The sequence below is a fragment of the Trachymyrmex cornetzi genome, unplaced genomic scaffold, assembly GCF_001594075.2.
Source record: "Trachymyrmex cornetzi isolate Tcor2-1 unplaced genomic scaffold, Tcor1.1 scaffold83, whole genome shotgun sequence".
Taxonomy (NCBI): domain Eukaryota; kingdom Metazoa; phylum Arthropoda; class Insecta; order Hymenoptera; family Formicidae; genus Trachymyrmex; species Trachymyrmex cornetzi.
The window spans coordinates 2748103-2820191 of record NW_017300169.1 but is presented as its reverse complement, the minus strand read 5'-3'; the positions used below and the strand labels follow the sequence as shown (position 1 = coordinate 2820191).

General features: G+C 41.5%; 1 protein-coding gene across 1 annotated transcript; it reads left to right on the top strand.

Moving 5' to 3' along the window:
- The first annotated feature begins 26054 nt into the window (after positions 1 to 26054).
- Positions 26055 to 67880, top strand: Delta (neurogenic locus protein delta). Its single transcript, XM_018519670.1, has 6 exons — positions 26055 to 26882; positions 32646 to 32948; positions 44556 to 44619; positions 53213 to 53464; positions 59922 to 59982; positions 65320 to 67880. The coding sequence occupies exons 1-6, from the start codon at positions 26823 to 26825 to the stop codon at positions 67280 to 67282; spliced, it is 2703 nt and encodes a 900-aa protein (XP_018375172.1). The 5' UTR covers positions 26055 to 26822; the 3' UTR covers positions 67283 to 67880.
- The last annotated feature ends 4209 nt before the right edge of the window (positions 67881 to 72089 follow it).

Here is a 72089-nt window from a genome sequence, read left to right as displayed (position 1 = left end):
CTTACCTTCACAGTTTGTGAAAACACTTTTTAGAAAAAGCTACCGAATCTTCTGACGTAACGAAAATGAATAAATGTTCATTGTAGTAAAACGGTTGGTCGGACCGAGTTCATTGCTTGTTATGACATGTTTGGTAACAGTTGCAATAACTTTCAGCGATTGCCGCCAGATTGCAATGCTTTGTTTAAAAAATAAGCCACTATTCCATATTAGTAACCTATGCCATAATCCCTGATTTTACCCTATATGTATGTGTAACGCACAATGCGAATTGCACGTGATCTAAAAAAGTAATACAACGTATCCTTGACATATTCCTGACGTGGGAAATGGTCCCCTCGTTATTGACTTCTAACTCGATTACGTCTTGTATACGCAATTTCTGGGTTTCACCTTTGTGCCTCGGACCGATCTCTCACCTATCTGAACGACCGTTGCGACGCTATGCGCGTTGTGAATACGTTACGAATAGACTCTGGGGAAGAATATTTTGGGGGGTGTGCAATCCGGCTTCGGGAAGGTCACTATGCTTTCGGTTTTGCAGGTACAAAAAGAAATAAGGAAAAGAGCGTGCGTGTCAATGTAACGAATATATCGGTTTCTCAGTAGGAAAAACATCTCTGCTAGCTTGATGTTTAGTTTATAATTACAACATTTAATTTATAATTGCCTAAGAACTTATACTTTTATTATTTTTGCATTTCTCCGAAAAGAAGAAACTTCTCGTTCACTTATTTAATATAAATTTCTCTGTGCATTTTGATTTATTTATTGTATCATAATTTGCTTAACTTTCGAAATTTTACTCCCGAAGAGTGATAGTTACTCCAATCTGGCAGGAGTAAAATTTTTATTCTTAGAAAGTGAAGAATTACTCTTCGAGAGTGACAAATCACTCCAAGTGGGAGTCAATTTTCAATCTCTGCAAAAAGTGAATAATTTCATTCTCCGAAAGCAGAGACTGAAGGTAAATGTTAAGTTTAGCTCTCCTACATTCAATCTTGACAAAATTAAGCTCATTTGACGTGTTTTTACACAAAACGAATGAATATGACAGAGAAAAGCGTCGTTCTGTCTCGCGAAGCGAGATATTAATAAAATAAAAGTTGACCTTTTAGGAAATTCATTCCTTGAAGGAGTGAATTGAAATTCACTCTTGCCAGACTGGCGCAACTATCACTTTTCTTGGAGTGAAATTTCACTCCCAAAAATTAAAAATGGACATATTTTATTATTTTACAAATTACCCTCTTATTTTATAAAGCGATTTATTCGGAAAGATTAAAAAAATGTATTAATTATTTTGACATTAATTTAAGTACCTTTTATATTTTTCTTACGTCATGTACCTATTATGTATTTTGATATTAAGATGGCCGTTACCAGTTAATCGTTACACCGATAAAGAAGATCGGGGAAAGATACGAGAGGGAGGAATCTGGCCCTGATTCAAAAGATTCGCCATGCTTTTTAAGATGTCTTGCAGCTGTTCTTTACCTTCCATACGCGTCCATATCTCTTATGCTTCTTCTGCCTTGAACGTCTCTTTATTTACATATGAGATAATCCGATTACAGATTCATATTCTTAGAGTTCTGACAATAAATCATATGCAGACAGTTATACTCTTATAACATATTTAAAACGTTGCATTACAAATCACATAAGGGTTATACTACCAGTATAATTGTATTTAAAGTCTTTTGCCGAAGCTTCGTAATTATTTCTTTAATTTCAATAATTTTATAATCATCTAATAAATTTAAGCATAAATACATAAACGAAAGGAATAATAGGAAAATAGATACAAGATAATATATATCTAAATAATAACAAATTAAGTTAAATTAAATTAAAATAAGTTTGAAAAATGAGTCTGTAGGGTGTGTCAGTTCAAATCAAGCAACGATAGAATATTTTGGCAACCCTCGCAACCCTTGCAATTTTTCACTCGCAAGATTAACGCAGACAGGTGTTGGGGGAGACCGGAAGAAAGGATTCAGCCAAGAGTCCGAAATAAAACACAGATTTCGAGGGGAATCGCGAATACGGGGAGGAGATCGAAGAGAAGGAGGAAAAAGGAAGAGGATAGATTGTCGGCGATCGCAACAGAACGAAGGTTTGCCAGCCGGTTAGTCGACCGGGGTCCGTTCAATCGTTGCTGCTGCTCAATCGGTTCCCGCTGCACGACTGACTCCTTCTGCTACCGAAGATTTCACCCCGCAGGACCTTCTGGGCCGACAGAAGGTCTCCACCTTCCTCCTCCTTCCCGGCTCATCGGAGGCGGACAAGAAACACGAACATGCCGAGGGCTGAGAAAGGGTAGGGCGAAAGAGCTTCACAAATCTCGCGTCATGTCAGAAACAGGAGGATCCCGCACCCCTTTCTTTTATTAAGCTCGGGGAGAGAGCTATTCTCGACGCCAGACGGCGCACAGCAAGAGGGTGCCAGAGAATCCTAGCAATCCTTTCCGTCCGGGAAGAGGAACATCGCCGCTGCACATTTTTACGACCTTCCTATTCACATTATTCTTCTTTTTTTTTTTTTTAATTTACATCCGTTCGCTAGCTTTTACTTGTGTTTATTTATATCTACATGCACCAGGTTATTTAGTAAAGTCTCATTTTACAATTAAGTTTTAATATAGAATTGTGTATTTATTATTCAGTTTTATTTTACTCTTTCTAGTTTACGCTTTCAAATTAGATTTGGTTCTCACTGCAATCGATCAGAATTGATCGATTTGATTTCTCAAATTGCCGCATTGCCAATATCACCTACTACATGCGAAAAGGTACTTGGGAGCATCTGTTGCATCGTCCATCAAGCACTACTACCATCATCATCACTGACACCACCACCAGAAGGCACCGTCACTACCACCGGCCCTAACAACCACCAGGTGCTACTCACCTTCCGTGTCTCTCTCCCCATCTTCGAAGAAAAAAAGGAAAGAGAAAACCTTCCTCCCCCTTCCTCCAGGGATCGGGATTCTCTTTCTTTTCGTCTCTAGTTCTCTTTCTCTTTCCTGCTTTGGCTTTATTCCCTGAGATTTTCACCATCTGCACCTTCACGCCATCTCCTTCGCTTCTTCCTCGTCCTTTTCGCTGCTTCTGCACAATCCTTGTCTTCGTTGCACGTATGCAGAAGGCGTGTTCCTTCATCCCCACTATCAAACTGAGTCCTTTTCGTCCTTCTCATCCTTCTTGCCCTCTTCGTCTTCATCGTCATCGTCGTCAACTTCGTTGTGGCCACCCTCTGCTCGACATGCGGTTGGTGCTTCCTCTGGCGTATCACGTCGTCACCACATGCGTGGATTGCTGTTTGCATACGCATAATTTGAAGCTTTAACACTAGATTAGTTGACAAGAAAAAGATTTTAATTTTTTTCTTTTCTTTACAAAAGAGAAATTAATTAGCTCGCAGATTTAACGCGTGCTATAATGGATTTACACATATTAATTTGTTCACTACAACATGTTTTTAATTAAGTTTTGTATTTTACTTTTCAATTTTAAATATTCTGCAAAAAAAGTAGTAAAAAAACATTATATTAATTTTAACTATATAAAGATTTAACATCACTGTTCTATACATGACACATTGATGTCACGTCGTCGTCGTATAGTCGCATTAAAATGATACCTTTTTACTTCCGCTGGTACGACTGTTATTAGTATGATCGTTTATTTTATCCATATTATTTTTTTTTTATTACTCTCCCTTCATATTATACATGCGGTGATACGAATATTTTTCACATGACACTTTTTAAGAATTTACATTGAAAAGATATTCGGCATTTGGCGATATAATTGTGACAACCTGATGTGTTTAAAGTACAAACTAAAATATATACCGGTTGATTTTTTTATTTAAAATATTGTAACCAAGGGTGTTTGCAACATGCGGACAAAATACGCTAATATAGGACTGTTGTATGGCTAAGTAAAGGGACCGGAAGAACAGAGAGGGAATCAGCAACTCGCATTCTTGTGATATCATGGGAGCAGATACGTGGCCCCATAGTAATTATGGTCAAATGAAGAGAAATATGCAGATATGCCTCCCTGCAAGAAACACCGGAATTTCATAATTCTTCGCGATGCAAATGGATGGAAATTACGAAAAGTGTTTCTTGGGACGATATTATCCATTTCCCTTTTCAAAAAGATATTCAACTAAGATTAATAAAATTAAAACTGATTATTCGTCGCGATAATTTATAATTATCATTATTATTTTTGTGCTATTTTATGAATATATAAGTTTTATAAATTTAGTTCTAACGATTCATGAAGTTATCATATATTTATGATGAAGTGGTTTAGATTTTAAGGTACTCATTATCGGCTTGCGCGTTTACAAGCTTTTATCTTTTCTCTTTTCCCTAAAATTTATCTCGTTATTGTGTACGCAGCTCCTCTTGATTACATTTAAGTTAAAAAGTTTCTACTTTCACAGCTGCTCCGTTTGTACTATTGGAAAGTTGTTTATACTCTCGCTTGCGCGCATACCCCTTCTCCATATTATCACTGGAGATGGATGAGTCTGGCGAAACCCAGGGAGAGAACAGTTCTGCAGGACCGGCAGAAAACTCGGGCTTTCGTAACAGTAATGTATCTACAGTTTGCGCAGGTGATGTAACCGCGTCTCGTTCAGATATTTTCATCGTGTACACATGGCGCCGAAGTTGGGAGGGGTAATATCGGGGGAAATATGTAAATCGTGCGACGCAATGTAATTTTAGAAACCCCGCGACGCCGGCGATGCTTTTATCACATCATCTAACTCAGGCTTGTCCGATTTGAGGGCTGGAGCTAAAACGCAAAGCCATCGACGCAAAAAAATTTAATGTGAACAAGATTTCATGGACTGTAAAGTGTTGATAAACGTCACTCAGACGCATCTTTACAGTCTTCGAAATTTTACCGATATTAATTTGATTTTTTTACATCAATGGCTTTGCTATTTGACTCCGGATCTCAAATTGGATAAGCCTGATCTATTACAACGCAATCCAATTTTGAGAGCAAATGCTTCCAGAAGTATCAAGAAAGAATATTATAATACAATTAAAAATGACATTAACAAACACGATGTAGGTTATAATGATGTAAGCAACAATACAATGTTATATGATGTAACACCATACACATGGACTACTTTATATTTAATATGATGTGCTCCTATTATTTAAATATATAAATCAAGAATCAATATATATATATATATATATAGGATAGAGCGAGGCTATTTTGTCCGTTTCTCACGGTATTGTTTATGTTTCTGAGCGGCGTATATTAAACATTTAAAGGTCATACTTGTACCCTCAAGAAACAATCATGATTGTATAAGGTAGTTACAAGCACGTTACTGCAAAATGATATTTGCTGCCATAAATTTTATATTACTTTAAGGTTGAAAATGAATAGCTCTGCTCTATCAATAATAAAAAAAATATTTAGAAATGCCTAAACATTAAAAATATGCATTCATTATTTTACTAAAGATGATTTGAATTTATATAGTCTAATCATCAAATTGAAATCAAATGTAATTCCATTCCTTGTTTTCACAATTTGAATAACACAGATGACATCTTCATTTCAATTCAAAACGTTGTACATATAGAAAAAGTGGAGTATAATATGCTTACAGACCGTATGTTTGTGGTTGAAGGTCGCATTGCTTATATGATGTTGTTGCTTAGAACAATTCAACAAATGCTGTGGCATTAAAGAAACAAATGAAGATTTTTTTTGGACACAGAATGATTATTTTTAACAAGAATAGTAAAGTTGAAATTAAATAATTGCTCGCGAAACGCCTATGATGCGGGCGTTCTATCGAGAAATCGATTCCTTAATTCCTTCCAGTAAACAAGAATTATGTTTGGGCTTTCTAACGAGCGTAATGTTTCAGTCGAACCGAAACTTTCGTTTCTCAACGGCAATTAGCGGCTTCAAACGTTACACGCAATTGATGAGAATATCCCATTGTCCTGTTTTTTTTTTTTTTTTTCGTCTCTCTCAGTCGATGTTCCGCACGAAAGGAAAGGATGCAGAGGGCTTTTTATTTTCGGCAGACTGAAATTGAAAGTGCGCGGATTTCAACTTTCCCACTATTATACAAATTTTCGCAAGTCTTCGTAAATTAGTGATAGGATCACATATTGTTATCTAATCGTATATTTTAAACTTGTACTTAACTTTATATTTACTAAATTGATTTATTATTACATACGTTTACTGATTGTAATTCACGCAAATATCCTCGCGAAACGAAAGCAACTTAATAAGCAATAATCTTAGATCAACGATAATTTAAACAATACACTCTGCTCGAAGAATCGTATTTACAAGAAAGTTGCGATATTAAGAAATAGAAAATATCGTTTTCTAACGCCATATGTAGAGCATTGTGCACGCTAGAATCGACGTGTTTTTATCGTTTACTTATATTTCGAAAAATCGTCGACGAGAGAGAGAGAGGCAAAATGCAGCTTGCTCGCTGGTCCAGACTTCATCGGCAGCAAGCAGCAGCGTCCCACGGTTTTCGAAGTTCAGCGGGGTTAAAAGGAATTACATTATCGTGAAGCGTTTGGGCGTGGGAGCAGAGAACTCTGTGCGAAAGGCGATCCTACGTCGGTTGATGCACCCGCGACTGCCTTCTTGCGTGCTCTCGTACGCGTTTACCCTGTAGAATCGTATTTCGATCGATGTAACGTGGGCAAAGCGTCTGAAGAAGAAGATACAGACTATTTTTTTTAATTCGCGAGTCCTTAATATTACAACCTATTACATGGCAAATTCTACATTTTAGTCGATAAATACGTGGAACGATATTTTTAAGGACTTTTGCCTGTTTCTACCAATGCAGTTTAGCTTTAATCTCGGTTCAACTAACTCTTCACTTTTTTCTAGTTTTAAGAATAAAAAAAAGATAAAGAGTCAGTTGAACCGAGATTAAAGTTAATCTACATTGGTAGAAACGAGCCTTATGCCCATTTCCACCAATGTAGATTAACTTTAATCTCAGTTCAACTTACTCTTCGTCTTTTTCTAATCTTCAGAACTAGAAAAAAACAAAGAGTAGGTTGAACCGAAATTAAAGTTAATCTACATTGGTGGAAACGGGCATTAGTGTCTTTATCAGTCATATTTATGTTCCGTAAAAAAATCAAGATTTTTTTTGTTTCTTTTTACTTCGTTTTCTTTGTAAAAATCACAGAGAGTTTTGCCGAGGTCTTTAGCGCTCTCACGTTCATGTTCCATCAAATCTATATCCAATACCAGATTGTACTCCTTCATGGATACCGGTCTCCAGAAAGAACAGATGAACCGATCCGTCCGCAGGTAGCTCATACGCAACGCAGCAGGTGAGCACCGTGCGGCAATCCTGCGCGCGAAATCGCATGTGTACCGTATGAAGCACTTATAAATATTTTTCATTTTAATTCTTCACGATCGAATAAGGAAGCAATAACATTGAAATAATAAAGCGATCACTCTTTCAGAATGTCGCGCTAATAACAGACTAAATATATTCGTTGCCGTAACAACCCCACTAAGATCGTATCAATGGCAATTGCGATCTGTTAATGTCGAAAGTATTATATTAATTAATATTAAAGATTTTATTTGATAATATAATGATAGAGACTGTACTGAAAATATTAAGGTTAATATAATATAATATATAAATTCATTTAAGTAATAAATACTCTGCTCGATATGTACAGTTGTAAAATTATTGATTAATTCGTTATCTCACGATCACATATAGACGTTCATTAAATTATTTCTCTGTAGATATTTAAATAAATATTCAGTACAACTTATACATAATGAAAGAATACCTGTGAAAATGCATTCAAAATATAAAGAATTAACATCATTGAGAATGTCATCACGACGTTTGTCTGGAATTTAATTCCATTTAAAATTGTTTTCTTAAAGAAGAAAACTTTTCCTTGTATCAAGGAAAGGGGAGGGGGATAGAGATACTCGATGATCCGATTATAAAACGGGCCCGATTTAGACTTGCGTACCTGACACGCATATGCGACGTGCGCTTATTCGCGGTTCACATTTTCGCGTATAGTAGCCGCACTCACATGACGAAACGGACAAAATACGTACGCACGCTTCCACACGGACGAGTAGTCAGGTAGTAAGATGGGTAGGTGGTAGGTAGGTGCATACGCGCAGCGTGGGAAGGTCCGGCAGCTGAGCGAGCTGAAGGGGCCCCAAAAAACGAACGGCTGCAGCTTCTTCTTCTTGCCCCGGAGCCGCCGCTGGCTTCTGCCCATGCCGGTCGGATCGGTTGGTCTTTCCTTCATCTATCCGTGGGAGCCTGTTGCCTAGACACCCGGTGGCTTTCTTTCTCTAGGACGTAAATCCACAGAGCGATTCCTTAGGATAATCGTGAAGAAGCGAGAAAAGCTGTAGATAAAAGCCGAACTGTCAAAACGAATGTTTCAATTATCGGATCCTTAAAACCCTCAGGCCTTGTTGTGAGTTCCTTCCACTTTACAAAATAATAATTACAAGTGATTGATAAGTTATCCTCATCATTAGATTTGTAATAATCGATATATTTTTGAAATTAAATATTTTTTTAATCAATTTTTTTTTATCTAGAAACCTCAGAACGATATCATGCCAAAAGATGTGAAAAGGCACCCGGTGATTTCCGATCGCAGATGCGGAGGCATTTCGGTGAACGATGACGGCAGCCATGACGATCAAGGCGACATCCTGTCCCGCGAGATGAAAAGCCGTACGCGTTCGGTGAAGGTCTCATTATTAATTGTTCAAGTTCCTGTTCAAACAGAGAGAGATTAAATCCGAGGGGGACTAATCCGGCACGTAAAAGTCTCTCATTGTACGTTCCGTCCTGTCCCGTACCGTCCCGTGTATCGTGTATACGCATATACGCATCCTACTTCCTTCTGCACGTGTCCGTGTCGACGTCGACACACGGACGCACGGACGGAGCGTTCGGCGTGACAGCGACGCGATCTCACATTCGAACGCAGGACAGGAAGCCTCTGCCTCCCTCGTACATCCACCGGGGACTGTGTTCCGCTCCCTCTCCCTTCTATCCTTTTTTCCTCTCGCCACACTCCTGCGCTCTCATTCGCTCTCGAGGACCCGAAAAGAGACGCACAACAAAAATAATAAAAAGTGCTTCCTTCCGTTCCGTCTGTACATCTCGCATCTGGCCTTGAGCTCGTTCTCTCAATCTCTCAATCTTATATATCCAATCCTTCTCGTGATCCTCAAGCTTCATCGCCCTTTTTCTTTCTTGTTCTATATAATATTTTTAAGTATTATATTTTTTCAGTAATATCAATCAATTTTTCTTCCTCTTTCTTCAGATGATTTTTAGAGAATTCTTCGACGGTATTCAATTTAAATTTGATCAAAATTACTATTTTTATAAATTTTTATCACGACATCATATATTCAAAACTTAAAATTAATCACGAAAAAATATATAATTACTCGTTATTTTCTATTTCATAATATTTTACTGTTATTTTTTACTTCCGTCCAATTTTTGATTGCTGTTTCCCGTACACTCTACAAATTCGTTCTCTTGTCGAATTTTATCTCTCTCGTTTTTCGACACTCGAGTCAAATATCTGGCGGTTTCTATCTTGTAAACAGCCGTACCTTCTGGTGCGCATAACAACCGGCTGTCGGAGAATCTCTTTTATTATTCTGTGAGCTATCCTTGACGCTCCTTTCTCGTGTCAGACAGTAGCCTTATGGTACAATCTGCGAAACGGAGTCTTTAGGCGGGCACCGATATACCTGCGCAGATTCATGGATCATGATCGGATGGCGATTACATGATTTGTAAAAGTTGCGACGAAGAAACGATATTAAACTCCAATAAGGATTCTGATTTATTTCAACATCAATCGGCTAAAGAAATCTTTGTATTATACGTTAACATAAAAAAATTAATCTTATATAAAAAAATACGCTAAAGATATTTATAGTCATCATTTTCAAATTTTAGTGATAATCGCCATTATCTAGGGTCTTTTGTATATCATATGACTTGGGTAAACATCGTTTGTGATGTCGAGAGGAAATCGAACGAGGGTGGAGGAATTTCGGAAACGCACAGTCGCTCGTATGGAGGATCGGAGGGAAAGAGAGGGGCAGAGGGATAAAAGGGAGGATACCATATATACATATGGAGAGACGAGAATGGACAGCTTGAATGAGAGCGAGAGCGAGAGAGCGAGGCGTCGAGAGGTAGTGGGCGGAAGTGGCCCGTACAGGGAGGCTGGAACCACCTTGGCTTCCACTATATCGAGCTCTAAGGATATACACAACCACCTTGTCCCACTCGCACTCTCACGTGGCACACGTGTTGTTGTCACTCGTCGTCCCCACCTCGATATCGTTCTACGAAGGGAGGTTCCCATCGCTTCTTCCCCTAGTCGAAGAGAGAAGGGGACCGTCCAGAAAAAGATCTCTCGATGTCTTCACTTCTCCTTTTCTTTCTTCGTCACGCCTTGTTTCAAACTCCTTCAACTTCCTACCACTTCTCCCGGTTTTCTTTGACGCTTGGGAGAACTTCCGGAATTTTGCGCGCCCTTTCAAAGCGAACACACGGACGAAGAAATAAAGTTCCGTTTATACTTCGCGGTCGAGACGGGAGCGCGAAATAAAGAAACGGCGACTTCGCTTCCTTCCGCGCTTCACTTCTCTTCGACCCGGTACTCTTTGTCGATCGGTACTTCTGTATTAACCGGAACCTCTCGCCGCCGAAAACAAAACCGCCATGAAGAGAGGAATCGTGGACCGAAGTTCTCTCTGTTGTTCGCGCCGTGCTTTGTCGTGAATTCACGAGACAGGAGAAGGGGATGACTTCCTGTTTACTTCTCACCACCACCGGTCGTCTCTTCATCGTCGGCCTGCCATCGTTGATGTCATCGTTTCGATAAACAATGAATTAATTAATTAAGCGTCGTCAGGCTAAATATCCGTGGTATTAATTAAGAAGTATCATCTTGATGAATGATCGGAGGAGGGGTGATGAAGAACACGCACGCGATCAACAAAGTTACGGTTCGTTACAGCGTGTCAGATGGTCAGTTTCACTAAATGCATTCGAATGCTCACTAATGAAGGGACACGCGGGATCACTTCCACGCCTCGTTCTCTTCATTTTCTCGTTTTATCTCAAAGTCCGAGATAATTCATTTGATGGCTAGACGATACTTTTTTTCAGTCTCGCGCCATCTGGGATGTTAAATTAATTTTCTACATTTTCGATCATTTCGAAAAACGTCGCATGCATGTCTAAATTTTTCGAACAAAAATACATTTACATAATTACATTATGAAAAGTGTATGTTTAGAGGTCGATAAAATTGCAACAATTAAACAGGAATTGCTGGTCGCAGCGTGAAAGACTGAAATCCAGACATTCTTGTCCTTGCGTTTAAAAGAGTTCTTTTTGTCCCGAAATAACACGGCATTCTTTGGCGTATGCGTGTGTAAAACACACGCAACTACAGAAGTAGGAGCGCAGGGAAGGACGTAAGACAGGCCGTTTACCTCGAAGGAGCCATACTTTGGGAAAGTCGACGTCGTCGGGTGGCGCTCCAACGTAATGCCAAGTTGACGCTTGTATACGAGCGATTCGCACGGACGTCGCGTTTCCACACATAGCGTGTCTTACTTCAACCTGTGAATTTTGCAACGATATGCGATGTAAATGACTTACTAAATGAATTACGAAAGAACGTTAATTAACTTTTAAAAATTGAAATAGATACAGTTATGTAAGATTTGCTAATTTAATTTTGCAAACCGTAATTGTAAGCAAATGTATGGTAAAGCATATACATATATAATACGACGCCAAGTAACGTAATTATTTTCTAGATTCTATTAGTCAATTAATCGATTACTTGAAGAAAATGCTTCTTATGTCCAAAAATGTAGATTTAACTATAATTTCGGTTTTATTTTACTTTTTCATCTCTTTCTATTTATAAAAATTGGAAGAAAATAAAGTGATAATAAGTTAACGTAAACCGTTGTATGAATAAATTAAATAAGTAAAAAAAGATGCGGTTGATCTCAATGCTTATTCATATTTTTATATGCAATTTCTAATATCTTTCAGTTATATAAAAATTATTATACAATAAAGAGAATAAATTAAAGAGAGATACAACATTAATAGTAGAAATGGACATTAGGAATTCTGGTCTTCGATCAGCAATAATTTTGATCGTCTCGACAGTTTCTCCGTTTGGATGGGAACACCCCGTATGCGCGACGATGCCGTGTCGGTGATTAAGGCGACAGAGGCGCATGTATCGGTTGTTTTTACCATAACAATGAACGGTTCGTCACAGCCAAAGGTAAGCGCGCGTACGACCACATTGTGTTCCACGGTTCCCACACGCGGCGCGTACGTGACGCGAATTCATTGCGCTAATGGGAGTGCGTAGAACGCGCGTGTTTAAGCTCCTCTGTCAAGAGAGACGCCTCCGGCGCGAGATTACGGGAATGGTCTCGGCTTTCCAGACCAGATCTCAATTCGCAAGTACAATGATGATCAAACGTGCTTGCGTACACAATGTTGTGTACCGATTCTTCTTATCGAGAATGAAAAAGGAAGAATAAAAACATAAATATGTTATTAATCTTTATGCTATATAAACAATATTAATAGAAAAAGCTACAATGAGAGCAAAAAGTATTTGTACAAGGAAATTTTTTATAAATAAAGTCTTATTTGTAGAAAATAAATATTAATTAGCAATTTTATATAATAAATACATTCTGTTCTAACATGTACAAATGAGCTTCGCATGAATTTCTGATATTATAAGCTAAATTTTTCGACTGTACGAATATTTTTTGAGCATCCAAACAATGGAACTTTTAATTTTCGCTTATTTTTCAGATGATATATTTTTTTAAATTAATACACATCTTTTTGGTATATATCATTTTAAGAAACATACAGTCTATTTTATACTTTATGAATAAATTGTTAATTACCCAGCAAGAAATGATAATCATCAATTAAACGTCGAATCGAAGTCGAATTGGTGTTTAAATCATCGTATCGATATCAATTCGACATCAATTCGATGACCCATTTCTCGCTAGATAATATTTAATTTTTAAAAATAAAGTTTTTTTAAAAAATATTTTCTCTGTACGAATACTTTTTATACTCACTGTATATTAATAGAAAAACGGATTTATTTTTGGGCGAATTATTATAAATTTCGTTTCAGTTTGATCTAAAATTTAATAAATGTCAGATATAATCGCTTCACTATATTTCCTATTTATACGATCCTTTATTATAAAGGACAGTGCTTTATTTTAGGTAGCTATCCTTTAGATTTATTTGTTTCTTCAAAACTCAATTTTGTCCTTTATTCTCCAATATTGTCTTTCATACTGTCCTTTATTTTGAAATTATGGAAAATTCTTTTCTGACTAGCGTTGTCTATATAATAAAATGTCTATATAATATTATATTAATGAGTACATTTTTACGAAAAATATTTTACACTTTCATGCATATAAATACAATTTATTTTTTAAATAAAGATAGTTAAGTGGCTTAAAATTTTTGTTAATGTTTTATATTTCTTAATTTTTTAAATTAAATTTATTCAAACTACAGTTGTTTTCATTTTTTATTATTTCGTATCTTTAATTATTTCAGATCAAGAGTTGATTCTGATACAGTCGAACCAGTTTCAAACTATTAGCAAACCACGCATTACTTCAATTTGATTATACTGTGCAATAAAATTTTATAATGCACAGATTCTTGACAGTCACAAACTTGTTTGAATACATATAGAAACAAAGCCCTAAAATTTTCAGATTTGTCCTTTATTTTCTTTAAGAAAATATGGTCACCGTACCTATTTAGTATGTATGCATCGTTTTCCAAAAATATGTACATACAAGTAAATGGAAATTAGTTCGTTCGATGTTTGGTCAAACTGAACAAGAGACGATCGTGTGGATCGAAAAAAAAAAAGGAACTGCAGTTCGTGTCAGCGTTCGCATATTGCTGGATTTTTGAATGCTTACTCGAGCCATGACTCATCACCAACTGAAAAGGTTGTTCATTAGCATTTACTCTGTGTCGAGAAATCGTCTATTCTTCGTGTACACCACCAATTACAGGACGCGGGGTATCGAACAAACTGACGACAGGCACAAAAGGTGCGACTTATTATCCTTTTTACTTTCGTGGAAAGACAGCCTCGCACGATCGAGTCAATAGTTTCTGTATTCGAAAGACCAATTAATTTCGAATGAACTTGGAGAACGGCAGCTGCATATCAGGAAAAGCTTTTCATATACCGGTACTTCGCCATCTCTCCCTCTTTCGCTATTTCCCTCTTTTTCTTCGACTAAGGACGCGTCTCGTTTTAAGAAGAAGCAGCAGGCTTCTCGACTGTCCCGCTCCTTCCCGCCGTGTTCTCCTTGTCTTTTTTTCCCGTTGTACCACTCCCACGGGGCCTTTTAGCTAAAGAAAACCCAAGAACAGATGCTTCTTTCTCGCCGCGCGCGATCTTTCTTTTTCTCGTTTCTTTCCTCCCTCTCCCGAAGCCAAGAGCAGCAGGCAGGTAAACGCGAAGGTTGCAGTCAGATGCAAATCGCGAGCTTTTCCGCCCTGATTCCCTCTGCTCGAGTACCTATCGAGTACCATTGTCGTCCCTTCTCCGCAGGGTCCTCCTGCAACGACCACGAAGGGAGCTCGCGTGAACATAGACAATGATGATGTCCTGGTCTTTGTCAAATCGAGAGTACGGGCGCTTCTCTATCCCTATACAGATCAAATCCATCAATCATTCCAAACCAGCGAGTTATATTAAACGTGTTTATCATCTCCCATATTTAGAATTGTAGTTACAAAATATCTAATCTTATTTAATTTTCCTAGCGCAATCATGCAAAAATAAAATATACTCTTTCAACAAGTAGAAACGTACAGTTCAAATAATACTTGAAATTTTTTTTTCTTCCAAAGGAACCTTTTCAGCCTATCTGATTACAATTATCTTGCACCTTGACTCACAAAATTATCAGCGACAGTCGATAACTTTCGCAAGTAGCGTTATTTGTTTAGGAAGCTATCACGGGGTTTGTGAAGTGTAGGAAGAAATCGAGCTGTATCACACAAGCAGGAGGGACACCGGAGAGGCTAAGAAGAAAAGGAGTCCGAGAGAACGGAAGGAAGAGGGAAAGAGAAAGAAGGCCCGACGGGAGAAACAGCAGCTGCAACAGCCGATCACGTATCGCGCTGGGTCTGCGAATTCGTGGTGGGGGCATTGTGCCGGCAGAGTCACTCCGAAAGAGATTATTATCGCTCGTATCAGGCGCCTCGTGCACACCCGCCGCCCTTCGGGAGAGATCGGGCGCGTGGCACGCGTGCCGTCTCCCTACCACGCAGCAGCCTGTGTCCTCCGAGAAGAAAAGGCTCCCGTAAATATTTCCGCACTTTGCCGCTGGGCTGGACCTCATGACCGATTCGATATTTACGTGAGATTGACTGCACCGTTCAAAGTATCTTTTAGAAGTAGTTTTCAAACGCGTTGCTTTATTGTTAAATCTTGTTTTTCGCGTTTAAAACAATTCAATATTGTTGTGATACACTGGGAGGAAAATGTACTAAATTTTAATAAATAATTGTTTGAATAGTGTGTATCAATATATTTATTTACGGAAAATAAATATTTGTTAAATAAAATATAATAATAGATCAATTAAATTAATGGTTCTTGTATCAAATAAATATACGCTTAGCTATACATTTAGCAAATATTCAATTGGCACTATTTGAATAAATATTTATTAAAATTTAGTACATTTTTCTCTCAGTGTAGAGATATATTCTATATTCTCTTTTCTTTACTCATTAAATAATTGTGAATATAAATTTGATACTCATGCCCGTTTCTACCAACGCAAATTAACTTTTAATAATTATAACTTTTACTTACTCCTCATCTTTTGCTGCTTAGAATTGGACAGAAATAAAAGTTAATTTATCTATGAAAATAAAAAAACACGTCAGAATTATTTTTATTCTTCTACAAGTCTACTCTACATGTCAAGCTCCAACGCTTTTTCTTTAAATCAAAACGGAGTAATTATAAAACTTTCGCGAGAAGTTACTCAATCCTTCATTCTGCATTTCTGATTCGAAATTGAACATGATATTTTTCGCGATATAATCTCGAACGCTCCACATTGACAGCTGCGGAGTCGCAATTAAGTAACCGAGACTGGGTGTCTTCTTAGTCTCTCCAGGTGGAATCGGAATACGTGCGTCCACTTATGCCCCAAGGCACTATCGATTGGCCTCTCCCAGCGTCCCTCGAACAACCCTCGATGAATCTTTACCAATCGCTCGGAAACCACACAATGGTATTAACTAGAGTTGAAAGATTACGAGTCATTACGTGAATCACGCTGATCTCACGTTGCGTCCACATTAGAAACTTCATAAATACATTCTTATATTCTTCGTCACGTATCTCCTGCGTCATTCTACAATAATTGGGAAACGGTATCCCAGGGATAAATCATTTATTTCATCGATTCAGCAAATTTCTCAATAAAACATGATCTCGCCTAACGAAATATATTATTATTCGTTTAATAAAAAATACTATTCTTTCTACCTAAAAAAAAAACTGACATGTATAGTAAAACATATTTACAATGGCATTTGTACGACGTACTTTTTTTTCTTCTTTTTGAAGAGATGAGAAAGAGGAGTGAGATGAGTTAAATTGCTATTAAAAATTACATCTATTTTTGAGCATTCTAACTTTACTAATTTTACAGTCTTAATATTCGTCACTCCGAAGCGGTCTTCCGAGAAAACTTTACGCGACGACAGGTGAATCCACGCGATTTCGTGCTGGTGCACAGCGGCCGTCGTTTTATGATATGACGCCAGATAGAAACCGGAAGGAAGGACCGAGTGAGAATGCGCGTTCTCTCTCTCTCTCTCTCTCTGCGCGAGGTTTTCGGACGGATATATTTCGTTTGCACGAACGGTAGAATTCTCACAGTCGAAAAAGCAACCTCGTACGTTTTGTTTGATTCGCAAGCACTCGACTTAATCCTTTTCCGTGTTTACTTTCCCAGCTCGGCTTTTCGTTGATATACGACTAGTTTTATCTCGGGTGCATTTGATACTTTGCCAAGATATACACTGTGGTACAAAGGATCGTCAATTTCATAAATTCGAATAAAACTTTTCTCTACTGTATTTCCAACAAAACATAATAATATCGTTAAATATAGTTGTAACATCTCCAAATGAAAAGATTTGACCACGTAATTGACCAGAACTTTTACGATCTATTTAAGTATAAATATAAAATATAGTATAGGTATAATATTAAAACACTGATCTTTCGTACAACATGAGTCAGGGAATTCTGATTAACATAATCGAAGATTTACATAAAATTTACGATATTCGTATATCGAGATTAAGATCGACTGATCTAATCCCCAATGGTTCAGCTGCATATTTCTGGATAACCGCGAGTTAAGCAACTGTCGTCGTTAGCCTGAAATTAAACCCGATAATATTCGCGAATTATCATACTTCGCTTTCGCATAACGAATGAGGGTAATTAAACGTTTTAATATGTTCTCTCGCCAAGATCGCGTGTATGTATCATGTCACAGATGTTGCGGAGAAAAGATATCGCGAATTGAGATCGTGCGACCGAGAGATTTTACAAGAGATTTTTCGTGAATTTCTTTCTTTTAGACATATTTTATAAATTATACACATAAAATGAATAAAATTAAGATATAATATTAAAGTGATAATTATATATAATTACAATAGGTATAACTTTTTTGCATTTTTAAGTTTGTAAAAATTCATGTATTAATCAGAAAAATTAAATAAAAGACCCTAACACTTTTTTGTATACACGGAGAGAATTTTGTTTTAAAATTTACTCTGAAAATAATAGTTGTGGTACAATACAATACTTTAAAGATTTTTACCATGCACTTCAATAAAATTAATCAAACTTAATATTTTATACTTTATTATAGTTTTATTAATGAATGAGAAAATTACATTAAAATTTTTAGAAATACAATGTTGTCCCACGACTATCATATTTTCAGGATAAACTCTAAGAAAAAATTCTCTCCTAGTGTACAACTACGTCAATTACAAAATATATGCCTTCGATGTAGAAAATAATTTACAAATTATTTCGACTCGATACATAGTGTACGACATATTCTAAAGTTTATTGTGATATATACAAAGTATGCGTCACACGGAATACTCAAAATAACTGGCTGATACCAACTACGCGTGCAACCCCAGTAAATCTCTCGTTCCCGCGGGATATAGTCGGCGGAAGTGCAATCCGCAACTCCCGATGGTAGTTCATTGAGTCACTCTCCCCGTTCTTGCAAGAAAGTACACGCATACCAGAGCGAACGGCGGCAGCAACGAGTGCATGTGCTGTCGACCGCGTTGCGGTCTCGGTTGCACGTAAACTTTTGCGCGTTTATGCGTGCTGAATTGTGTATGAATGAAAGAGCGACGGACGAAGGAAGAACGGAGGGAGCCGTATGATGGATTCGCCTGTGTGTGTGTGTGTATACGTGTGCTACGGGTGAACGAAAAACATACTTAACCGCGAGTAAGTACACCAATGCGTAAACGTGGATGTACAGTACATATTTATACCTTGTATAAACGCGATTCGTTATTCACTTGCTTCCTCTTATATCCCATACAGCACAGACCACCAAGGGACGTCTTAGAATCTTGTATTTGCAATGCTAGAAATTGCTCCGAAATCTTGGACGGAAAAAGAGTTGACCAGTTATATTGTGGAATTGTTTAAACGTAATTTATTGATTTTTTCTCCATCCAAAATCTCGGAGTGATTTCTAGCATCGGACACGAAAGCCCTAGAAACGTTTATCTAGGACGTCCCTCAGATAAAATGTGCTATGTGGAATGGATATGGATTGGAAAAGAAAGGAACAAATATAATGTCGAAAATTTATTTCTGTATAACTACTTTCTATCATAAACATTTTACTGTACGTATCTATCATAGTTTTGTAGATAATACAAAAAATAAAATTAAAAAATATTTTTCCAATTTCGCGCGACTACGAGTTTCAGTCGCAAAAATAATATAACGTATTCCAGTAATCATAGTTTAATATTTTATTTTTCCTATTTGATAAATAATATCGATATATTATATCGATTTGAGCATCTGTAGGCGTCGAGAAGCAAGGTGGGCGCGACAGAGAGGAAAAATGCAACTCACGCGTGGAATGAAATAAGGAAGAAAAACGGGGGCATGGAGGACGACCGGGGCCGGAAGTGGTTTCATCTGGCTCCCCCGTTGGTCTGACCTGTTGAACCACCTCGTGACCGGAAGTACACTGTACAGCTACGGACACCGTGGCGGTGCCACTACTCTCCTTCACTCCCAGTTCTTCCCTCGATGCACAACGTGCTGAGGAAAACAACAAAGGCTTCTTTCTGCGTACGGACAAGTTATCACCACGTTGTTTACTTGATTACACGACTGTGATTCTTTTATAGGTTGTGATTTTACACCGACCGATGATAGTGGCTTTGTTCCTACGCGATTCTGTGTTCCTTCTCTGTTATTTTTAATCTATTTTTATAACATATCGTAGGTTTTAACACACACGATGTAATTAATTTTATTCTATACTTGAATTTGTCGCGATTTTTAGTTAAATTTGAATGACTATTACTTTATATTCAGTAAAAAATCAAAAGGAATCTTTGATCTCTGGTTAATCAATCTTAATAAGAACATAAATCTCTTTGAAAGGGCAATAAACAGCCAAGGTAGTATTCTTAATAGCGCGCGATACGGATTTATTAGCTGCGACGGCTGCGCAACACTTGGCAGAGCACGCAGGCCTGCGAAATTTGGTTGGAGGTGAGATAGGGGTGAGCTGAAGGGATACTAACAATAAGGAACGGATGCGTGGCCGAGACAGGTCCAGGCATTGTATCCCCGACACAATGCCTGCAGCCGGGGAGCAGTATGTACGCTATAATAATCTGTCACCCCATATAGCACCGATGCGTATGCCGCATAATACGAGCCCTTCGGTCAAGAGAGAAAGGGAGAGAGATGGGGATTCGCCGCACCCCATCCGTCGGTTCTGCAACGAGTGACGTTACTTTCACGTAGCATAAACTTGCTAGAGAAGAGTGTCAGAAAAATAGCAAAGCAAGTGTACATGCGTATGTGCACTTCACGTATTATATATGCACAGTCTTGTCATAAAACACAAACATGTCATACTGTAAAATGGAGGGAGGGAAGAAAGAAGGAAGAGAGGGAGGGGAAGAAAGAGAGAGAAACATAGAATAAAGAATATTTGGATTACTCTTTTGTCAGATGCGAAAAAGAGCATATCTTTGATGAGTTTCCGTATGTTTACAAAGATGTTGAAAATAGGTTTTTATTTATAGTAACGGTGCTTTGGCAAATTAGTTTTTAATTGTCATAACACGATGATTTTTCCGATCCTTTACTACACACGATGGATCAATTGTTCGTAATAAAGGAGTTAATTTTCATCACTTTTACAAGTAAACAAAAATCATTAGTGATTCGTAAGAGAAGGTAGGGCACTAAGTGATAGGGGCACATAGTGATAAAACATCGCCTACCGTTATTTATTCAGTCCCGTTGCCAACCACATACGAAAGAAAAAAGCTTCAACGTACAAAATAATTTGCCTATAAGACGGTAGTGCGATGGTGGAAAATATATCGTCTTATTTTCTAAAGTTTTGAGTTCACCAAAATCAGGTAAAATTGAGTTTTATATAATAGTTAGACGCAATAATTTCAATATTAATAAAAAAACGTACAATAAAAAGTGTTGTTTATGGTAGTATGTTTACTCCTTTTTCGTGCTTCTGACATGCGTAGCAAAATTTTTGGAGTTATGGAATAAATTTCTGTAGCCCTTGTAGTATTTATCCACACTCGTGGGTAGATAGTGACAGTCTGGAGATATCTTACTTCGGAAAAACAGTGACGATAAGTCTATCTTCTTCCCCTTATTCCTGATATTTTTGATATAGTCAAATAAAATAAAATCAATTTTACGAAAACCCAGTTATTCTGTAAGTTTGTCTAAGCGATTGCAGTCTAAAGTTGTTTTTAATTTCAATTTTTCCCTGATAAGACTGAGATAAGTGTCATAAAGAGTGATATTTATTGTGATTACGAAAGCTTTACTATTATACAATGTATATTACCTATATATATATATATATATATATTGTTTGTGATAGGCAGCATGTTCATTTTTTGTTTAGTTTCATTAAACGTTATTAAATATTAAATAAATAATAAACTCTGTGTGCCACATTTATGTGTGTTTCTTGTCTCTTTCGCACTGATTTTAAACCTAATTTTAAAACTTATTTATTTCAGGGAAAAAAAGACTGTGTTTATGAAGGTCAAATGAAAATGAATTAATCAAAATACTTAACTATTAACTTAAAAATGGGTTGTAGCAACAAATTTCCCAAAACTGTCACTACGTGTCCCACCCTCCCTTACATATACTTTACATCTTTAGAAAATATTTATAAAATTGTGTATTAAAAAAAGAAAAAAATAGAAAAACAAAACAATTAAAATAAATATATAAATATAAAATATAAATAAGGACTCTCGATCTTAAACAATAAAAAATAAATAAGAGTTAGATAAGGTTAATAAGTGTCATACTCTGATGTAAGAGCAGAGAAATAAGAGAAGCAGATAATCCTCAAGTGTTACTGATTATCTTCAATTTATTTCGATGGAAATTTTAATTCTGTTTTATTTTAGGTATGTTGACGACATTGTGATGTGGCTGTACCATTCAATAAAATTGATAAAGGATTCACAAGATCTTTACACTCGAGGCTGCAGTTTATAATGGAAATAAGGGCAATAGAATTAATTTTTTAGGTATGACAATCATCATCAACAAAGATAGAAAATTAGAATTTGATTGGTTCCATAAGCCTACTTTTTCGGGACGTTATTTGAATTACCTATCCTCATACCCGATTTCACCAAAAAGAGATGTTATAATGAGAATGGTTGACAGAACTGTTTTATTTTCGAGTCCGAAATTTCACTATAAGAATATTAAGTTTATAGTCAATACTTTATTAAATAATGACTATCCGATTGACTTTATTTTCAATACTATCAATTCTCGATTAAAACTTTCGTTTTATAAATTAATGATAGAGAGGAATAATGACACTACTACAACGTCCATTAATGAACTATGATGAATATTCATCATAGTTCATTCTACCTTATGTTTCAACGGTTTCTGAGAAATTCTTTTCCATCGTCAAGAATATTAATGTTAAGCTGTCGTTTTTCAGTTTAAATAAACTCAATAGGTTCATTAAAGGACAAAAGGATGTTCTCCAAAACTCTCCAATAAAAATGTGGTTTTCCGTGCAAAGACTGTGATGCTTCGTATGTTGGGCAAACGGATTGTAAATTAGAATATCTGAACACCGAAACCACACAAAAAGTAATAACAGAAATCAATCAGTGATCACAGAACGACTTTGTTGTAACCATGATTTCGTCTGGAAGAATGTCCAGATTCTTGACGAAGAAAGATTTCTCAATAAACGATTAAATTCCGAAATGAGCTGAAACATTCGAAATAAATTGAAGATAACCAGCAACACCTGAGGATTATTTGCTTCTTCTATCTCTCCGCTCTTACATCAGCGTATGACTCATTAGCTTTATCTAACTCTTATTTATTTTTAAAGGAAATAGAAGTAGAGACTATTATTATTTAGCCAAGTGATTGTAGCCTCATAGTATTTCAAAGAATAGAAATATATAGAACACAAATGACTCAATTGTATGTATTAAGAGAGACTCCTAATTAACAAGAACTTACTTTCTCTTTCTCTCTCTCTCTTTATTTAATCTAATTTGTATTAAAACAAAAATTGTTATTAACCTTTTAATTATATTAAATTTTAGTCTTGCCTTGGTGTCGTAGCATAGCGAAATAAATAGAAACAGTGAAATTATTTTTAATTTTTTTTAACTCCACATTCACGAATCAGGACGTTCGTTGATATGCCGAAGTCGAAAAATGAAAAGGAGGAAGCACAGATGACGCTCAATCGCTGCCTCGATGTGTGCCGAACGTTATATGGCATTAGGAAGGTGAACCCTTGAATTAGGGCAGTTGGCAAATATCCAGATTAGGGGGCCACCACGCGAATTTCGTTGAAAGTCGTTATTTCATGTAATTCGTGCTACGGAGTTTAAACTTATTCACAAAAAATATAACTTTTATATTTGATTCCCAATAGCGATCATGCGACCAATTCCATAATTATATTTCACTTGGTTTACTTTAATATTAACAATTCAATTAGCATTTATTATTCACGTAGATATTTTTATCGAGAAAATCGATTGATAATCAAGACCGCAAATAAAATTAATATAATATATATTCATGGTGTTATGGAATTATTTGGAATGGATTAATTAAATTGAAATTATTTGGTTTTCTCTAGAGAACATAATAGAAATCTAAGGAATAATTCTAATCGGAATCCATCCGAATAATTAAGTACTTAATAAGCGCTTGATTTAAAAATCCTTCGTGTATATAACTTGTTGCGGAATTTCATTAGCTGATTTATCAAATTTATTTTGACGTATATCGTGCTGCGAAGGTTGGTAAAATGCCTCCTGATCATATGCGCGAGATATCAGGTTGGCAAATTAGGTTTAAATATTTTTGCAAGACATTATGCGTTTCGACAAGTTGCAGGTGCACTCATTCTCGCGCGCGACGTAATTATACCGGCAATTTGGATACGTTGCAGTTCAGTCTACTCAAGTTCTCAATTCTTTTATTATACACTTGTCTCGCTACATTCAATTATTTACTCTTTATTCATTAGCTTCATTGCATATAATTTATACCTATCTACACAAATAAGAAAGTAAAAAATCGGTACGTAAACGGTTCATCATTCCGCTGCAACAATGCTGCAATTAATCCTAGAGAAACGCGTGGCAATTTTCCGCCATCCCTACATTCATTCATCACAATCATCCATAACGACGCATTACTTGGGTAAACGTAAAGTGATCTTTCGCGCTCACCCCTCGACGTCCGCCGCATCATTCGCGAATGATCCGCAGCTCGACGACGTGCGAAACCAGCCAGACGCACGCTACGCACAACGCACGTCCTCGTCTTCGCACGTACGCATGTACGCCGCGCCGGGCCGCTCGCGTGTGCGTAAGAAACGTAACACTCTTAAAAAGAAGGGTATGACGTCACGAGGTGGTGGCACCCGGCGCGTGCCGCCAGTTTCGTAGATGGGGTACGAATTATCGTGGCGTTCAAGGTGGAGGGGTCAGGAGGGAAACGATCGCGAGCTGTACCAACACAGTGGACGTGGGGCGCGGGAAAGCTGGGAGGGGGGTGCAGGCAGGGGGCAGGCGCCCCGAGGTGTCCGCTAGCAAGCGGCTAAACGAGGGAGCGAGCGAGCAGACAGGCAGGCAAGAAGTCCGCACGACTCACGAGTGGTTAGGGTGTCGTACACAGGGGCTACGCTACGCTACGTGCGCGGTGGTGGGGGTGGGCGCGTGCAGCCGGCCTGCAGCTGCCTTCTCGCGTCGGCCCCCCTTTTCCCCTTTTCTCCCCTGACGCGACGGCCCGCTGCCGCGCGCTCCCTCCCGTACGTATATACGCTCCCCTCGCGCCCCTCTAGCCCGCCGAATCGCGCCACCGGCGCAGCCGCTACCCATTACCCCTCTGATTCGGTCGGTCGCGAGCACAACCCCTCCCGCTTGCTGGGCCGGGGGGGAACCGGCAGGACCACAATTATAAGTAGGGGTGCACCCGGCCTTGCTACCTCCAGTCGAGGGCTGTACTTCGTGACGAGCACGCGCGCGCGCGCGACCACTCGTCGCTCACCCCGGCACCCCGCACGCACACACACACGTGTGTGAGAGAAAACGCATATATATATATATATATATACATATTATCGCGTGGGAGTAGACGGTAGTAGTTCCCGCTGCTGAGCGAGGGAGGTAGTTTCACGAGGGTGAGAGGAGGACGGATGTACAAATCTCTCTTTCTCTCGCGGAGAGGGAAGCAGCGCGCACGAGAGATCGCCATCTGTCGTTGAGTCCGCGCCGATACAGTTGCCTCTGCGGTTATCGGTGGTTGTCGAGAGTGCCGCGGTGTGGCGTTAGTGCAGCCGGTCAGTGGCGCGTATATACGGTGAAGGAAAAAAAAAAGAGGTGAACGTACATCTTTGGTGAGCAGAGGGAGAGAGGGATAGAAGAGGGACAAGAGTGAAACGTTCGGGGAGTGGAGAGACGCGATTCACCGTGGTGACCAGCGGCGTGACTTTGCGTCTGCGGGCGCGCGATGCATGAATGCATCCCTCCTGAACTTTGATACTTTTCGCGTCGCCGATTCCCTGTACGAGGACCATAAGCATTAAGCATCCCGCCGGTCGCGACAATCGGTACCAAGTTCGACCCCGAAGCGGGGTTTCTCGTCGCCGACACCCTCGTCGTCGTCGGCGAAGAAGTCTCCGTCTCGACTCCAGGCTCCTCATTCCACCCCTCGTCGTCCGTCCGGCCCTTTTCTCCCCCTTCCCTTATCCCTATCCGGGTGGTACGGAGGAGAAGGAGGGCCCCTTCCGCCGCGCGACGGGCACATTGACTTTCTCGTTCATCTTCGACTCGTCTCACATACACACGTACGTAACACGCACGAGCCGTGCGGGTATCCTTGGCTCCACCAGTCCACCAAGTCCACCTCTACCACGACGGCGACTGCCCCACCATCGGACCCTCTTGTCTCCCCTCTCCATTTCTCCCCCGTCGGCCCTACTTCGGCGCCCTTCTCCGTTACCGGAGGGAGTATTCCTCGCGGCGCGACTACGGCCGATCAGTGCGTGACTCGTCGTTGTTGCGACGTTTGGTGAGGACGAGAGCGCAGTTTGTCGTTCCGTCAGTGCTCCCCAAAGTTGGCTTTGGGAAGTATGATCGCGACGGGTTGGTTGTGACTCGTATATGAAAAAGAAAGAAGCGAGAATAGATCCACGACGGTCATCGGTGAGAAAGAGAAAGAAAGATTATCCTTGGCTTCGTTACACCACCTAGATACGCGGACGCGAAGATCGTCGTCGTTCCCACCCGGCGAGCCTCTCAGCCTCTCTCAGCGTCTATCGTCCCACGGATATACTGGAATAAAGTGTGTCAACGGCAAAGTGTGTAAAAAGTGAAAACCTCCGCGTGCGATATTAAAATCTCGCGTTTCGTACGTATAAATACCGGTCGAAATAAATGATATAATTCGTCCGCGTACGGAGTGCACAGTGGTAAACGAGTTGAATTTAGCCGCGGTTTCGCACCACACTCGGCGTTCGCGCGCTTCTTCGTTGTTCGTTCGCTCGTTCGCTCGTTCGCTCGTTCGCCCGGCGACGGCTCGCATTAATCGAGAGCGCACCCCGGTACACGCGGTTCGTGGCTATGCAGCAGCCCCGCGGTATCGCGGCGAGACGCAGGTAACGCCGACGGGAAGACGCGACGACACCGAGCGGAGCGCGCGTGGATTGCCGCTCTCACATCCGCGCTTCCGCCGTCACCCGGGAAGCGCCGGCGGCGTGTAAACACCGAGGGATACGCGACGCGTCAACATGTGGACCACGATGCTCGTGTGGACGGCCGCCGTCGTTCTCCTGCCGACGCCTCGAGCGGTAAGTTCCTCTCCCTGTATATTATAAATCCTACGATTATGTACACCTTCCTTCCTCTTCCTTCCTCTCGACCTCGCCGTCGGCGAGCATTTCAACTCGCCAATGTTCAACCACTTCCTAAGAGGTTCGTTTGTCGTTATTTCTTTTTTTCTCTTTTTTTTTCATGTTGGAGAGAAAAAATATGAAATTATGAATAACAATAAGGTTCGATAATAATAAATAACAAAAATAATATGAAGCGCTACAAGCTAGAGATAGAAAACAAAAAAAGTATATTTTAAAAAATTATAAATATAAAATTACAACAAACGTTCCGACGCCGATCGGATCATTCTCGATGTTAAACAAAGCTTAAATATTAGAATATTACAAACTGCAAATCATATAAAATTTCAATAATTTAATACGTGTAAAATCTGATCTAAATACGCAATACTTGCTGAAATCCTTGGAAAAATCTAGTCATTCTTGTTAGTCCCTCCATATAATCCAAAAATGCATCAATAATGGCATCATGCTTGTGTTCTTGTAAGCGATGTCCATTCTGAGAAAATATGAACTATGCAACAAGTTCAGCTAAAAAGAACGGATCTTAGTCTTGCATTAAACTGCGCTGGAACTCTCTCGCTCTTGCCAAATATCACAAACATACCTATCACACTTTCCAAAAGTGTACACTGGTTCGGTGACAGAAAACAAACTTCTTTAATTCGATTCTCCGTTTTTGTCACCGTATAAGATTTGAAGGAAACCCGAATCTAGTAGCGCTAATGAGAAACCATATATCTGACGGACATTAACGTTACCACTATTGCCGGGTGCCAAGGTTGCCGTAAAACACGAGAGATGTACACACACATATACGCACACACACGTATTCACACACATATTACAGTCAACATCCGATTCCCAGAAATGACAGGAATACGTGCGTTCCTCGAAATTACATCGTTGTACACAAATGAAGGGATTATCCGGTTTAAGTATTATTTAATTAAAAACAATAGTATATTATATTAAAAACAATATATATAATTTTTAATCGCTTAACGGAAAGAAGGCTGATCGACGGCTAGTTTAAGACGAATGTATTAAACTCCGAAAATAGTCGTAATACATCGTCACGTGTTGTTGTAATTACTAGATATCAGAGAGTTTTTCAACTTGTGTGTCGAATTACCGACCTTGGGCCATCGTGATTCGATGAATGAGTTTGGCTCGGCGACATTCGGCATCCGAACTAAGCGCCTCAGATGCAGGTATACGTATACGCTACATCTTAGCTCGTATAGAGAGAGAAAGATTGGCATTGTTATTAATATACGCGGGAAAAGGGAAGGCGCCGCAAGATGCGAAAGATTGGAATAGACTCGATGTAATCGGCTCGCCTTTCATAACGATCCATAATACGTTCGAGGCTCGGATCGTGTACTTGCGTAATTGTGATTCTAAGCGACGCAACGCGATTAAAATTACCCGATGAATCTCTCTACGTATAATCCCGCATCTAGCATTAAAAAAGATACGAAGAAAGCTTTCGCGATCCTTGATTTCAAATTTATATTTCTGTAATATTTCACTTTAATCCGCTAATTCTATTCGTGAATGACGGCTTGCTTTCTGGAGCTATATTCTTGTAAAAAATCGCATACGAAATACTACATTAAAAAAAAATGTTCTAATTAAACCAACAAAAAGATCCAACAAGAAATCGTAATTAGAAAGTCTGTTTAATCTCACAGAAATGCCATTCTTGTTAGGTTTTTTGCTGGTTTAATTAAAATATTTTTTTCAGTATATAGAAAAATCTATAATATACGTAATGTTTATTGTAGTATTTTCGTACACGATATTTTTCAAAAATATGGCTCTTAATTTAGAAATCCAGATTGTTACAAATTGAACTAATTCGGGTTAATTCGAACGTGACACACGCAAGACGAAATAATTCGACGAATAAATCAGTTTGGCACCGTGAGAAACGCTTTTCTCACGACTCCGACTTTTTTTACGCGTGAAAAATATAAAACGCGTTAAATTTCTTGGTTTATTTAGTTAGAAATTATCGCGGTCGTGCGTCTCTCGTACTTGTCAAGCTTCTATTGCGTTTGACAGTCGCGGAATTGAGAACTGACTTTCTTTTTTTCTTGCTTTCTTTAGTACTTCGCAATTCAAGTTTTTTTTACGTTACATAGCCTCACTTAAACGACCGATTCCGAATGCGACGAGCGATGCATTTCGCGTATTATACGGCCCGTTTCTTCTCTCGGTTTCTTCTCTCCGCACGGATTCCGAGGGAATTCTTCCTGGGAGAGATGTCTCCCCGGCTTCCCCCTCTCCCCCTTCCCCCCCATTCCTCGTACGTTCTTTCTGTCTGCTACGATCCTTCGCGTTCGTGAGCTCAACTACCTTCGTGCTTATCTCTTAGCGTTGCCTACAGCTTTGAATTATAGTAAAATGCAACTTTCTTTTTAAAATCGTCGATTTTTCTAGGACTGAATTTAATCAACGCCATATACGTATTTTACTAACTAATAACTATGTATCGTATTTACACTTGGCGATAAATTATTTTCTATCCTTTTCTCTTTTTTATTTATTAACATTGTTCTACTCTACGTTGACAGATTTATTAATTTCATCATCCTGTAATTATTTATTTATATTGCCCGCAATTCTCTCGATATTCTTTTTCAGAATCTCTTTTCTACAATTTTCTTTCACCATTCGAAAAGTTCTCTCTTACTATCTGACGAAGTCCCTAATGGCGTGGTGCTCCCAACTCTAAATCTGGATGCACTCTTTTAGAAGTGTCTAGCCCCACTTCTCTCTCTCTCTCTCTCTCTCTCTCTCTCTTCTCCCTCTATATTTATTCCTCTCCTCTCGCCGATGTTGCGACTAGCGATGATCTCAAACCGCCTTAGACTCGTCTCTCGATCGCTTTACCTATTTTCGATCTTTCGCGGAATTGGGAAGATCTTTGGAAAAATCCTATCGATCGTTGACGAGCGGTAGAATCCTTTGTTGCCCGGTGCGGTGGCGAGGTCTGCATCGGGTCTTACCGCTTGCGATTGTTGCTTCCTCAAGGAGACACGCCTCAAAGACGTCTGAAGGGTGGCCCGGACGGCGAAAATCGTTTTGCGTGTGACGAAACGCACCGTCGGTGCCGTGTGTATCCGTAAATACGCGTGGCGGCCATTCTCCGTTCCCAGAATAACTTTCCAGCGCGCCAAAAATGAGATTCCTCATCGTGAGGGCAGCGCCGAGGTGCGTGAGGTATGTGTGAGTGCGTTATACGTAGGTGCATCCTGTGAGCGTGTGTGTGTGTGTGATGCGTACACTTACCGCTTATTTGTTTTTAATCATTTACTTTCGCGAGATGCGGACTAACGGGACGGATCCTGACGAGTACATGCAATTGCATCGAGTGTCCCGCTTCAAACGCAATGCGCGATAGTGATTGGCAACAAAGGATCGTTCTTATCGCTAAGGGCGCTTGTCTGACACCGAACACGACGTTTATGTTTAAGTAAATAAAGCCAGGGATATCAGGTAGCTGCATTTACGTTGAACGCGAGGTAAATCGTACGTATCAATGTAAATGCATTATTCATTCTTTTCTTTTATTTTTATTTTTTTTTAATACTGATGCGGCGAGAGTTGTTCGGTTTCTTCGCAGTACAGTCCGCGAATGAACATTTTATTTTTACCTCACGAGGTCGTGTAGAGTAACTTATTTTCCGAACTTGTGACGTGACGGGATTTTTGTCGATCACGGCTATGTACAATATCAAATGTACATGAAAAATGTACATGCGAAAGAATTTTTGTATTTGACGACACTATCCATGTCTGGATGTCAGCTGATGGAAACTACCTGGCGCTCATGATTGTGCCGCTTACTCCACTTCCCGATGACAAATGACGTTGTTGCTAATGACGTGCGTAATCGATGCGTGCGAAATACGCGAGCGCGAGACTGTGGGAGTTCGATAAAGGAAATCTAATGCCGCGAGCTCGTCGTTCGGACCTCGCTAAAGAACTTACCGTTCGCTCTCGGCTATACAATATCTCGTGGGAAGCTTCGTTCAGAAGCGCATTCGTGTGCGCGCTCGTGTATACATAACACAGACACACACACACACACACCGATCACGGCGTCTGCGGACACAGCGTTCTTGGCGTCGCGACGACCAGGATAGGAAAAATGTGTATCTGACGTTGGCACTGTTTGCTCGACATATCGCGACGATATTGACGTGTCGAAGGAATCGTTAAACCTTGGCTATGTTTTTTTTTTCCTTCAGCAATTATTTCTTTACTACACGTATATTTCTATATTGGATAATGACGATGCAAATATAAAGGCTGTATCTCGCGTTGGATCGGTAAGGCAAAGTCGCGACTTGACAACGTGATGAGTACGCTAGTAGTTAATCACCGGCAATAATTTTACGTCGCCGAAAAACCCGCTAATCGACTCGCCGTTTTTCGCTTTGCACTTCGAGCCGAGTCTCTACTCGGTAATTTCGTTAAGCAGCGCTTCGCGAGCCAACTAGAGCGTTGATGCATTTACGAGCTTGGTCGGCCGGCCTCTTTTTGCAGACGGTTTGCATCCACATGTTTCAAAAAAGAATATCCGTTTGGCTTTAATAATAGCGCTCTGGTAATTCGTTAAGTAGCAAAGAAAAATTTTCATTTTGAACTTTCTTCTCTACTCGGCAAAATAATATCTGTTATTAAAATAAATATTTTAAAAAGAAAACATTTTTGTGTTTGAAATATAATAAAAAATTCAAGATTATAAATATTATAATAATAGTCGTTTTGAACGCTTGAAAATTTATTGATCGTAACGTTCTAAAGACAGAGCGAGGGAGACGACTAAATAAACTAAGCTCAAGTTTATTTGACGCGGACAAAAACGAAAATCGTCGAATCTGCGGTAAATCGTGGCGTATTTTCGTAATTCGATTATAGTGGTGAAGCGTGGCGATGAACGGTATGTCCCTTGGGATACGTCTCGTGCAACGAACGAGAGAGAGAGAGAGAGGAGAGAATGCGTGGTTTTTGTTATATCGAAACCCGGCTTCTCTCCTCCTGGGAGACGTGCGTGACACGCGTTCGCAAAAACGTGAGCGCACACGTGCTCCTGCGGCGTTTCACATCATGGGGCACAAGACATCTCCCGTCTCGTGGATGGAGAGAAAGAGAGAGCTTCGTTTGATACCAGCTTCTTTTTTCGTGTGTCTCATGATTCGTCGCCAACTGTGGACCAAAACTACCGTTATTAAAAACATTTTACGCTTGCACGCTTTACAGCTATTAAAACGACTGTCAGAATGCTCTGTCATATTCGACGACCCCCCCGAAGAACAATATTTTCGTGATTTTTAATATTCGCGATTTATACATACAATATTATAATCAAAAATTTAGTAGACTATGTATTTTAATGTTTGCAAATTTTTTATTTTTTATTATTCATATATTTTATGTAAATCATAATAATAATTCTTAATTTTCAATGCATAATTATGAACTAAACACTCATAAATAAAAAAATAAATTTTTGTTTAAAATTGACGTTTGATGATTTCACAATTTCAAACATTTTTAGTATCAATTTAAAATCAATTTCGGTCTTTAATATTCATAGTTTTAGTTTAACTTTGAAAGATTTCGTGTATCGACAAGCTGAAATATAACGAGCACTGATTTGCGTGTGCCCTGTTGAAGAAGTAAAACGCACGTGTTTTACAGGTGAACGCCTCCGGGGTGTTTGAGCTGAGGCTAAAGTCCTTCGTGAACGAGTTCGGCAAGGACAATCTGGGCAAGTGCTGTTCCGGCAGCGCGTCCAAGACAGGCGAGTGCTCGGGGGTCTGTAAGACGAGGTTTCGGGTATGCCTGAAGCAGTACCAGGTGAAGATCGACACGACGTCGCCGTGCACGTATGGCGACGTTGTAACGCCCATTCTCGGCGAGAACAGAATTAATCTCAGCACGAACGTCGCTTTGCCGAGCTTCACCAACCCCATCAGGTTCCCGTTCGAGTTCACATGGCCGGTAAGTCCTTCACGTTCTAAATTCTAGATTCTAGATTCTATGTTTATTACTTACATTCCATAGCGTATTTGTTATTTTGACATTTGTTTTAGAATTACTTCGAATGCGTAGTAAATAAAGCTTCCGTTATAATCGAAATTTCGGTTATCAACGGAAGGATATTAATTTAAAATGATGTTAAATGCTTGAAAAATTAAGAGGATAACAAAAAATTATTTTGATCCAGCAAATGTTTTATTCAGAAGTTTATTAAACGTTCTATGACTGATATATATAAGTTGTGACAGAAAAAACAACTTGCATATTTAACAGTAACATCGAGCATCCTATTCGCATAGAATAAGTCCAACACTAATTGATATCGAATTATTAAACTCTCATGAGAGACGATGCACGTTGATGCATTGATGACTTACGAGAGTCGTGCATGCGCTGGAGATTTTTTGCTGGAGCCTTCGATTAGCATAAACGTTTCGATGTGAGAAGTAAGAAATGTTGACGACCGCGCGTGTGGTGATAGATAACAAGTACAGTATGTCCTATATAACGTCGCACCGGCGGCGATGTATAACTTATAAAACGTGCAGTTACAAAAAGAATGAAAACTACATATATCGCTTACGCAACATCATACACCACATTTTTCCGCAAATGTCCACACTCGCTAAATATCTCTGATGCGTTATACAATTAAAGGACACTTCAGAGATTTCTTTGAATCATTACTAATGCAAACTTTTTCTTTTAGCAAGTATAAATAATTTCGCAACGATTTATTATATAAAACACGCGTTGTTTAGTAATCGATACGCACGTTTCTAATCTAATAAATGGAAAAAATTTTTTAAGCGGATACTGAAATTAGACCGTGAAGATGTGAAAACGACGCAGTGCAAACTCGAGTGCGTGGAAAAGAACAATGTTTTTATCCATCCATTTAACGTCACGGATGCTAATCGAACAAGTGCATTATCTAACTCATTTCCAGTAAACACCGGAAAACAAGACGAAGATAAGAAACACGCGGAATTCGCGTGCGGGGATCGCGAGGAAATTATATTCGCGAGAGATCTTGAGTTAACGCGTGGACAAAGTCGAAGTCACCGCCCTTTGTAATAATACGTCGCGATGCCTATCTCGCACGGAAAACACAATTATTCAGTCCTGCTCTCGTCTCGCATAATCGACCAATTTGTACGGAAGTCGTTTGCAATAAATTTCGCATGCGAGACTGAAAACCTGTTCATTTTGTAAACTTCCGAAGGTCATGTCATACGTGTCGAGATTACAATATTAGAGATACCCTGTACCGTTATATGGAATGATTAATCATATTTTGTCTTGAAAGCCTGAGTATTCCATAAAAAAAATAATAGAAATACCATATGTAGATGTGACGGCATGAATTTTAAAATATACGAGTGGATTTAAAATACGTTTGCGTGCAGTGTTTACAACTCGAATCGGCTGTTCATCATAGCGATGTAAATAATTTTGATGGGCGCGCGATACGTATGGGAAGTGCGTGCGTCATGTAGTTGAGGGAGACGTTGCACGCGTCGCCGGTCGCGTTGCATTTGCAACAGGTCGGTATAGAGGCGGTTGTTCTCGTTCCCAACGACTTTGATTTCTGCCTCGCTTGACGCGCGCAATTAACGAAAAGGGGGAAAACCGCTGGTGCTTTTTCTCCAGCCATTCTTTAATTCTTTCGCGTGCGCGAAACACGCCTCGGCACACCCCGGCAGTCGGCCGCTGCGAACGTGCAGGATCGACGCACTCTCTCGCATCTGCTTTTTCCCTTCCTACTTTCGCGCGCACATTGCAACGAGATCGCTGTGGCGTACGGACAGGTTGATTGTGTTGAAGGAATGAGAGAGAAAGAAAGAAAAACACAGTGTGAGCGCGTGTATAGGGGTTGCGTTTGCGTGGCACGTACGACGCGTGCTGCCGACGTCGCTTGCACGCGTGCATGCGCACGCACCCGTCGCGTCGCGTCGGTGCAACTAAAATGAAAGAGCGAGATAGATAGCGAGGGCACGAGATAGATAGATGATGGAAAGGGGGGAGGGATATAGAGTTGGCAGATGCCGCAGAGAAATGGAGAAAAAGAGAAAACAAGGAGAAAGAGTAGCACTTGTCCTCATGCTGTTGTTGATGCTGCTTGCTGTTGCAGACGATGTTTTGGCTGTCATAGGCGTCGAAATTTAAATGCGAATCAAAGTGCATATAGATAATCGATAAAAATTGAATTAAACATTTCGATGTCAAAGTATAAAGATATTTGTAATTCATTTTGCATTTTATATACCCAGAAAAAAAGTATTAAAAAATCGATGTTATCGATAAGCGAGGAAGGACGTTTGTTACATGATTTTATTCGTTATATGACGAAATTATATAAAGATTTTCAAGATGTGTGTGATATAATGAGATTTATACGCGCCGATTCATGAAATATTTATTTAATTCACAAGGCTTCAAAACAATCTTACTATTGTGTAAGTTCATACTTATAATTTATAAGTAGCACGTATTTTTAATTTATTCCATAAATTGTCTTCACGTTTTTCATAAACAGGTTGATGTGCATTTAGGTCACTGACGTGTTACGCGCCAATGTACAGCATCTTTGGGCGTACGTCAATCCTCTCGTATCTCGTATCGGTGCTCGCGCGCGTTTCTGACTATAGTTCTGACTATGAGACCGCCGTTCTTGCAGGGCCGCCGCGCCGCGCCGACAGCAGATGGCCGGGGCCTTTTGCGCCTCTGCATACTTCCCACGTACTCGTGTCTTCGCTCTTTCTCTCTCTTGCTCTCTTCTCTCGCTCTCCGTAGCTTTCTCGTGAGCAGAGTTAAATTTACTAACCCATATGGCGCCCCTCATGCCTCTAACGAGCCCTTCTCTCTCTCTCTCTCTCTCTCTCCCTCTTACATCGACTGTTTTTCTTGATCTCCATCTTTTCCTCTTATTCGCAGTCTTTGCTTTTTTAATTTATATTTGTTTATTTTTTGTTTTAGCTTTTACTGTTTTTCTCTTTATTTCCAAAAGATAATACCATGACAAATTTACATTTTTTTTTTTAAAACACATTAACTTTCCTTCCAGAATATATTTAGACTAAAACATCGCGAATCTGCCGGTTGTGTCTAATGTCTATTTGGCAGGACTCGAGCCGAAGGCGAAATGAATACACTTTCTCTTTCTCTTTCCCGTCTGTACCCGGATGGTACAGGCACGTGCGTTCTTCGACATTTACCACCACCGGTTGAACCCGCAGCCCGACGACCGATAGGATTATCGCGGCGATGCACCGATGTCGAAAGTCGAAATTATCCCGAGAGCAGTTGCCGATGCTCTACTCGGCATCTGCTTTGATGTAGCGGCATCAAACGAAGTCGGTAGCAGTCTCGGATTCTCGGAAGACACGGTTACAGTTCCGCGGAGAACTTTCGGCGGGTCCTGACCGATTTCTGCGCCGCTCGTGCCGGATATCGCAGACTCCGCTCGGCGTGTCGGCGAAATAGCTCGAAACCGACGTAAGCCGCAATCGCTATTTGGAGTGCTCGATTTATTTTCGTAGCTTTCAAACACGAGAGCCGAGCTTCGACTATATTTTAAATCCCGTACCGCAAGATCAGCTTTACATAAAGAGAATTGGAGAGTGAAGTACGCGATGAAAGATACTATAATATATTCAATTTTAAATCGCGCGAGCTATCAGCGAGTAATGATTTGATTAATGCATACATATATACATGCATATGCATGTAATACATTACTTGCATATTAACGACTTGCTCCGTGTTTTTCTTTTTAATTTAATGGTAAATGACGAATAAGAGTTGCATAAACGGTTTGTTACGTGTCGCGTTTCTACGCTACACGATATAACGAAGGACGGTGAAAAAGTGAATTAACTCGTTGTTGCCGCGACTGATTACGGCCGAGTTTGCAATTAGTAAATTGACTCGCGATTCAGTTGTTGAGTTGTACGCGCGAGCATTGGACGAACGAGAGCTGATAAAATAGCCACTATAAATAACAGTTACGTGCAATGCGCGTAAATCACTTCCGTGCGGTATGCAATCGAGATGCGCGAATTAACGGCCTTTCCATCACTACACCAACAGGTTTCATTAGCAGTCGATAAAACTAAGGCTGAGCTTTGTGATTTATTAAAAATAAACATTTCACTGACCTAAAATTATCCTTTATTAACAAATTTAATATATTACACGGAAATTAAAAAGAAAACTCGTTAAATTCGAATCGACATTCTTGTCAAAAAAAGCAATTTTTTTTCATTATTATAACAGACAGCAATTTATTAGCAATACGAATAGACGAAACTGAGAGATAATGAGCTTCGAGGTTTATCAAAAATAAATATTTCACTGGTCTAAAATTATCCTTCCTATAATTCTTTATGAATAAATTTAACATATTACGTAGTAGAAAAATGAAAAAAAACCTCGTTGAATGCGAATCGGCATTCTCGTTAGAGAAGCAAATTGTTATTTTTGAACACTTATACCGTAAATTATTTCTCGATGGACGCCTCGAGGAATGCCTATGGTATGTCATTCGGCGGCATGCGTCGTCTGGATACGTAATCGTAACCTTCGCAGACGCTGCAATCTCTTATGCGTGCGTGCGTGCCGCGGTCTCTTATGCGCGCGCCTTAATTGGCTTTACGTTCGTGTACACGAGCCGCCTTATTAAAACAGCACGAGGCGACTAGCGACAGTGCGGCTACTGTGCTCGATCGTTGCGCACGCTTCTCTCGCGCTCGCGAGTGAGCGCACCGGCGTGTGGCGTGTAGTACAGGCGTTATGCGATTTTCCGCGCGCACTCGCGCTAATAGCACGCACGCGCGCGCGCTCATTTGCCCGCTCCATTCTTTTCCCGCTTTCGTTATGTCGCCTGGGAATTCCGCCGTCGCGCCGTGCCATTCTATTTTTAGCCGATCACTGTAACTTCCTTCCGCGATAAATATCACGCGTTACATCGTAAGGTAGATATTGACGTTGGAGGAATATTGAAGTACGCTCGGCTGCCGACATTGGTCTCGTATCGCTGGCACAATTAAGAGAATAGTCAGAGGAAATCGCGTTTAGAGATCGACGGAAAATAATGGATTTAAAACCGGAGTACGCAAACCTTTGCATAACCCGTAATGCACGAAGCATAAGAAAGTCAATTAAAATCTTTTATTTATATGGAGAGGAAGGAAATGAAGGACTTCGATTGGTTTATTTTTTATGCATCGTGCGTTATGCAAGATTCTATGTTTCTGCCCTTAATCAAAATTCGATGTAAATGTCTGCCAAGTATCGATTTTTACAAGGAAGAAGAGTAACGGACGGATCTATCGGTCCGCTAGAGATTAGCTTATAATACGTAATATAATTTACATAAATTATTTCGTAATACACAATATTGCCGAAATTATAACGGGGGATACTATAGAGTAGCGTCATAAGCATTCTTAAATGCGTTTTCGTGGAACGCGATTGCGAGACCGAGACTCGAGGAGGAACAGCGAGAGGCAGAGGACGAGGGGGCCGCGAAAGTGATGGGAATCGCGCTGCAGGAGGAAGGGAGAGGAAAGGTGGGGCCCGAAACCAAGGCGGCTAGCAGCGAGCGAACGAACCGTGGGTCCCACGGCCGAAAAGGCTGCGTGATTCGCGTCCCAGACGAAGGCACGAGCGGCGAAAGGTCGAATGAACAAACGAAACGAATGGCTACGTGTACAGGGGGTGCCGGCCGGCTAGATGATTCGGCATATCGCGATGCGATTTTATATTTACGTTTAGCACGAATTACGTGGACGCGATGGAAAAAAAGGAGACGACGCGACGGCGACGGCGACGCTCGGTTCCCCAAACTCCGCCGATGCGTATTTTTAGTTTCATCGCGCGTGCGAGCTTGCGAGACTCGCACGCGATCGACCTCTTTCCCTACCGGCGTTTGGTTAATTTCTATGTCTGCGTGCGGTACCTTCCTTCCTTTCTTCCTTCCTCCTTCTCTCTTCCTTTTCGCGTGCGTGTCACGAACTGCGGAACTTAGAACCTATTACGCGTCGATAGAGTTTTATTTCGATTCGAAGCCTTCTCTCGAAACGGACACGTTGTAGCAAAAGTCGGATCCGTTCTGTGTTTATATGTTTATTTTCCACGTGTATTCGTTAATGTAGACTCTTTGACAATGTTTATTTAAATAAAACTTCATCTAGTAGGTTTAAATTGTATGACTTTTGTATTTTCAAATAATATATTCAACACCAATATAAATTAATATCAAAAAAAGGATTTGTAACAGTAAAATGAAATTCCCATGAATTGCGATAGAAGCAATACGTTGTTTGTAACGGTACCACTCGGCGAGTTCCCTTTCGCTGCAATCGAGTCCAGGTTCGAATTTACTGCAAGTGTAAAAGCATTGAGTATAACGGCTGGTGCGTCGCTTCCCCGATGCACTTCCGGTCTCATCTCGCAGATTCTTGTTACGACGTCGCTCGGAGGCGTCGTTTACGCAGAAGCGCTTCTTAATTCATTTCCTTTCCCAGACTCAAGGGACACGTTTTCTGCCGCTCTACAATTTTTACTTTGGTTGGTAGAAATTTAATTATTTCAGAAATTAATGAATCAGTTCAGCACGATGGATGATTCTTCTGTCGCGCGAGATCTTTATTTACTAAATTGCGAGATCTCTATTAAAATTTAATTGAAACTCCTGTTATAGGACACGTTGCTGCTTAAGCGACATCCACAATGAGATTTTAAGGCGTAAAACTTAAGTTTTAAGCTTCAAGCCATAAGAAATGGACCAATCATAGACGATTGTTCTCCTCACATTCGACTGTGATTGGTCAATTTCTTACAACTTGAGGCTAAAAGCTTAAAGTCTCGTTGTAGACGCCACTTTACACAGTCACTGTTCCTTCGGCAACCTTTGCTTTTTCCTCTATAACGTTAAAGCGAAAATATGGCATGAAAGAGTCTGCCCTCACCTTTTCTTCTGGTCCTTCGTCACGTGGTCATCGGGCAGGTACGCATCAGCTGATGCACGTGCGTGGGTGAACCTTATTGACTGACTGACTGACTGACTAACTGCTCGTCCCTTGGGCGATCTACTATCGCTCGACACGAACGATTTTGTGGCTGTTATTATCGACTCCATCATGCGTTGCAAGTTTCGTTTTGCCCCGGTTAATTCTTAAAATACATTTTTATATTAATTTTATAATAATTATAACGATCGCTCTTACAATTCGAAAGAAGGTGTTGTGCCACGTTTCTTTCTTTCTTTATTAAAAGAAGAATCTTGATGTTTTTTTTTTCATATTTAATAATGAAACTTTTCTGTGCAACAATTCGTAATTGATTACAATATGAGTCGAAAGTTGGAAACTTCAATGGCCGGCTCGATCGAAGCGTGCATTAATAAAACAGGCCACATCACTTCGCATTAAGGATGGCCCGTGAAAGCGTGACTTTTGTTCGCATTATAGCGAATGAGGAAGGAACAGAGCGGGAGCCATTCATGTTGGTTCTACTTACGAGTAATTATCCAATGTTACTTTTTAAAATATTCGCATAGCCTCCAATTTCTCCAATTTCGAAATACAGCTTACAAGAGTAATACCCTGTTATTTAATTCCTGACTACAACTTTGAAGAGATTTCGACTCTGCATGCTTGCGATATCTTTCATAGTCTCGTTCGCGTATTCGATGTCATTTTACATAAATTGGGCTGCATCGCGACTATCGCAAGTCGCAACGAGCCTATCGGTGTCCTTCCGTGACTCGTCTATTTTTACCGCGTTCTCTCATTCCTGAACGTGCCACCCGGCGCATAGTTACGAACGTTCTCGGGATTAGGTAACGCGTTTCCGCGACAGCTACGAGGACGGTGGGTGAAAATTTCGCGGCCGCCTTCGCGTCGAAAGGAGGAAGAGGAAACCGCGAATAACGAGCGACGACACCCTGCCGCCGATGACGACGCTGCATTTACATGTAGACCGTTCTCTCTCCTCTTCCCTCTACGCGACCGTCTTCCGCGATGATTAATACGCGCGTATATATACGCGCCCGCGCTCCGAGATTGCAGCTACGTCCTGTTGTACGTGAAGAAACGCGAGTCGACAGAGAAAGAGAGAAAGGAAGGCGGGCGAGAAGAGGAGGATAGCGGCGGAGAATCGGTGGATAGAGAGGACAGTCTGCGCGCGAGTCGAAGCGAGAAGCGACAACGAGAAGAAAGAGAGTGAGAGAGATCGAAAGAGGAGCATACTCGGGTCCGAGAAGAGGAACGACGAAGTGGGGTTCGGGGTGTTCGGGCTGACGGCGGTGAAGGGAAAAGAGAGGCGAGAGAAGGTGGAGGTATGCTGCGCAGCCGTGGGAACCGACTGCCGAGCGAGCGAGCAGCGAGCTCTCCTCTCCTCTCCTTCTATCGCGTTCGCCGCCGCGCCTCTCTCTCTCTCTCTTGCTCCTATATATCGTAGCAGCCACGCCGCGCCTGTCGCCTCTCCCTCTGTTGTATTTGGCTGCCAAGCGGCCTCTCGCTCTATCGTGCGCGCACTGAGAGGAGAGCACCTTCCTTCTCTCCTCGTCATCCCTCGCGTTCACAAGGACTTTAGAATCAGGCTAGGATCCGCGTTTCCTTTCCTTCCTGGCATATCTTCGCCCGATCGTCTTTATCGTCCTGTGGATTTCTCCTCCGCCTTCCGCGACCGCGCTCTCGTCGGCGATTGCTGCCTACCGGTGCACACGCATACCTACTTGCACACGCACACCCATATAGAGGTACCCAAGGCGCATTGTTCCCGCGGAGAACCGCGCCTTTTTTTCGAACGCGATTCCTCGCCGATTTCATTCCGATCCCCCGTAATAAATTAGCTGACGATCACGGTGGCATTTGTCTTCTCCGGCGATTTATTCTCTCCCCTTTTCTCTCTTTTGCTCCTGATTTGTTACTCTTACCGCAAAGCTTTTCTGCCTTTTTCTCTTGTTTTCGTTAAGTACACGTCCCCCGCGTATCTAAAACTTTTGAGACGCGTCCTTGCCTCGAGAGAAAAAGGCGGTTTTAGCCCTGTGTTTCTCTCATCTCGCTTCCGTCTACGCCTACTATGTCCTGCCGTCGTGTTCGTCGTTTTTTCACCCTTCTCGCGTGTTCGAGGCCCTTGGACCGGTCTCTCAGACCGCATCTCGCACATCTCGCACATTCGGTACCCCGGCCCCGCCGTAAAAGGTGCACTACAACCTGCGCTGCGCTTCTCTCTTTCTCCATTCGCTTCTTTTAGCAGAGACAAATTGCTCCCGCGTCCTTCAACCCTTTCGCGGCGAAGGGCGAACGCGTACCTGTACGATGTACGTGCGTACACCAAGTCAAGTTAATTTTAGATGGAAATATGTGCACCTAGCAGATTCAACTGTCTTAAATAATATAGAAGTATTATGTTTTCTTGCAGAAAATTGAAATAATTACTTGAAAAAGCCGATTGATTGTTAATTTGAATAAATATTTCTTCCATTTTTTCATTACCGAACATATATATTTATTTATTTAAATTTTGGTTTGATTATCTTAAATCTATAATGTATAATACTTTAATATTTGTATTATGATGTTATTGTTGTATTTTTTATCTTCTCCTCTGCTTTAATTTTACACGTTGAGATTATGTTCGAAACGAAAGGAAAGCTCGAGAGACGAAAGCGCAGCGTGTAATACGGCTTTCGCATAAATTTCCATGTGCGAGATGACATTCGCCAACGGGATTACCGAGGAAGACTCGTTTACGGGAACTCGAGCGAAACACGGGCGGGAATGGCGACGCTGGCGGATATAAACATTTATTATTCTCCGCGTGGCAACGACTAACGAGGTCGTGTTATAATACCACGAGTTGTACGGTGCTCTCTTTCTGTGTTTACTGTACATGCTCGTATGACGTTAAATAATTAAACGACGTATTATCATTTACGGAGACGTGTAGTGTAGAGTACGATGCTGCAGGCTATATCACACGGTAACACCGTCTCTCGTTGAGACTTGTCAAAGTGATCGTAATGTTTCGTGGTTTCTTGCCGACGGGGAACATCATTACGATATTTACGAGCTGTCATTCCGAGTATCTCTACCTGGTATCCCTCGGCTCCTAAATTACGTCGCTCGGAACAGCCGTGTGTGTACAGCGGGTATCCCCGCTTCCTGTTTCATCTGGGGACTTTTCGACCCTTTTGAAACAGATTTCTTTTTTACTTATATCTTTAGAAATATATAGGGTAGAACGGGGCTATTTTATTCATTTCTCACGATATTGTTTATGTTTCTGAGCAGCGTATATATTTAAAGGTTATATTTGTGCTCTCAAGAAGCAATCATGATTGTATAAGATTATAAGTACGTTACTGCAAAAAGATATTGTTTGTAAATTTTATATTATTTTAAAGTTGAAAAAAAATGACGGAATAGCTCCTCTGTATCCTAATTGAACTAATGTTATTTTGTTAACTAATCCTCCATCGGGATCTGTAAAGGCACCATCGATATTTCGATTATAAATTTTTGTAGATAAATTTAAAAAGTAAATTACCTGTAAAAAGTAAATAAAATACAATGGTGCGACTTGATAAAAACTCGTCGTCAAAACTTCGACAAGTATTCCAAAATTTTTTCAGATTCTTATATATTATGGAACAATAAAAAATGTCTTCTCTCTCGAAGACTCCTGTTGCTGACGGAAGAGTTAAAATTCATGTTGTCAGCAGAGGATAAAAGTTATATATACAAGATAAAAATATTTACTATCTCAAACAAGTTTACCAATAGCACGAAAACGATTTCCAAGAAATTATCGAAGATTATACGGAATCAATTGGCGTAAATTCAGTTAATCGATTGTGACGCACTTGCAAATTGTCTGTTGACACTCTGTAATGATTTACTTAGCGCAATCGTAGTTTCCACGTGTCGGCACACTCAGCACGCGCGCACGTGTATCTTGACAGAGGGGTACATCATGTGGTTATGGAAGTTGAGACCCCCATGGGGTTGCGATTCCCCTCGTGCCTAGACGATAAAGGGGTGATTTTCGCGCGTGTGTCCCTCTTCCTGTTCTCTCTCTTTCTCTCTCGCATCCTGTAGGTCCCCACCCTCTCCCTTTGCCAGTGACGCGTAACCGTTTCTCTTCGCTCGTACTTGATGTGCACGCTCGTCGTTCTGCCGGCGGGCGGACGCGTGGCAACGCGTGGCAGGTGTGCACGTGACGCAGCATACCGCGAAACGTTTAATTTGTTATTAACCCTTTCACCACGGAAATATTTCCTTTAGCGTTACCGTTATATTTCGAAAGTGCGCACGAGTCACGGTCGAAAAATATGAATGACATATCTTTTCAATTATCAGCATTAAATCTAATTACGAGACTGAATTAAGAGCAATTATTAATTTCCTCTGGAATTTCGCCTCGAAATCTCCATTTGCTTTCCAAACTGATTATTAATTATAATTGTTGATGTTATTAATTTATTAATTATTCTCTTATATATATTCTGATCAAGAAACACGTAAGACTGATGTAGCTTTCTTTTTCTGTTTACAGGGTACATTCTCGTTGATAGTGGAGGCTTACCACGATGAGGACAACAGCACGCATCAATCGGCCGGTGAGTGCATTTTCTCTCTTTTTTTTCTTTTACTCTTTTTGTTTTTTAAATCATGTACTATGATATTGAACACGAGTGCGTTGCTCGCGCACACGCGCTTGTAAAAAATCCGAATGAAGGATTATCGTAAAATTAGTTCTGTAGACGTTGCGCGCGTTCCTATAAAAGTCCGTGAGAGAGGAGGCAAGAAGGTTGTAGGGCATGTGTGGTCCAGCTGGCCCGTAAGAGAGACACGATGTCTCGTGCACGGACCAGTCGAGAAGGAACTTCCGGTCTCTGAGCATGACACTTACCAGAGACGTTGATTCCTTCGTTTTCTTCCTCCTTCGTCAACTATCTCTTGATATTCTCTTCCCTTTAAAATTCCCTCAAGTTAAGAACCGGAGGGACAGAAAAAGATAGCTCGATTTGTCCTATTCATTTCAGTTTATAAAATAACTATTTAACTCCAAAATAAAGCTCTACGGTGTACTTATTTTGAAATACATTTTATACATTTTGTTATATTTTTTTATTTTTTTCCGATTATTATGGTCGTAATTATTGTTCGTTTTATAAATACTGTACTTTACAAAATATAAATATTACATATAAAAAAAATAGAAAGAAGAATTGTGTTTTGTTTACGAATACTTTTCATCGTTAATTAAAATTCATTTCTTTGAATTTGTCATTTTTTATCATAAATATTATTTCCAATTTTGCGCGATGGGTCATAAATATGTGTTTGTGTGCCTCGGTAATAAATCTTACGTCGTCGAGATCGACCGTTGTTCCGCGAACAATCGTCGCGTTTTCATTGTTCTATTCAGCCTCTATTGCTGCTGGTCGTTCCTCATTTGTAACCGCGCGTTATTACGACAACGCGTCTCCGTTATGTCATAGCGTTGTGTTGTCGACTAGGAGTTGCAGGAGAGAGGAAAGTGAGAGCAAGGAGAGGAGAGACGGCGGATACTTCGGGTGGCGGCGGCGCGGCGCGACGGCGGCGGCGGCGACGGCACTAGTGTTTCCTTCCTGTGTAACCGTAGTACACTCATCTTCCATCGCGCTGGAAGTAACTTGAGTAACCGAGTATATACGGGCGCATACAACGAGCCTAGCTTAGACCTACCATTAATTATTCTTCAATTTTACATTTTGATGCTTTTTCACACTGTTAAACTCATAAGGTACCCAATTTGATCAATTTAACACAATGAAGTTAACCGATTTAATTTAAGAAAATGTATTAAATTTAATCTAAATTTAGTTTATTGTTTACTAGATGCGCGTTAATAAGTAGACTTTTAAACTTATACCCAATTTCTTCACCTCTAGATAACTTTATCCATGAGATATCTCCCAAAATACAATGGAGATATCTCCTGGATAAGGTTATCTCCAACTTATCTGGAAGTGAAGAAATTGGGCATTAATCAAATAGATTGATTTATATTGTGACACACGTGAAAGTTAAAAATACAGGGTTACCACAGACCTGGAAAACCGGGAAAAGTCAGGGGAAAATGTAAAAAAGTATGAAATTTTTTTTAATTTGCTCACAATTTCCTTAAATTGCTACTATTCCAAATAATTGTCATAATTTTTTAAATATTATATCTGACGTTTATAGTTCAAAACTTGCGCGCTTTAAAACGATTTTAACAAAATAATTCAAATTTATATTTTATTCAGTATTTTTATTTGATCCTTCTTTTTTGTCGTAACTGCATTCTTTTTTTCAAAACTAATTTATATTTTGCTGGCTTGAATTTGCATCCAAAATTTTACTATGCTACTAAGCTTTTTTGCGCTTTTAATAATATAGCTTTCCTACAATCCGTAAGTCTAAATGTTAAAATTTACGTATTTTATACTAGTGGAAAATTTTCCATTTTCATCTGGAAAGCCTGGAAAAAGTCAGAGAATTTTAAAATTCATTTTCTGTGGCAACCCTAAAATACGAAAATGTTATTTAACGCATTGGAATTGGGTTACAATTATTCCTTTCATATCTAACAATGCGTAATGTGGAGAGATTTGAAGGAAAGAGAGAAACGAAATTTCGAAATGTATTATTCCGCCTTAATTTTCATTTATTTCAATTTTCGATGTAATAATTATAGAGTTTTGCCGGAGGCGGATACAACTTGTAAGAACCGCGCATCAGGCGAAACTCGGAGTGCGTACGGTTTTCTGTACGCACTCGCGCGCAGGTAGCACACGCATCCGCTTCACTTTATTCACTCTCGAGACCGGCTTTAAAAACGGGTTAAGAAGAGCGAGACCGCTTAATTTCTTCCTCGAGAAGTCCCGTGGGGCCCCTCCGGTAATTAGAATCGGCCGACGGGAGAGAGCGGAAGCTGCATGTACACGCGGTGGCCGCGCGCCCTCATGCGTGTCGCACGCACACGCGTACACCGTCGCGTCGTCCCCGTCGCTCGGTCGCTCCTTGTATCACCTATGCCGCCGCTGCTGCCGTCGTCGTCGTCGTCGTCGTCGCCGGCGCGGCTTCGGTCAATTAAACCGAATTTAACTGTTTCGGCGCCACGCGGCGCGTACTTCATTCAATCTCGCGCTTATTTATCTAGCCATCCCTTTTTCTCTCGGATGCTTTCTCTCGACGAGGAAGCAGTTACTCGAAACGCGCGAACGAGTTTGCGAATGCAAAGTTCATAAGAGTGCGAAACTGGATTCGCTGTTGGGTCGAGAAGTTTACGTGAGGAATCTCGTTTCAAGGAATCTAATGAACCGAGATTATCGTGTGTGTGTTATCATCTTCTCATGCGTGTTTATGCCGCTAATAAAACTCTCATTAACTGTTGATACGGAAACCAGACTAATTTCTTACGCCGTCTCGTATAATATCTGGGTAGGTTAAACTTGTATTTCCTCATAATTATTCACACATGATTTGTCCGTTAAAATAATTGAAAATTTAACGATACGTCTAGTTTAAAAAATATTTAAAAATTAATTGTATATCTCTTCTGCGCATTGCATTATCTAAATGGCTTTATTTTTCTATGGTAATTACACGTATTTTGCGTTGGACGAGAGAACGTTAAGCTATCGCCAAACGAGCTTTTTTCTCTGTCCAACACAACGTTTGCGTTCCAGGCGAGGCAAGAATCTCCAGTCTCTGGATTTTATCGTCAACGTACCGCTTACCTTGTACGCGTCTGCTTCTCGGTATCTGCGATTCTTTTCTTAGCGCACGGATGTTTTATAAAGTCATCGACGTATGGAAATCTGTTGTTTCATTTGTTGATCATTTCCTCTCACATTTGTTGTTTCACGTCGAATACTGACAATGAATTATATCAGTCATTAAACTACTGCATAAAGAAAAAATAGAGATTTTCGAAATCTTTATAAAATTCTTTAAATTAACATAAATTATATTCCATTAATATAAATATAAAAGAAATATTGTTTATTATAATATAAAGCAAGAAACATCCAGCTTGGCTCGCTGTTCTATTCTTTTATATTTATATTAATTTTTAAAATTTGTAGAACCTTAGTATCTGCATATAATTATTGATAAATTATTCCGTTAGAATTTTCGTCCCAATAACATTAAATTTAAATAAAAAAAAATATATTTATAAATAATTTCTCGTTGACGTGTCTGAAACTAATTTGAATCCTAAAAGGTTAATATACTACGATAGTGTCTACACTAATATCCCTGATGGGTCTCCAAACATCGTGTCCCGGATATATACCTAGCCCGGGGCCTTTATCGCATATACACCGCTTACATTGTGCTCCGTCTACCGTGCTGCTGCTCCGGGCACAATATAATACCCACAACGCACCGGCGAAACGAGCCCTTTATTGCCGCGTTGCTCGGATGCTGCTTCCTTTCTCAGGCGAACACCACCACCACCACCTCCTCTCCTAACCGCCGCCCCCGCTTCTCGCCTCCTTCCCTTTCGGGCGTCCCTCTTCCTCCTTTTAGCCGCCCATCACGCACACACGCACACCCATTATCCGCGTTGCGTTACGTTGCGTTGCGTTACGTTGCATATATATATATGCCACGCCGATGCACGCGTCGCGCCGCGCTGCACCTGCACTCGGAGTTGCGTTCGCTCCGCGTCGCGCGTGTCGCGAAAATTTCGTGGGAATCCCGCTCGCCGCCGCTAATTATCGCCGCGACGTTTCTCAAGGACGGTCGTAGTCGCGGGAGAGCCGAGATCCGCGAGGAGAGATAAAATCCGCGTTCTTAATCCTGTTACAGAGCTTAATAGCCTCGTATTACAGAATCGGTATCGAATTGCTCGTTATCTTGATGAATTACTTTTCCAACGGTATATTTCTTGCACGTATATGTGGCATAAATAAAGATGAACCATTCATACGCGCAAAATGTTCCAACTAAAAATAAGAGACTTTAAATAAATATCGGATGGTCTTAAAGTCTCCTTTTTTTTTTTATTCCGGTCTAATTTTATTCTCGCCGATGCGACGTTATTTATAAATCTCAGCGGGGCAAGGTGGTGTCGCGCACGAACGATTACACGTGTCGATGAGAGCGCTCGACGAGCTCTGATCGATCGATCGGTCCCTCATGTGTCGAGCGTGCACATGAAGTGGCATTATTGTACGCGAACCAGTTTCCTTTGTCGCTAATGACGACGTTCACCGACATCCGCCTGCTCGGTGTGCTCGGTCGTTGCTCGTTTTGGTAAAGGCTGATCGGATTACTACTCTTCCTTTCCTTCATTCATCCGCCGTAGCGCCAGCGGGGAAGAGAAGAAGGAAGAAAGATTCTTCTGTCTCTCTCCTTCTCTCTCTCTCTCGCGCGCCATTCGTTTGTCTGTTTGTTCGCGGTGAACCGACAGCACTATTTATTATCAAGCGTTATGGGATAATGCGCGTGTAAAGAATTAAATGGAGATCGCGATATATATCCAGCCGTGGTACTGTTAAACGCTTCTTTAACACACGCATTTAAGGAAACGATATATACGTTCCTACTCGTAATATCACCGTCGGTTCGTTAACTAAGTACTGTGTGGACGCTCCGGAACCGCCGATGTATATCTTTATGCAAAATCGTGTATATTATTTGGAGGAAAAAATTTAAATGGACCGTTAGAAATTTTATTTTATCTTTTTGTAAGGGGCAAATAATTAAGTTGCTGAAATATTCATTTTCGACGTTAGAAAAGTCTCTATAATAAGACACTAATCTCCATCGCGAAATTTCTCTTAAGAATTATAATTGTGAATTTATCGAAAGAATTGCAATACAGGTAAAATGTCTCTTGCATGTATAATGTCACATTTGTTTCCGTTGCGCCGACTGAATGTGTGTCCAGGACGTATTGGGCGGACTGACATCCTACTTGAGAGTATCCTATTCATTCCCAATTGATATAACGCGTTAGCTCTTCGCGATGCGTACGCATGCACATATACATATACGAGCGAAAGGAACTCCAGTAGTGGTCGTGGTTCCACACGTGACTTACGTCACCGTCGATTGTCAACCGCTTTTTCCTGGCCAGTCTCTCGTGCTCTCTCTCTCTCTCTCTCCCCCTCCGTCTACCTCTCTTCTTCTCACAAACAGAACACCGTTGCACGCCGCGACTCGCTCTCTGCACATCACCCGATGCACTCGAGAGAACGCACCTGCCTTCTTTCATGATAATAACGACGGCGATAATTGGCCGCCTTCCCTGCGCACTCCACGTGTCAACCGACAAAAGAGAGGAAAAAGATCAGGCTACGTCTTGCCTTACGATTGAGAAAGTCAATGAAAAATAATATAAGTCTACTTTCTTAAAATCTTATGGGGAATGATTAATCTTCGCCTGATGAATTAAAATTGATTTTATTATTTTATACCGGTGATTGTAATTATTTATTAGAATACTTAAAAAATAATTGGCTCTATATTGGGTCACGGTCGCGAAAACTCTGTGCGACCGATGGACCCTCTACCTGCTGAACCTTCAGTGGGGGCGGAGCCGGCGGCGTTTCGGAAGTTAATCCACCGCGTTCGGGTTTTACGATCCATTTCGCTAAATAATCGGCGCGTCGTTTTTTCGCGCAAAAACAGCAGAGCGGAGGCAAAGCGCCGCTGGCTACGTGCCAGCTCTCTTTTCTCCTTCTTTCTCCCGGGGCGATACTTGTTCGGCAGCCGCTCGTTTCTGAATGAACAATAGAAAATGTCGGCTACGCGCCGGCGCTGCGCGCGTCGTTAATGAATACCTTGAATCGGTCTGGCCTCGAGCACGCCGGGTGTTTACCGGGTGTATACGTTGGTATACGTGCGCGGATCGTGGTCAAGTAGAAACGAGCGGCGGCGATCTCTCATCCTATAGCAAACGTACATCCTAATGTTGTCCGGGGGAAACAGCAGCAGGAAGTTGTAACTTTGCCGATACACGGCTGGTAGCGCGCAACGTAATCACTTTCCAGCGAATGTAAACGTGGGGATTAATTTTTTCCGCGCGTCTTTCCGAACGTTGACTACGCGTCGGAACGTCAACTTCTATCACATGCGCGTGCATCTTGCATATTTGTGCCTTGGAAGTCTGACTTTTGCTAGAATTTGTATTACGAGATGCTTTCTAAATATACATACTGTTTAACGAAGATGTCGCTGACAACGGTGATTATTATTTCGCTTAAATATTTAAATGTGTAAAATGCGAAAACGTCAATGTAATATTATTTGGGATATTACATTGTTGCGGATTAATTATATCAATGATTTGTCTCTTTAGAAAATCTAAGTCTTTCCAAAGATTTATGAACCGATTCATCTTCGAGTATGTTTTGCTCCGTGCATTTATAGTAGCTCTCTGGGGATCGAACGTGAAACGGTGTAGCGTGCGAAGATCGGCGTTTTCGGAACTCGTAACAGCATCACCTGGGAAGATAGCCCAGTAAACTGCCTCTCCCTCCTATATATATACATCTCTCTCTCTCTCTCTCTTTCATTCTCGACTCCCGTTTCGCCGACAGCCACTTCCCTTCTGGGAAGAGAGCTTGATCTGACTCCCTCCTTAAGTATCCTCGGGCACGCCATCGGCAAAAACCTTCGTCCTTTTGTTCCCTCCTCGCTCTTTCTTTTTCTCGCTTATTCGTCTCTCCGTTCTTTCGTTCTTTCTCTTCGATGCGTGTAGTGAACAGAGAAAGAAAAAGACACAGTGGCGTGTAATCGAAGGGCCCTTTTCATTGTCAGCAAATCGTATTATTAAGTGATAACAATATCAATTGAGTCTCTTCGAATTACAGAATTTTCTCGGTCCACAAATAATTATATTGATAAGCGAGGATACTTCAATTCCGCGATTAATATCAAGCATTTTTTCATTAATAGTAATGGCATACATTATTTTATTAATAAAGAAACAGCATTAAAAATCAAAGCAGTTTTTATACTTGAAATAGCGTTACTAATCGCATCATGTTTCTAGTCATGTTTAAATTTAATAATAATTTTGGAAAATATTGATCGTAAGTCTCTTTTATGATAATGGAAACATAAATTGGGTGTTTTTGAACTGTCATTGCTGAAGTTATCGTGTCATCCTCACTTAATCTGTCGGTGATGATTTTCAAACTATTGAGATTCGAGCTTGCCTCTTGACGGCTACGCTACTGATCTTACTACATGCGATAGACCGCGGTGGAATCGGTGGGCCCGATACGCTACCGGTTCGACTGCGAGGCGCACGAATACGCGTGTGCACCGAAAACCGGTGCCGTGAGATGCAGGTTTTTCGGTAGGGCACCTGATCGTAGCCCCGGATCCTAATCTGTCGGGGCTATTACGATAATGTGCCCTGGTGTAAGGAAGGTTGTAGCTTTCGCTCGTTCGTTCGCTCATCCGTTCGTTTACACGAAAGCGAGTAGAGACACCGGACGAGAGGACGAACCAGAGGCGAAGACGAGAATGAAGTGAGAGAGAGAGAGAGAGTGGGGGGGGAGGGTGAAGAGAGTAAAAGACAAGGAAAGAAAGAGAGAGAGGAAGGAAGGACGCCTCTTTCCCAGAGCCGCAACGTGGTATACTCACTTACTCTCTTTGTGCCGGATGCGTGCCGCCGACAGAGTAGCAATAGCGGACGAACGTCCGGTCTGCGCTCTCTCTCTCTCTCTCCCCCCCCCTCTCTCTTTTTCTCTTTACTTCTCTCTCCCGGAGGCCGATGCACTTCGATCGCATCATTGGGTGCAGCGGTGCACCTCGTCGCTCTGCCCCAGTGCTGATGGTTGCCTCGACTAATTACTATCACATCGCGTTTCATTGTTGCAGACACATCGTTAATTTGGCGATTAACATTTCTGTATATCTACTCTATAAAATCTTCAAAGTAAAACCTAATTCTTATTTCTCAAGAGTGACAAAGAGTGACAATTGAGCCAGTGTTGGAAAAGAGTGGTTCAATTATCAATTTTTAAGTGTGAGTTCTTTGACGATAATACTCGAGAGTATGATAACAACAGCGATAAATGTTTCTAAATTAATATAAAAAAATATATAGGATGTCTTACTTGTAGCTTAAGATACGATATAAGAGATTATATATAAAGAAATCTTGAGTAGTTGGACGAAGTCACTCAAACGGAACATGGTCTTTTGGTTTTCCAGAGAAAGTATTGATCATGCGGTTGACAACCCAGAAGTGGCTGGACGTTGATCCGGATTGGACCGTGGACGACTTCGCGAGTGCACACTCGCGAATAGAGTACGAATATAGGGTGACTTGCTCGCCGCACTATTACGGCAAGGGTTGCGAGGACCTATGCCGGCCTAGAGATGACAACTTCGGCCACTACAGTTGCAGCCCAAGCGGCGAGCGCGTCTGCCTCACTGGTTGGAAGGGCGACTATTGCAACACCCGTAAGTACCCTATTTACCATTCCGGTATAACCGCACCGTATTTTAGCGGTAGCGCGATACCCTGGCCGCTATTTATTTCCGCGTTCTCTATCACGACTGCACGCGCGCATCAGAGATTGTCCTACCTTTTCTCAGTTCGATTAGTATAATAACCTTAGGCTAAAAAGAACCTACTGGATAAGGGCTAATAAATAATCAGTGATGAATAAATCATGATGCGATTATAAAAGGAAATGATTAAAGACTACGACTGTTTGTACTATTATGTTCTCCCGAACGCAATCTCGCATTTCTTTCAAGGATTTTGCGAGGCACGCGGTTATTAACAGGCAACGTTGCTGCCTCCGCGATCCCTACCGACGTCGAATATACACGCTACCTCGGTAAACGACGATACTCTCGCGAATCGGCCGGTGCGGCGCGGCGCGACTCGCCGAACCGTTCCTATCCTCGCGCTCTCTCTCTCGCTCCGCGTTCTTTCAAAGCCCGGCATCTCTCTGTGAAGGAGAGGCCCAGTGCAGTCAGTCCGGTGGTGGTGCGCTGCAGCCGAGACTTCGAAGCGTGCAGCAGCTTCCCACGCTTGGCTCGCGCGTGTGCGAGTATCTCCTTCTCTCTTTCTCTCTTCCACTCCCTCTCCTTCATCCGAGAGCTCTCTTTCTTTACTCTTCTCCGTCCCGCGACCCGACTGCGGCATCCCTCTCTTTTTCACTCTCGCGTACCTGCGAGCCGACCGCGACCTAATCCGTGTGCACGTGTAATGATCCGAGATTGTGTGAACGAAGGAGGCGAGGGGGCAAAATCTGCCTTCGTGTGTGGTTCTCTCTCTCTCTCTCTCGCTCTATCTTTTTCGATCTTTCTCTTATTCTTCTCTCTTTCATTCTCTCTTTCTGCCGAGACTCCGCGCGAGTCGAATGGAACGGCCGTGTCTGTTACCAGAGTCACAGTCATCGATGTCGGAGCTCCTGGTGCGTACAGGTTCGTACCCGCACCTGGTCCGACTATGTCTGACCTGTACGTATAAAGGTGATTTTATTCACGAAAAGGAAAGCTTTACTAGCTAGTTTTGGTCTTCATTCAGTAAATCCGGGACTCGTTTTCATATTATGTCGAATTGTCTGACCGGACAAAAGCTCCCCGAGTGTCCTCACATGTCATCGAATTTCGCAAAGAATGCGAGGAAAAATTTGGGAAAAAGGCAGGGTATCATTCTGTCTGCTTCGTACTAGAACTGGAGTTTATATAACTTAAATTATAGAATCACATCATTATTCCAAATTGTTTAAAAATAATATAACTTGTATATTTTTACTTATGTTTTACGTAAGAGATAAATTAAGTATCATAAACGTCTATATTTCTTTTTTATGCGTTTTAAAAAATACGCACAAAAAAATATCCGTAGTTTCTCCATATCGATGATAATTCTATCTATATATTAATATATGAATCGATTAATGTCTCCGTTTGAATCATACGTTTCTCGAGGTTTCCACTTTCCCACGAGTTTTCCTCGTTTATGCCAATTCTCAGATCCCGAATTCCAGACTCTCGAATCCGATTAAAGTGAAAGATCGATCGTAGGCGAAGTCTCCCCGTGTGTGGGGCCCGTCAGTCCCCGGTCGTTGCACTCGACGCCGACTGCTCGTGGCCGCCGCGATCGACAAAGTTCGCGCGTCGATTACTAATGGACTACTTTTCATTTCGTGGATATTCCTCACTATCGTTCGACGAATCGGTTGTTCGAGCGATCTTTTTGAACTACTCTTTTAGAACTTGTATCGTACGCTGAATTCTCTGATATTGGAAATAGTACAATTTAAGAGAAGAATTTAATACAGCTAACGGTCTTCGTCAACATCTTTCTTTTAATTCGCATTACTTTTTCTGGTAGCAGAAAAAGTAAGATTACAAAAAAAAAAATTGATTTTGAAACACATTTAATGAGGCGGAAAAAAACTTGATTGTCCGCTACCGCAATATTCCTTACTGCGATTATGCAGCTTAACAAGAAGTGGCAAAATCACTGTCGCGCTCTCGCTCGATGAGCAGTCGGCCGCAAAACGTCAGGAAGTACAACGATATAAATCACGAATGGCAGACTCTCCTTCGGAACGAGTCTCGCGAGAACACAAAAGGACTTTCACTTCTTCGGAATCTGTTAAAATGGTGGTAATCTCGCGTTCGATTTTGCTGCTTCCGCGATCTTGTATCTTTTCAATTTTTTTTTAATACGTCTCTGTTATACGTCTCTGTTGTGTGTTCGGTGTTAATCTTCTAGATTATTGCCTTACAGAAATTTAATACTGTATTATTACGATACCATACTTTGCAGGTGAATTTTGGAAAAAGTTGTAATCTGTCAAGGATTGATATCGTAAATTCATCAATATACTTTTTGCTTGTTTGGAGCCGTTTTATCGTCAATTTTCCTTTGGATCAGACACGAGGATGTCCACATCCCTTCGTCTAATCCAAATCGATAGCAGAAAGTACTCGTCATCGGGCATACTCGGCGACCGAATTCTCGCAGCCACATGCACTTTCTCTGGCAACGAGTTCGATCGCACATGACGAAGGGTTAACTCCTCTCTATCTCGTTAACCCCATGGTGAGAGGGGTGTCGGTCGGTAGGTTCAGAATAGGCGATTGGGCAAGCAGTCGGACTCTTTCGGGGGTGCCAATACGAAGGCGTTATATAGGGGTTGTTGGCGGGCGCGCAGAGAGAGCAGCTGCAACGCGCGAACGAGCTGGCCTGAGCGAGTTGGGCCCTGACAGCTGCACCGAGAGGACGGTGCTTTAACTAACAGCTGCCCCGGACTCGTGCTCGCAGTCCACGTACATTCCGGCTTCTCTATTCCCCCCCTTTTTTTTCCTCCCTCCCTTCTTATCCCCGCAGTTTTTTGTTACCTCTCGGTGAACAACGCGGCACTTTTCCAAATATACCTTCGATGTTACCTTTTATCTTTCAGTCTACCTGACTGAAACCGGATTATACGTATCAATTGTGGTATAGATTTAGCTTGAAGCAACTTAGACTTTAACAACATCATCGTTAAATAAAACGGACAGTAATAATGGCTCTCTTTGAGGATATGCTCCTCAACCCAAAATTGGTATCGGTTTTTGCCTAAAAACTTGGACACAATAGATGTGATTTCCGGTCGTCAAAAGACTAATCCTTACAATCCCCTTATAAGTGACTTCACGAGTCAACGAAAAATTTTGAATCCTGCTTATATTTTATATCCTATAGAAAAATGTGGCGGTGTTCTTCTTTCATCTGACTTCTAACTATTCGCGTGGCCTACATTTAGCAGGTATTTGTCACAATGCGGCGGCAGGTATCCCATAGGCAAGAAATGGTGACAATTCTTCATTCATTCTTGTTAGGGAGGAAAAAGGAGATTTCTGAGAAGAGAAATGGGTTGACAATACCGCTGCTATCAAGGGGGTCGGAGCTGATGACCATTTCGAAGAGAAATCGGTGACCATCAGGATCAGGAAATCAATAAGTACGTTGCGAAACTGGGGGAATTCGGGATGTAACACTGGCTGTGTAGCGACGTGTGTTTTTCTTTCTTTCTTTTTTCATGTCCTCCGCTTAGGGATCAGGCGTTTAAAAAGAACCGGTGCACAAAAGCCGGCAGATTCTTTGAGAATGACACTTGTGAGTGTATTATATATGTTACCTGTCCTATCTATTCAAGATACAGTCTCACTATGATATTCAATAAATTTTATTCGTTCACGTATAATACTTTTTTTCAAACTTTATTGTCTATACGGATGATTAATTGTTTATCTTGTGTATCTAAACTAAAATTTGTTCATATGTGTTTGAGTATTTAAAGGAAGTACGAAATCCTAAAATTTAAGCGAACAAGCCCTGAATTGCTGATCACCGTTTGCAATTTTCAAAATACAATTTCAATTAGCATTTAAAATATATGATAATGAAGTAACAGCTAATATACAACAAATATAATAGAACGAATAATAATTAATTGATTAATTAATTAGGTCAAACTTGATATGAAAATGAAAACAAATTAGCTAACATTGACTAATTAATAACTTCAATTGATAATAAAGTTACATTAAATGAGGACGAATAATAATAATTATTATTTCGTTTCATTGTTACCAGTCTGACCTAATAACTAATTTCAGTCGTTTGCAGCGTTTTGCAAAGTCCTACGGAATATAAATCACAATTCATTGTGTTATACACAAATATAATTTAATTACACATAATTTTATTAGATGTTAATTGTGTCGATATGCGAGGACTTATCAATATTCTGTTAGATTCTCTATACAGTGCTTAATTTGAGAAATGCGATTGTTAAAATATCGCATCGAATGAAATACGGGAGAATCTACGACGTCTTCTTCTCGGCTTCTTAGAACACTTCGGTCGGCTTGGAGGACCAAGTGTTCCGCGAGAGAACAACATACGGCGAATTTATAGCCCACCTCGCAAGGTTTTATCTCGAAAAATCGCATGGTCGCAAATCGGTCGTAAATAATCCTCGAAGGGCAAGATTTGTCGCGGCTTACGAGATTTGTTTAGTCACTGGCTTCTCCGTCGCACCTTCTTCACCGCGAGGAAGAAAAGGAACCTTTCTTCCCTTTTCTTTCGGCAACGGTACGGCGAAAAGGTGGTATACTTGAAGCGGCGGAGAGGGGGGGAGGGAGGGAGGATAAAGAGAAGAAGGAAATGGTAGAGGTAGGGAGGGTCGCAGTGGAATCTCTGCGATTCGGTCGTTCGTCGACGATACACCGGCGCGGCGCGGCCGGAGAGGGTACGAGGAGAGGAGACGATACCGCGGCGGCTTCGATGGCGGGGCCGAGGGGGGTCGTATCTCTCGTTCTCCGCTCTATAAATACCATACTCCTTAGCGCTCAGCCTGTGCCATGCCATACCGCGCTGCGCCGCGCCATGCCGTGCCGTGCCGTGCCGTGCCGAAGTCCGTCCGTCCGTCCATCCGACCGGCCATGGCGAATAAGAGAGTCGGGCCGTTGCGCTCGGTGCCAAGGTCACGAGCGGCCCTCGTGCTGCTGCTGGCCCTGCTCGCCGGCCCTGCCTCGCCGAACCGTGTCGGAATAGTCGGAACTGCCGCCCTCAACCCCTTCATTCACCAGTATCGAACGTACCGGGAGATTTTTCCTTTCAGTTTTCAACCTAATTTTGCCCTTGGCAAAATCATTATTTTTATCGAATATTCTGGCTTCACCAGAATGGTGAAATTTAATTAATCCTATGTGGTAATAACGATAATATGATTGATGACGCTGTTCTAATCATCTTTCTTGCATAATTAGTATATATAGATACAAATTCTGGGCTTGATATTATCGATCTTTTCTGCTTGTATTGACATGCAAAATCTTGGTCGATTATCGCGCTGTTGTCTCCCTGGGTTAACAAGGTGACGAGGAAGGAATCCAAACGGGCGACTATCAATTCCTCGCATACTTGCACGCGGCGCGAGCTGCCAGCGATAAATCGCAAGGGTAATGAAATTGTGTCACGCATCGTTCGATACGAGGACGTCTAGTTCGCGAACACTACGTGAAGAGGGAGAAGAGGTTCGTGTGTTCTCTCGATAGTTGGCCGGTAGCCATCGAGTTTTCTAGTTACGTATGCGGCAAGGAAATTAGTCGATTGGTTACCGAAACGATACGAGAAGTAAACGCTACCGCACGTGGTGCCTGTCACTCTCCTCACCTTTTAAACGACCCGCATCCGGGGTGCCGTTACGCGTCTCCCCCTCAAATTCGACCGAGTCATTTGTTTGCGGTTTACTTGTACGATAAGGAAATGGAATACACGTCTTTCACGCGGCACCACCACCTGTTAATCATTCCGTTTCCTGTATTAGCGTTTTCAATTTTAATTCTTATACCCCGAGGCACAGTAAAGTTTATTAAACTGAGAACGTATCAGAATAAAAGTACAAACGTAAAAATAAAGCTAGAAATACAAATAAAATAATGCACAACTTTCGATAATGAAAGGGACTACTTTGGTATGGCATATTCAATTCAATTCGATTGCTTGTAACTTTCATAAAAATAAACATTGTAAAGAATTTATTTTCAATCGAATCGCCAGACATTAAGGAACATAACGGTATCAAGCCAATTTATGTATCTTAGCAATTGAAAAAGCGGTGGAAAAGAAGCCGGGTATGCCGTACTCAAAATGGCACCAAAGAGCACACCAAAAAAATCATCACTGCATCACATACTAAAAGAATTAACAGCAGAAAGGTATTTAATGTCCTGAAACGTATAAAGAAGGACGAACTACCGTACGCGTGTATGCATGCCATCAGACATATCGTACCTATATACACCGTATTCACCGCTCGCTCGTGCAGTCGTGAGGGACGCGATCGACCTCTCGCCGAGAGTTGCCTTAACCTCTTGGATTTTTTCTTACTCATTTCAGCCCGCTGCCTGCCCGGATGCGACGAGCAGCACGGACACTGCAATCGACCCAACGAATGCATGTGAGTATACATACGCGGCTTTCGCCTAATACCTACACGTGCGCTGGCAGGGTGTACGTTGTTTGCATGTGTCGCGTGTACGTGTACATTGCGCCGCCCCATACAACCGCCAACTAAATTCCTGGGCCCCGACACGGTGCATCCACTCCTCTGTATGCACCGCCGCGCCGCGGTGTATGCATGTACGCGCGCGATAATAATTACGCGCATACCTATCGTAAATTATCGTTCGGCGCGATTTCGAAAATATACGCCAGCCACCAGCTCGTGGATCCACGTCACGATTCTAGTAACTCTCCTACACAAAGTATTCTGGAATCATTTCATTCTATTGCGATACGTTAGAACTCTTAACTGGAATAAGATGATGATTCATCTCAATTTTTTTTTTTAATGTTTGAGGAGAAGGAATAAAGTTTAAAAGTATACGTAAACATAAATTCGGTTTTGTGAATAATTTGACGTTAAGAATTTTAATAATTCCATTTGCGTACTGTGTATAATGTAATGTTACTGCTAACTTAAAGATGCGTACGCGCCGCGCACCCTTAACAGTCCCTGTTACGGCGCGTGCATTCGCGACGGCATTATAAGTGCGCACCCGTTGTATATTTTATCATACGCATATCTTCGTAATGCTTTTACGAGTGTGCGCACATGCAGCGAGAAAGAAGGACGAAGTGGAATTTGAAGCTCCAAGATTGCTTTCCGTTCTAACGAGGCAGTTTCCGAGGTACCAATCGTTCTTTCTTCCTTCCCAGATTCCACATCGCTTCTCTCCTCTTCTTTTTCCCACTTACTAGCTTTCTCCCTCTTTGTTTCTTTCTCTTTTTCTTTCTTGGCTCGCCATTCGACGTGCTGTTGAATTTTCCGATTTAATCCGCCGTTTGGCAACGTTCCGGAATTCGAATTCCGAATATTTCTGCGCTTCCTCAAAGTCGTTCGTGTACTTTCAATCCACTTCCCTCTTCAGCAAAAGTCTCCTTCAGTAAGCGTAAGAATATTCCATAAGAATATTCCATAGATTGTATGATAGTATTTTAAGATATTTATCTTATTCGTAGTTTTATCTTTATCATAGATCCTTTCAATGAATTCACAAAACTGCATAGAAATAATTTCGAGAGGTCTCAATTTTTTCGCAATCGCGTTTAATGTTTATACCATTAATATTAAACCGAGGAACTATTTTGTTTCTTTTTATGTCTTAGTTAAATAATTAATGATATATAAAATAATAACTTGCGAATCTTACTCGCGAACGTCATATATTTCAAGATATCTCGTCACGCTCGGCTCGAATCTCGGACTGGTCGCGTTAACTCGGGGTTTGAAGTTAACTCAATCATCTAATTACTCTACGACCGAGGTTAATTGTTCCGTTAGCTGCAGCAGAGTTCGCAGTTTGAATCTTATTCATGGTCGCTTCGTTCTCGTGTGATTTTTCAATAAAATTCACTTAATAATCTTACTATCTTTATATATATATTTTTCAATGTTTTATAATGAATTGGAAAAAAATACATAATACATACGAGACCATGCATGATTCAATCTTGTGTTAGTAGCTATCAATTTATGATTTTTCAATCAATTTGAAATTGGCTTTCTTATAACGATAATTCATTCAATTATAATCTCTTTCTCACGACTTTTTGACATTTAAAATATGTTTAAACAATTTTGGATTTTTCGCTTCTCTCATTTCCTTCGTCATATTTCTCGAGTCGTTTCGAACGCCGTCCCCGTTAGAATTGGTGCCGTCGCGAGGCTCAAAGTTGCACGATTGTGAAAGGAGGAATGGCGTAGATTTTCCCGCACTACGAAATATACATCGTCGTAAGTTCTCCGGCGATGAATATCGAGAGTTTCTCGCGACGACGGCAGTGAACGCACTACGCAAACTATGCGTGTCTGTAACATAGTTTCCGAGAACGTACACACAATGCCGACGATTAAATTAGAAAATAACTTGATTTCGAATTCGCGAATCGAAATTTTTCGATCTTTTAAAAAAATCAATGATCATTAAATATTCGATTGTCAATGATTTAAGAAATTTATAATTTTATATTATATTATGCATATCTAAAAATACTCCGCAAACTTGTAAAAAATGTAACAAATAAATTATGCAATGCGTAAAAAATTCCTTTGCGATGTAAGTCATAAATATGGTATGTCGTTTCTTCATTGCGTATTATTTCGTGCACCATTTTAATACGATACAATCACTACGATGACACGACACGCAACGTACGTCAACTACAATGCGCTTGCACATTACGTGCACACGCCATTTTCATTATGGATAAATTTTTTTATATAATCTTTAAATCATTCGACGTTCAAACCTAATGAATAAAAATATCGTTACATGAATGTAACGGAATTTGATCGATGTTAACCTTGATCATACTCTACGTGCACGCGACAATGGCTGACGCATGCCGCTTTTACACGCCCCGATCGTCGATGATTACGCAGATTGCGGGAATGGAATTACGATACACTCGTTTTCAGTCGCATAGCGTATATTCACGTATACTTGGAAAGGACGATAACGATCGTTTCGAGGTGACGGGTCTCACCGGACTCGTGGGATATCGCTCGTGATACGTGGAAGAATCACGGCCGTTGCGTTGGACGCCCCATTGAAATTTTGGGGCCCGCGTGCGGTTGTGCGTGCGTGTGATGCCTAAATACTGATGACGATGCATCGACATTACGATCTCTCGTCTTTTGAGGGTGAGAGCATCAGACGATTTCGCTGAAACATTAAAAAAAAAGAAATCCAAACAGGAAACGATAGAGTGTTACGAGACACCTGTCATATTTTGACATTTCATTTTGTTGAAATTCAAATTAATATAAAATTAGATGTGTTCAAATTTATGTTTTAAATTCTATGAAAAAATTTCCCATGAGATATAAGTACATGCACGCGCATAAATTTGATATTTTTCCCGACAAATGTAAAAGTTGAATCTCTCGATTTTCTCTACACTTGGTGATATCATTTCGGTTCGACCCCGTTTAAATAGCCTCGTAATAACAAGCAAAGGTCAAAGAACGCACTCGTCTCGACCGTGGCGCGGTATCCTCGCATCTGATGGTACAAGAGTCGCAAAGAGAGGCGGAGGAGGAAGAGAAGAGACGAGAGAGAAGTCGTCCTCTCTCTCGTCTTTTCCAGAGAGACATTTAATCGAGTCTGATGCGCGCACGGGATTTCCATAGCTGACCGAAGAGCAGCCAATCCTTCTCCGCCTCCTCTTCTTCCTTCTGTTCCCCTTCGCCCTCGTCAATGCATGACCTATCCCCCGGTGGTAATTATGGCATAGTCGCGATTCTGTTGTGGCCTAGCCACAAAGTAGAATGCGCGATCACGTGGGGATGCCACTCGTCGATGTTCTTTGAGGGAATACACGTACCTAGGTGCATCTTTCACCTTCGTCTTTCGCGATAACAAACGATCGTGAATAATTCGTGCGATACAGTTCGACTAGCTTTCTTCCAACCTCTTTGATCCCGTTTTGTCTTCTTCTCATCTTTTCCTTTACCACCATCGTATTCTGTCTTTCCACATCCTTCCTCACGTTCTTCTTTCCTTTTCTCTCTTATTCTTCTTCTCAGATTGTGGCGGTTTTTCTCTCTCTCTCTCTTTTTTACTTTGTACATAGGACTTAATGGTATAGCCATGCGACGTCCACGGCTGCAGTTTCTCCTCTGCCGTCTCGTCTTCAGCTTTTTCCTCGGCTCTCCGTTCATCTTTTTCTACCTGTCTCCCTTGCCCTTCCGTCCATACCTTTATTCTCTTACTATCTCTTTCCGTCTACGATAGAGTCACAGCGAGAGAGCGACTGTATACTGTATACGTGCGGATACGTGCGATAGTATGGGGCACCGCGAGGACTGAGGAGGCGCGCGCGAGCGCGAGTGTGAGCGCGAGCGCGCGCACGCACACAGAGGAGGGTAACCTTTCCTTGACCCGCATACTGAACGGCTGTGCTGAGGCTCGAACCGTGGGAACACACTACTCGACGACTCATCCCCCACCGCTCCGTCAGAATTCTACTCTTCCCCCCCCTCCCCCCCCCTTCTGCCTTCCTCCTTACTCTTCTGTTCCCTCCGTGCCGACCCGTTGGTCCCGCGCAGCTCCCTCTCCTTTCCGTGAACTCTTCCTCGCTGCTGTCCTTCTCTCGCTCCTTCGCATCCCGGTGCTCGGGCCCCCTGTCCCCCACCCTTCAATGACTGCTTCTTCCCGCTCGCGCCACCTTCGGTCCCTTCTCTACCCCTTCCCTCTTATTCTCAGCGCGCTCGTGTGCACCCTATGCGCACATTGAAACAGTTTCTCTGTACATGTACATGTGTGTGTGTCATGGCGCATAGCACACACATGTAGCATCCTCTTTTCTTTCCACCTCTCGTTCTTTCGTTATCTCCGTCTGTCCCAGTCTCTTTCTTCTTCATTCCTCTGTGAAGCATAACCCCCGCACGTAATGTAATGGCCGACCAGCGTATCATCCTCATCTCCTGGCATGCCACCCTCTCACCCTTCACCAGGTTTCTTCTTTCTCTCTCTCCTACCGGCTTTATCCACTTTTAAGATATTCCCTGTCGCTGTACGTTGCCTCTTCCCCCTTTCTGCTTCTCGCCGGTTCTTCTCCTCCTTCTCCGCGCACGGACCGCGAATCTTTTCTTTCTTCGCGACTCTGCCAAGAAGTCCTCGTGCTATCCTTCCCTCTCTCTCTCGTCTTCCTGCCGCATATCGCACACATCCGTGCACGCATAAGTATATACACATACATTTCTTTCGATGTCGCCGCCGACCTCTGTCCCTTCTTTACTCTTTCCCTCGCAAGAGCTCTTCTCGTTCACCGGGATTTCGTCGACCCTCTTCTTGCACCCATGACTGCCTTCCGCCCGTCACCGGTGAAACTCCTCGAGACTCGTGACTGACGGAAGATAGAAGAGAGACTCGAATATCGCAGTACGCAGACCCATTTGACCCAAACTTCGTTTCATATGGTCTATCCAGACCTAATGATACTGACTGCGCATGGATCATCCATCCATGCACCAAACTCGCTATAGACACTGTCTTGATAGAATCCGATAGTATATATATATGTACAGTGTTACCAGAGTGAAAATGATTTATCTCCAAGAATGATTCAGCTTTCGTAGAAATCATGACACATCTTGGTCATCTATTTGTGCCGGTATCCGACCGTAGATAGATACGATACATGTCAGCCTATTCATTTGTTTTTTATTTTCTCGTAATCGTGCGTGAGCATTCGAGCGTCACTAAGGAGCTATATCGTGCTGTTACAGATGCCACAGCGGCTGGAAGGGCCCACTGTGTAATCAGTGCGTTCGATATCCAGGCTGCCACCACGGTAGCTGCCAAAAGCCCTGGCAGTGCGCGTGCGACGAGGGATGGGGCGGGCTATTCTGCAACCAGGATCTCAACTATTGCACAAATCATAAGCCGTGCATGAACGGCGGCACCTGCTTCAACACCGGCCAGGGCTCTTACACCTGCTCGTGCCCGTCAGGCTTCACCGGCACCGAATGCCAGACGCCGCTCTTCGACTGTCACTCGAAACCCTGCCTGAACGGTGGTACCTGCACGATGACCGAGTCGCCGTCCGTGAGCTACGTGAGCGGCAACGGCACGGAGTTATCGTCGTCCTCCAGGCAGCAGCATCGTCGAAGCTATCGCTGCACCTGTCCACCCGGTTGGCGTGGCCGACACTGCGAGATTACGACGCGATCCTGCCGGGACTCGCCCTGCCGACACGGCGCCACCTGCGAGGACGACTCTCTCCGCGGTTACGTGTGCCATTGCCCATCCGGTTACACTGGCACCGATTGCGAATCGCAGGTCGACGAGTGCTCGCCAAATCCCTGCGCGAACAACGGCACCTGCATGAACCACGTTAACAGTTACCGATGCACGTGCCTCGCTGGCTTCACCGGCGAGCGCTGCGAGATCAACGTGGATGACTGTGAGGGCGATCCGTGTCTGAACGGCGGCACCTGCAAGGATCAGGTGAACAGCTTCCGCTGTCAATGTATACCAGGTTTCGTCGGCAGAATCTGCCAGAACAAGGTAGACTATTGTGTGGCAAAACCGTGCGCGAACGGAGGCACATGCATTTCTGGGACCAATGACTATAATTGTACGTGCAAGCCTGGTTTCACCGGTAAGGACTGTAGCGTGGATGTAGACGAATGCTGGAGCGCACCGTGCCAGAATGGCGGCATATGCCGGAACCGTGTCAACGGCTTCTTGTGCGAGTGCCCGGACGATTGGCACGGTGACACCTGCAGCGAAAAAGCCGGTGCGGTACCTCCGATCACATCATCGTCCACGCCCGTGATATCGAATGTGCCGCTGGCAGAACCGTTCCCAGGCAACGGCCATTCGAAGCACGTCGCCTCTAGGAAAACTAGCTTGACTACGGAACACCTGGTGATGATCGCGACTCTTTCCACCGCAGTACCGGCTTTCGCGTTATTCGCTACAGTCGCAGTGATGTGCATGAAGAGACGACAAAAGCGAGAGCAGGCGAAGGCCGATGAGGAAGCGAGGCTACAGAACGAGAGGAACGCGGTGCACAGCAGCATGAGCAAGCGTAGCGCCAGTACCATCGGCGTCGGCGGCACTGGTATTGGCAGTGTCGGCGGTCTCCTTGGCAGCGGTAGCGGCTTAATCGGCGCGGGCGGCGGCAGCGTTTGTGCTCTGGGCACCGGTGACGCGCACATGATTAAGAATACCTGGACTGCGAGTAAAAGTGTGAACAATGTGGCATCGGCAGCGTCGCGGCAGGACGATCTGGATTCGTCCTTCCAAACTGATGTAACGCTGGACAGTTCGTGTTCGGGTTATAAACCAGAACCAGTGCTGCAAGATGGTCGGACTACGAGAACGACGAAACAGCTCAACACAGAGGCGGCAGCCCATCGGGCGTCTGCGCACCTCTTCCAGAAGGAGAAGGACTGTCTCGGCCTAGGTCTTGGTATCGGGATCTTGGAGAGTGCCAAAAGATCATCCGTATTTGCCACTACTGGCAATGTGGCGGACAGTTGTTGCGCCGCGGAAGCTGCACTGATGAAGAGGCCGACGACGATATCGGAAGCTAATAGCACCGGTGTCGTCAGTAGTAATAGTAATGGTCCACCGGGAAGCGGCAGTGCCGCGGACAACAGCAATTGCGGTGTGTACGTGATAGACGATCACTACGTCAGGCACGACGCCACGCTGGCGGCGACGCTCGCGACGGAAGTGTAGTAGACTTCGGACTCCCATTTAGAGTGATAGAGAGAGAGAGAGAGAGAGTGCGTGAGAAAAAAAAAAGAGAAATAGAACCAGTGCGTGTGCGTATGCGAATTGTGGATCTTGTTTTCTCCGTGCGCGTAAATTGACAGACTACCCCGTTCGATTTCCTTCGATTTTTCTCGAACAACGCCATCGCGATATCCTTCAGACCGCGACGCCTCGTCTCGGATGCCTGCAGGTGTTTATTTCTTTTTTCTTCCTTTTTTTTTTAAGTTTTTATTACATCTTTTTTTGCTAAAGCACTTGTGCATCCGCGATTGGCCGCCACTAGTCGCTGGTAGGACTCCGCGATTGAAACATCATTTCGAGGAGAAATACATACTGCATCCGCACCGCCGGCCAGTTTGACCAGCCACGAGGGTATGTCGTTCCGATTCTACTGAAACGAGAGCGACGACGGACTGATCGAAGACGTTCGATCGGGGTTGATCGAGATGCGACAGAAACAAGAAAAATTAACGCGATGCTGTGGGGGTCGGCGGTCGGTCAGGCAGCCGTCGACCCATCCTTAGGTATTAATATTATATCGTGCTCGAAAGTGAACTTTGTACAGAACTAATTTATTATTATTGTTATTTACTTATTGTATTACTGATTGCTATTAATTATTATTATTATTATTATTATTATTAATATTATTACGTGTTGCATTATCATTGTTCTCGGTATTAGTTCTTTTTCGAATTTGCGTGACTGAGCTGCCGACCGGAGCAAGAATACGACAGCGAAAGATCTTTCGTGTATATTATATTCGTGTGCGTGTGAGAATGAATGAGCATGTGTGTAGAGTATTTGTGCGCATGTGTAATTGCGAGCGAGAAAGTTTAACAAATTAGAATCTTCAGAATGACCTCGTCTTTTCGTAATCAGAATTAATTTTTCGTGTAACGCGTTGTCTCTTTTTTTTTCCTTTTTCTTTACAAAGCATTCCTTTTCTCAGAGTAAATATCGTTGCGCCGCAGGAACTTCCGCTTACAGCGACGAAAAGCATGAAAATTAATATTTAAAGTGACACTTCAAAGAAATGTCCCCTCGACTTTTTGGGATTCTCCATTTCAGACAATCCCATTCGGTCGAGTCCTTTAGACACCCGTTTTCCACGCCGCTTTTCAACTGGCTCAAAGGAACGTTTGGAAGAAAGGATGGAAAGCGGCATTCTTAACAAAATTCCGTCCTTTTAATCCAAAAACGTCATTATTCCATCGCGATTGATTTGAATAAATTTAATACATGGAATTAAAAACATAAATTTAATACATGGAATTAAATTGAGCGATGCGATAGTTTTCGTAGAAAATGATAAAAAAATGTCGTGTGTAATGCAGAAGGAAAAGCCCGAGCATGCGAAGCTTGTCGAGCCCATCTTTCACATATTTTCGTTCAATTCAATCCAACTGGAAGGGTGGGAGGAAAGGGTATATGATGATGGGAAATTTATTCGCTGATTTGATAAATTCCAAAGAAATCGCGCAGCCTTGGCTTTTCCTCGTTTAAAAAAAATCAATCTTCTACGAATCCTATGATCCTTATCCAAACGACGTGTACCGTTCGACGAGACATTGCTCGCGCTACGTACGACTGAAAAGACGAACAAATAGATGTGTAAATTATGCAGATATATATACATATATAGAGATCTATAAATAAATATATATATATATATATATAAATGAACAGTGAGAGATATAGAAACCCAGCGTCGTCGATGACAACGATGTTTCGACGATGATACGGTTTATTCCGAAGCGATTTGGCATCGAAATCGGCGAGAGAGACGAATCAAGAGAAATTAAAAAAACAATCATGTAGCACGAGAGAACGTTGGATTAAATGCCGATTAAATTTGATCGTGGTGCAACCTTCTTTTCTCGAATAACTCAAGTATTTCGCAGATACGTCTAAGATAATCCGGATAAAGCACTTGTTTATAAGAAAACATTCTGATCTTTCAGATATTTTTTTAAATACCTTGTGAACTCTTGCGTTGTTCCTTTCTAAGATTTATACTTATGAAAATCATTGATGAGCCGACGGTTGAACTGCGATTGAAGTTAAGATTTGGCGGATTCGATCGTCCCTTCTGCGTTTATTCGCATCGCGGACGAACGAGTCTGTGAAGTAATCGATTTGTATTATCTGCGTTCATTCGTGCGAGAAAGAAAAATCTATAGAAAAATCGCTCAGAAATAATTCGGCTATCGCGAATCTTCCATCATCTTTACCGCAACTAGCCGCACTTTTTTCGGCGGTACGCTCGCTGACTTCATCCACGAATGCGTGATAGATAAGTGACGATTATTGTATGTTGATGCTGCACGGTCGATGATGGTAATTAATTATTTATTTATGACTGCTGATAACGATTTTATACGGCGTAAAAAAAAAAACTAAATGGCGATTAGTGCGCCGATGACAGTGATGACGATATTATCGCGTGAAACGCGCGTGCGATATACGAAGAGTGGGAGAGTGAGAGAGAGTGAACGAATGAGAGGGAGAGAGCTGTAGCGAACAAAGATTCGATGATGTTCCTGTTACGAAATAATGATAATTAAATAAACGAAATGCAAGTACCGACTAAGTCAGGTTTATTTTCGGGTCTCGTTCGCGCGCGATGGCGCAAACAGGGTGTTTCTTTTTTTTCGCGTTTACATGACGGTCGTATATAATCGGTAACGTTTTATTTTAGGTAACGGCGACCGTTACCTAAACGATGTTACGTGTATCTACGATGACATTCGCGGCTCGATCAAGAATCGCGATTAATTCAATTCTTCCCTCTCCATGACTTCCATCTCCCAATCCTTTTTCCTCCACCCCGTCGAGCCCCCAACGGCCGCCGTCGCGCGCGTACAGACTCCAAATTAACGAGAAACGCGTGCGTGTAAATGCGAGATTATATTGTACGAATTACGATGTGTAATAAAGCTGTTGTCATTTTTTGTACTTACACTCCTTCGGACGATTTGATACGTCTCGCTATCGTTGAACAATCTCCATCATTCCCATCCGTCTTATCCCCTTGTCCCACTCCCGATTAGATTTTTTTCAACGACGTTTCGAACTTTTAGACTTTTGAATTAGAATTACTTCTTTTTTGTACCAGCGATGTGTTTTCATGTGAAAAAGGATATTGTTTCCCACTGATAGTGGCCTTTCGTTCGCGAGGAGGCATTTACGAAGATTGTAAAAACTATCCTAGGCGTACCGTACCCCGTTTTTGTATAAAACAGAAAGAAGATAATATGCACACAGCGTATACATACACTGACATACACGCAGCACATCTGTATATTTGTAGTAGGACTATACAATTGCGATTATTATTAATTATTAATATTATTATTATATGAAACGTGTAAATAGATGAATTGTCAATATAACGATGTCACGCAAACGACAGTGAACGATTAATAATGATACATTAAAAAAAAAATGAGCTCTCGTTTTTTCGTTTCACCTGCTTCCTCCTTAATCTTCGTTACATAATAAAAGTTTGATCGTGTTGTAAGTATACGATACTTAAAAAAAATATATATATATGTGTATAATATGTTCCGGAGGACTTTTTATTTCTTTGCGCAAATCAGAATAAATCTCTAATTTTAAACATTACAAATACCTCCATAATTAAAATTTATGCTTCAGCATTATAGTATAAGAAAAAAAATTCATGCGAAGCCTCTCGCTTTTAATATCATAATCCTATTTAAAAAAGGATCTTGAAACTGTTAGTTTAGCTCCTGTGGGAAGTTGTCCTGTTTGATTCTGGGACACTTCTTCGTATTACTTACCGCGAGCGCGCTTTCGAGGCCAGACCGATACCAGCACGCTCGTCGCTATTTCTGTGCTCGTCATCGTCGTCGTCGTCACGAGCAGTGCTTAAGGAGGCAGAACACGAAATACACCGCGCGACAACAAAGACCGCGCCGGTGTGCCAGCGTTGCACTCGCGAGAGCTCGCGTTGCTGCTGCTGCTGCTGCTGCTTGTGGGAAGATCGACGGGAGAAAGGGCCCAGTCGAACGGCAACGATGTCGAACGAGTCGAAGTCGCGAAGAGGAAATCGCATCATTGCGGAACGACGCGAGAGAGATAGCGGCCGATAAGCCGTACAACTTTATGTAACTATGCAAACCGCTCGCGCCGTGCATCCTGGATTCGAGACAGCGCATCGTCTCTTCCGGATTCGAGATATTGAAACTGGTCCTGCTGATGATCGTTGCGTGTCGTTCTTTGGTGATCAATACAAAAAGTATTAGGTATTTCTCGTAGTGCTTCAGCAAATAAACAATTATTTTCATCATTACTATAGATGAGCTATTTTAACTTCAAGCAAATCATTTCCAATATTACGTTACATTTGTATCACCCGAGATATTTTCATTCAAAATAAATAATTGAAAAGAGAGAAGTTTAAAATATTAACATAAAGGAAGCTGGAAAAATAAATATATAAATTCACACAGGAATCATACAAGAATTAAGATCCAGCTAGACTGTTTAAGGCTTTGATTTCTATAGTTTGTGTTATCACATATATACGGGTCTTATAATATATTATGGTAAATATATGTCAAGCACTCTTTGAGGAAGAGCCAGGATTCTATCAATTACATTGAAATTCTAACAATTCCAAAAAGAAAATGCTAATTCTCACTAAGGTAACGTCGATTCCGCGAAACACGATAGCTAATATCCGTTACGAGGGAAAAAGAAGTTTGACGTGATAAAATTGGATGTCACACCCGTGTAATCTTAA

What these genes read in the sequence shown, in the direction of transcription:
- Delta (XM_018519670.1), top strand. Translation starts at nt 26,823, where the DNA reads ATGTGGACCACGATGCTCGTGTGGACGGCCGCCGTCGTTCTCCTGCCG. An exon ending in CGTTCGAGTTCACATGGCCG is followed by an intron (nt 32,949 to 44,555) that starts GTAAGTCCTTCA and finishes TTCTGTTTACAG; the next exon opens with GGTACATTCTCGTTGATAGT. An exon ending in GGGCGACTATTGCAACACCC is followed by an intron (nt 53,465 to 59,921) that starts GTAAGTACCCTA and finishes TACTCATTTCAG; the next exon opens with CCCGCTGCCTGCCCGGATGC.